This window comes from Thunnus albacares, chromosome 3 (genome assembly GCF_914725855.1).
Source record: "Thunnus albacares chromosome 3, fThuAlb1.1, whole genome shotgun sequence".
In the NCBI taxonomy this organism is placed as follows: Eukaryota; Metazoa; Chordata; class Actinopteri; order Scombriformes; family Scombridae; genus Thunnus; species Thunnus albacares.
Window position 1 is genome coordinate 24620246 of NC_058108.1, and position 72089 is coordinate 24692334.

At 40.1% G+C, this 72089-nt stretch overlaps 2 protein-coding genes across 4 annotated transcripts; both read left to right on the top strand.

Annotated features, from left to right (window-relative positions):
- Nucleotides 1-23347: 23347 nt before the first annotated feature.
- Nucleotides 23348-41877, top strand: smad1 (SMAD family member 1). The gene is made up of 7 exons (XM_044347203.1): nt 23348-23454; nt 31917-32491; nt 35773-36036; nt 36139-36255; nt 38484-38705; nt 38946-39202; nt 40237-41877. Exons 2-7 carry the CDS (start codon nt 32092-32094, stop codon nt 40378-40380), a joined length of 1404 nt encoding a protein of 467 aa, XP_044203138.1. The 5' UTR covers nt 23348-23454; nt 31917-32091; the 3' UTR covers nt 40381-41877.
- A 2690-nt stretch (nt 41878-44567) lies between these two features.
- On the top strand, nt 44568-56308 carry mmaa (metabolism of cobalamin associated A). Of its 3 annotated transcripts, none has more exons than XM_044347208.1 (7): nt 44568-44669; nt 45055-45484; nt 46916-47038; nt 47290-47460; nt 48741-48826; nt 51544-51693; nt 55199-56308. In XM_044347208.1, exons 2-7 carry the CDS (start codon nt 45055-45057, stop codon nt 55490-55492), a joined length of 1254 nt encoding a protein of 417 aa, XP_044203143.1. In that variant the 5' UTR covers nt 44568-44669; the 3' UTR covers nt 55493-56308. The 3 variants fall into 3 exon arrangements, with proteins under 3 accessions (XP_044203143.1, XP_044203142.1, XP_044203144.1); XM_044347207.1 differs by having other exon boundaries at nt 44574-44662; XM_044347209.1 differs by lacking the exon at nt 44568-44669 and adding an exon at nt 44715-44780.
- Nucleotides 56309-72089: the final 15781 nt, after the last annotated feature.

The following is a 72089-nucleotide window of genomic DNA, read 5'->3' on the forward strand; positions in this document are numbered from 1 at the left end:
GAAGGAAAGAGAGAGGGAATTGCAATACTTGAAGATAATAACTGTAATGATAGGAGATGATGGTAGGGGGCACTATGTGTTGTGTCAGGGTCTCAGTTGTAGTCCTGGAGGCTTTGGAGCGCTGAGAGAGTCGGGCTTGCAGTGAGAACAAGCAGCTGCTGCCTGCTGAAGGGCCCTGCCACTGACCCTATTCATCCCAACAGCAGGTGTCACATCAAGTCCCCGCCTCACCCTCACGCACACACATTCACACATGGGCTCCACACACACACATATACACCCATGCGCAAAATCACAGAGCCTCGTGCACGTAGATGCACACACTTACACACAGATGAGTGTGTGTGAGTGAGTGAGGGGGGACCTGGAACTACTTACAGAGAACAAAGAGGGAAATCAGGAAAAAATGCAGCCTCTTCGAATAAATCTCACCACAATGCTGAGAAAAATCCCCAACCTCACCCCCAGAAACGCAAGAAAAACCTGGTTTCTCTCTTTCAAAGCAGTCAAAAGTGTCTTACAAAAGCAGAAATAGAAAACATTTTAGATAAAAGGAACCAGGCCCCCTTTCTGAAATGGACCTCACACCAAGTTGTGTGTAATTCCTACCAGAAACTGGTTTATTTACCAAAAAATAATAAGACTTAATGCCAAAGCACTTAGGCTACAAATAAAGGACAACAAGTGGTGGGTACACTGAAGGGGGCGAGAGAGAAAAAGAAGCACGACGCCGGGGTGGAAATTTTCCCTTTTCTTGTGCTTGTTATTTTCTGTTCCTCTGTTTACATGACACACCAGATTTCGCATGGAGGAGTAGCTACGGGAACAGTGGCGCTAGAGCAGTGCAGAATGGCCTCCGCAAAATAAAAGAAAACAATAAACATGTCAGAGGAATTTGGACATCTGCAGTGACACAAGCTCTCACACCGAGGCCATGGCAATTTCACATATCAAAGCGCTGCTCCTCGGCTTTCTTTATATAAAGCAAAATCAACATTTATCCTGAGAAAGTGAGCAATGATGCTGACAAGTGCATAGAGCCAATGACAATACAATAGCAAAGATGCTAGAAACAACCATGCCACCCACGTTGCTGAAAGACCGTGCTTTCAAACACCACCACTGAACTGTAAAACCACTAAAACCCCTGTCTTGCCCGTACTGTCCTTTTCACTTTAGCTTGAAATAAGCCAGTCTTTTCTCCCTGCGCTCCATCAGAGGAGGCTTTTCCACGGCTAATTCTGGTATTATGTTCCTATTGGAGCCACATCTCCTCTGACACACAGTCACTATGAAGAGGAACACAGTGCAGTGTTTCCATGAATGGATTAAAATTATAAATGCTGACCAATCCCACTCGAGGGGAATGAGCCAAAGCTTGAACTCATGGCGTAAAATTATAAATCTTGTTAGGGAGCCATTTTCTCTTGCTTGCTTCTGCCTACAAAATGTGCAGCAGAGTAGAGAGTGTGACAGCTCACTGCCTACAGCAATCTTCCAAGATTTCTTTTATACACTGTTGAACTGAACTAAAATGAGCTGAACTAAATAAAGCTGATCTTATTGGTTCTGTTGCTGTATCATTCCCGGTATTCATGAATCTGCACCAAAAAAGGACAGAAAGAAACGAACTAGGCTCATTTGTTTCAGTTTAGAAATGAAAATAGAATCACATCGCAGCAGCTTAACTAACCCACTATACTCAATTTTGCCACGGGGATAATTAAAGCTTCCTGTTATCTTAAACCCAGCAGTGTCCTCTCAGTCACTTTTAAATCACATTATGTGGGGTAAATACATGTGAGTCACTCTCTTGTGTGACCCCGGGAAAAAAGCCCATGTGCACCCGCGCTTTGTTGTAATTTCCATTCATACTAATACAGTCCTGATGAATGTTCTGCTATGTGGTGGGTAGTATGTGTGTGTGTGTGTGTGTGTGTGTGTGTGTGTTGTGAGGCTAAAGGAAAACCTGATGTGGAAATATCCGTAAGACCTCAAACGTCTTAAAAAGTTAACTCCCAGACACCCTTGTTCAAGCATGCGCACACCCACACACACACACACACACACACACACACACACACTTTCATTCAAATGGATTGAGCTGCAGTGTATCAGTGACCTTAATTCATGTTTCAAATCCACATGACGACTTTGAACTCTGTTTGAACAGTAATAAGTTGCCCTCTTTTCCTCTCCTTTCTTCTGCCTGCATCTATCCTCTCTGCAAGGTATGTAAAACAACTGGAACAGCCACATCATAACATGAAAGCGGAGATTTGACCTGACCGGAATTCACTGTGCCTAAATCATTCTTAATATGAGAGCTGAGCAGCCTTGTTCAGGGGATTATCCTCGATGAAACAGGAAAGATTTCCCGCTAATCTATATAGGAATGCCCACTCTGGAGAAGGTGAAGGGAAGTGGCCCTGACCAAAGGTTTCTCTTGAAAGCCAACACACTTCATTATTTTTTTGCGCCACAATTAGATCACAACTGTTGAGAAAATCAAGATATTTCTTCAAGATATTTCATTTACAACATGTGTTTCTTCCAAGGTATGGAAAGAAGAGTTTGCTAGGGATGAAATGATTAGTCAATTAATCAATTTGAGTTATTGATTACCAAACATTTCCTGGTTCCAGCATCTTAAAAGTGAGCATTTGTTTCTTATCATAAACAGAATATTTGAATTCTGTTTTGGGCTGTTGGTTGGACAAAACAAACAATATGAAGATTTTATAGTAGGATCTGGGAAAATTTAAATCAATATGTGGACTTATGTGATATCTTGGTCCAGTGCACAAAACCTGGGCACAACATGAGGACTATTTGACACTTTTTGGAGCAATTCCACCATCTTGGCTGGGGGATGTTCACTTTTTCGTTCATTACACCAGGCATCACTACCCAATTTCCGAACTGTTAACTTTCATTAGCACAAGGAGAAACGTAAAGGAGAAAAAGAGTGAAGAGGCGAGAAGGAATCAATCACACAAATATTAATATCAATATTTTTTAAAATAACAATGGATGAATTACTACGTGTAATGTGGAACAGTGTCACTTGTAGTGACAAACTCAAAAAGAATTATCACCTGTCTCAGCTCTACAGATGGCTTCAGCATCTTTCAGCTCATTGTTTTAGTTTTACGACCTGTAACTCTCCTATTTTAGTTCACTCTAACCGCTCTAATCATGTTTCCAGCTACAGCTGTTTCCAGCAAAATAAACCAACAGTAACCTACCTACCCAGCACCAAACACCACAGTTACAAAATTAGTGACTAACAGGTGAACGTAATGGAGCATTTAACCGCTAAGGAGCCAGCATTCAGGAGTTGATGGAGACCAAACCAGAGCTAAAAGGAGAGTGAATATTGGACTTACATTCATCAGGTGACCAGAGACACAACTCTAAATGAATGCTTATATTGCTTTGTGTCTGCTGGATGTGTAAATAAACATGTTACCCATAACTTTTATAGGTCAATGTTGTATTTACAGCTTGTTCTGCTACCCCTAAGTGGTAAGAAAGTCAATTAAGACTCCTTTCAGTCAGCATAGGAAAAGGACAAAAGTGATGCATTTTGAAATGGTGTTCAGTAACTTAATTCAAATGTTTTGAAGAGGGCAACTTTTAGAGTTACAGGCAAGGGTTGGAGGGCTGGGATGTATATGAGTTTGAAAGTGAGCATGTGCCTGAATGCATGTGTGCATATAAAGTTCTGGCAAGAAGAGGGATGGGCACAGTTTTAATTAGTGCCGTACTAGAAGCTGGAACAGTGGAATCGTTGTGGGAAAGGCCACAACAGCTGCAGTGGCTGTTTCCTGGCTATTTAACAGAGTTCTCACTCCCACCATGCACCCTCCCACCTATCCCTGTTTCTCGCTCTTTCTCTTCCACTCCTGTGCTAGTTCAGGTGTCTGGGGCAGCTAAGGAAGCACTGGGTGGCACCCACCCAGACTCGCCATGCTGGCAGCGGCCACTATGTTGAGGAATGTATGAGAGGGTTGCTGGCAAGCTCACTGCTTGGCAGGTTGTCCGGCAGGGGAATCACTCAGTGGGAGCAGACTGAAGCCAATTCCCTGTCAGTGGCCGGTGATCTCACAAGGGCAGTAGTCGGGGAACATAGACATAGACACAGAGACGGACTGTAGTCATGCTGTGTAATACCTTCCCATTCACTCTGCCTAGCCGCCGCCCCACCCTGCCCATGGGGACACACTCTAAATTTTCAGAGTGGAACCGAGAAATGAAAACAGTGTGTTCCGCTAAAAACTTCAATGGGTGGAAATTGTTTCATTACTGTAGTGCTCAAATTGCATGTTCATGTACTTGATTTGATGTCCAACTTAACTGTTCTGACAGCGCAGAACCCAATCATGGTACAAGATGATTCGATGTTTACACTATCTAGACACAAACCTATTTTGCAATTTAGTTAATTGCTGGCCCATCTTTCATCTGACACTGCAAAGGAACAGTGTGTTGCTCAAGAAGCTTCCCCATTTCCCGCTCCATTTCTATACCCACACAAGCCAGGCCAAACCGAACCTCAATTTCCACTTAAGCTAAACTTGAGGAGGAACCGACAACCCCAAAACCTCACCTCAACCTGACCGCACTGCAGCCGCTGCTGGCAGTCTCTTCCATTGCTGAGATGTTATGAACCATTGGTTGAGTTATTGTTTTACTTTAGGCTTTACTCCGTCTATTTTGGCACCATAGAAATCAATGCTGACCTCCATGTTAGCTTCATGAATTACTGGCAAACCATTTCAGTTTTAAACATGTTCTCAAAAAAATTTAGTCTATTTTGACGGAAAAGTTTAAATAATTTGACATGAAATGTTTCTTGAAGCCGGAGTGAGAGTCTGATTTTCCATCCAAATGCACCAGTGTTTAGTTGTGAGTCAGGTGCTGCCAAGGGACTCTCAAAGGCTCCTTTGACTTACCTTTTTGGAGGATGGTGACTTTTCGTAGTGCAACACTGACATCTTATGGACAACTAGAAGACACGCACACAAAAAGGAATGGTCTAAAAAGTGGAAAAGATTCAATTTTTCAAAGTGAACATTTTGAGTGGGCAATAATACCTGTGGGTAAAGGATGATAAAGGATCAAAAAGGTAAAGGAGATTAAATGCAGGACAGTTTGTGTCAATGGTTTGTAACCAGACCTCAGTGAAATTGGTCTATATTCATTCACAAATACATTAAAGAAAATGCTCATCACTGCAAATACTTTTACTCTAAACATTTTACTTTTACTCTCCAGTGAAATATCTAGAAAAATGAAAACTCCCATATATCAACAACACACCAACAAGGCAAACATTCAACTGAGAAATGTGCATATTTACACAGTAACAAGTACATTACGCCAAAAACAAGGACATTAAAACTGTTTCTTTTGTGCTATGGATACAAAAAGGGATCAGAGGTCGTTGAGTAGTTGAGGTATTAGTGGTAGTAGATATGTATAAAACAAGGTTCCTTTTTATTCTGTCAAGAGTAACTGAGAGTAAGACATCTTGGTTGACTTTCTGATTCTCTTTGGATGAAGGAGCTGGAAAAAATAATTCCTTCCCTAAAATTTAAAATAGTCTTTTCTGGACCAAGACTTTCTAATTACAAATGACTGTTTGACACAGATTCTAAGTTGCTGTTGACCAGCAAAACAAGGTGAAGCACCATCAATTTCACATTTAGTCTACATACGGTACTGTGCAAAAGTTTTAAGCACACATGTTTTGATTCTTATCCATCATGCAGTACCATCTGAGAGCCATCTGATCAGTCCCAAATTCATTCTGCAGCATGACAACCACCCCAAACATACAGTCAGAGACGTAAAGAACTATCTTCACCTACAAGAAGAACAAGGAGTCCTGCAACAGATGGTTTGGCCCCCGCAGAGCCCCGATCTCAACATCATTAAGTCAGTCTGGGATTACATGACAAGACAGAAGCAACTGAGACGCCTAAATCCACAGAAGAACTGTGGCAATTTCTCCAACATGCTTCAAACATTCTTTAACAAGTATCTTGAGAAACTGAACCATGCTGTTATAAGGGCCAAGCATGGTCGCACCAAATATTGATTTGATTATTTTTTCTGTTTACTGCACTTTGTATGAAAGTGCCCACAACTTTTGCACAGTACTGTATATGACTCATTCACTGTTATTATCTTCTCATCTTTTTTCTTCAAAACTGGCAGTTTTCAACAAATATTGTTGGTGCTTGCAGCAGTGTGGTCCACCAGTCATGCTTTCATCACATAAACCCCTGTCATCCTTCAAACATGTGATATTAATCACTGCATTTATAAGCCATGGAAATTCTTTAGGCGACTGATGCAGGGGTTTCTTGTCAGTAAGCAAATCATTGCACATATGGCCTTTCTTCTGACTGTCATCAAACTTTTTCACAGACTGAAAACACTCACTCGCTTTAGATGAAAAGAAAACACATAATGTTTGTTTGATTTGACCATATGTACATCACAGGATTCCTCAGAGGAAAAACAACATTCCTATTTGAATCAATACAGTTTATATATTTGAATTTGAGTGTACATCAGCTTACAAGTATTACATTAGCTGCTTTTTGTGTTACAAGGGGAGTGTGTCTGCCATCCCTGGTAACAAAACAGTCTGTAAACAGCTAGGTATGTAGTGTCTCAACACTGTTGTCAAGCCATTTCTTTTTTTTCCCCTGACTCTTTTGTATCTTACTGTTCCTTAACTTATGTTACACACATTAAATCCTGATAATTGGCATTGAAAGCATCTCTTTACATTATCTTGCCATGTAGCATAGGTGTTGCCACAATTTCATTAAGAAAACTTATAAACACATTTGATATTTTGTTGCACATGGAGTCGGTTATTTTTTAGTCATTTGCAGAGACCCATTCATGCAGAAGTCATTATTTTGACAGTGGTTGGAACTTCCAGATTTTTCCTTCTGTTTCTCATTATATTTGTTTATAACACGTAGCAGCGCTTTATTTGTGCTGTTAGCTCTGTTAACTCTCTCTTACAGAGATGCTGGTGTGGCTGTCGACTTGACTCGTTTAGATATATCCATATAGATTGTCGCATTGTTCTTGATATACACCTGTTGTGTTTATTACTTCAATCTCAAGCTGCTTTTTTAAAATCGTTTTATTCGTTTTAATTAGTTTTTAACTAATTGATTGATTTGACAATCAGGCATCTGAATTAGCTTTGTTCTTATCACTGAGTTGGTGTCTTCTGAGGTTGTCAGTGGTGTATAACTTCAGACTTTCCTTTTTCATTCCTCAGCTTCATGTTTGTTGAGCAGTTCAGTTACCTCGATATGAAACAGTGGTCAAAAGCTGCCGTCAACACTTGGTCCCTTAGATCACCTCAGATAGGCCAGTGGTACAACCATGGAAACAACTCTTACTCATTGTCTGGATGTTAGTGGGATGTTAACTGTAATGACGGAAAGGAGGAAGAATTTAAAATATTTCCTGGTGTGAAATATTCTTCCCTTACAGATATATCATAGAGATGCAGGATGACCTAAGTGTCCTGGACTACCTGTCCGACTTCATCTGCTGCCTCTACGGATTGCCCAGCACATATGGAATGGTCACCATGCCTTTCAGCATCAGGAATAGTCCTGTACTGTAACATCCATCTGTTGACTGTTTTTGTGTGTAAGTGCTATGGCCAATGACCCTTTGAAATTAGATGCTTTGTATTCTAAAAGATAGAAAACCTCACCGACCTCATCAAAACTGTCATTGACCTGCATGTGTTTCCCAAATAAAGCTTGACCAATACTAGATTTTTTAAAGACAAATATGCATGATTCATGATAAGATAATCCTTTAAATTTGGTTATGAAAAGATTATGAATGAAATATGTTCTAAGCTGCACTTTTTACAGTCTGAAAAATAAACTTGTTAGTTTTCCCTAGTGGACAAGCAATTTATTAGAGACACTGTTTCTAAATTACTGCCAACATGTCTTTAGCATTTCTGTACTTTTTCTTGAGCCCACATACTCTGATATATCTGTGATATGGTCAAATCTGCCAATAATATTGGCCATGCTGATATATATATCGGTCAGGCCCTAGTCCCAAATTTATAGTTATTTGTGATACTTAAATTTATAGCTGGCCCAGTGATAAGTGTCATTAATTGTGTTGTGTATAAAACAGAAACTAGGTAGATCAGCTTTTATTTAATCTAGAATATATAACTTGGTTTAAAAAAAAGAAAATTTTACTCTTTTTTTAATGTTAAACCTAAACATAGTTGTGATAAAGTCTAAGAGGTTGAAGGCAGACAGTGTGTGTGTCATAAAGTTCCTGTAGGGAAAAAATGCGACCACAACTCAGATTTCTCCAGACTATCTCAATGTGGGGTCACCAGTTTCATGAGCATGTGATAAAAAGTGTGGTTAATATGTACAATATGCCATTATTAACACACAAACAGTGGTGTGTCCATAGCAGCACAAATAGAATAGAATAGTTCTGTTTTTCCTTCACTTCTTAGGCATCAATATCTTCCTGTTAGGCTATATTCCTGCAGAGACTTTGACTTTCAGAGAGACCTTGCTTGTGCTCAAAGCAACTGAAACGACCAGTGATGAGGTGATGTCAAAAAGTTGTGACTTCTCCCTGGTGATCAGTGAGGAGAGATCTCAGATTCTGAAATCATGGTCATGCTTGGAGGGAACGGTAATGTGTGTGTGTGCACATACTGTGGTATTCTGGTGTTGAAGTTTGTCATTTATGCCGTAAAGCTCTAATTGGATTCTGGCAGGATGTCTGACACCAGATGAAGGAGGTATGATTGCCTGGAGTTTTCCTTTTTAACTCTGCCTTTTGTGCTGAGTGATGCCTTTGGCAGTTTAACTGTGACTATTTGAAAAGAAATACAATTTAATCATTTTTATATGAAAACCCAGGAGAGGCGCAGTTTCATAACGTCACCTACAAACCCCAGAGAATTAGACTCAAATTCAAAGTAGGTTCTCAGCCTGGCAGTCGAAATTTAAACCACTTTTCTCAACACATGAGAACAAATATTTTACCATTAATTCAATTTCCCATCCTTCACCTTTACCCAGAGTCTACTTTTCTCCATTCCTGTGTGTGTGTGATGGCTGTAGGTCCAAAACCTCTCAGGTGGTGAACTGCAAAGGGCAGCCTTTGCTTAGTTAAACCTGCTGGTACCTGATAGATGAGCCCACTGCCTGTTTGTTACGTTTCCAGGCTCATCAAATGTAGAGCGTTGCTCTAAATTGGTTTCCCCTGAGTGAATAAAGGTAAATAAATAAATAAATAAAATCAAACATTAGACAGATGGGACAACCTCTGTGAGTGGATAGTGATGATGATGATGATGATGAAAAAAACCCTAAGCACATTATTGTTTTTTTCATAGATTCATCTTCTGTGCCAAGAAAACTGCCTTTGTAGTGGAACACAGCTTCATTATGGCCACCTATCAGGGAGACCTTGTCATTGTGTTTGATGGTATTGAGTTACAAATAACCAGCAGGAAAACACTTATGGGCCATTTGGCACATTTAAATTCATATTTTACTGCACAACATTACCGTTAACATTTCCCTTCAGACTTTGACTTTGGAGACTTAATAAAAGTGATGAAAATGTGAATGTGTTTACATGAACTTTGATATAATTTGCCTTTTGTAAACTCCTACAGGGATATTTGAGCCAAAAATTGCTCACTCTAAATTATACATATTGCTTTAACCTGCTACAAATTGTAATAAATATAATGAGAGAAGAAATGTACAATATCATTAAAGTAGGATAATTAACATGTAGTTTAACTTGTTTTTAGACACAGATCCTAATTTTAGGGATGAACAAGTTCTTATTTGAGCTTGAGGCCACATTCAACCCAAATTGTTGACCAAATATCAACAAGATTAATTAGTATGGAAAGCTTGCCTAAGTTAATTTCAATTTACAAACCAACAATCACATTTTTCTCTCTCATTTAAACACAATCTGTGCCTTCTTTCATAGGATGTAGAGAAGAAGGAGAGTGGGGGGAGTCCTGGCTTTGACATCCGGTAACAAGCTTTCCATATTAGAGTAGTTCCTGTTTCTCACTCAGCTTCTCAAGTGTCTCAGATGAATGAACATACAGTTGGTGCAACTGTGGAAATCTATCATATCTAATAATCGTCACCCTTGTTTGACGTAATCAAGTGAGCTAGTGCTGAAACAACATGATAAATCTTGAGCATCACTGAGAATCACGCTAGGAAACCCTGCCTGAAGACCTTGTTTGTGCAATGGACCAGCATGCACACACTTATGCACACATACACTACTTTATGATCTGAAGAACTGTTCAGTCTGTCAGTTTAAAGAGAATATCATCAACAAAGAAAAACTCTTTATCGTGGTTTGTTCATTTGAGAGTTGAGTATAGATGTTATCAAAAAAAGAGGGAGCTTACAATTTATAAATGAGTTATGCACTGAATTTGTCTCATTATGCTTGTTACAGTGATTTTTACAGTTGCATGGATATTTACTTAAATTTTATCTTTTACGATAATGTCACACAGTTTATCAAAGTGACATTTTCAAGCTGACATTCTCAGCAGTGGAAAAATTAATGTTTTGAATTAGTATCTTCAATCAGAGGCTCCTTCAGCTCCGCTGCAATAAGGACTGTTACAGGAGGTCATTCCTGCCCCCCGCAACAGCCGTCTACAATGACTCCCCTCTGTGCTGAGAGGGGAGACTCCTCCACTGGGTGGCAATACACAATTTTACATTTAATTTGCACATCAATAGCAATATCTTGCCTTAAAGTTTACAATTCTATTTTTATTCTACTTTTTTATTCTACTTATTTAAATTGTGTAGAACTTGACTTGACTTTTTGTCAAAAAGTACTACTACTCACTACTACTCTCTTTCTCTCTTTCTCTCTCTCTCTCTCTCTCTAGGGAGAAAGTACTCTATTTATCCATCCATCCATCCATTCATCTATCTATCTATCTATCTATCTATCTATCTATCTATCTATCTATCTATCTATCTATCTATCTATCTATCTATTTTTAGCTTTTTGACCAAATCTTTTACTGACCACTTTCTACCACTAGGTGGTGCTCAGAATCTACTTTTAGATCAGCTTCTCTTCTTTATCAGTGGAAGATTGTGTCTGTTAACTTGATATTTTTTCATTTCTGTGGAAAAATGGTAACAAATAAGAATTGTTAAAGCCTACACCAAATAAAAGCTTATTCATAAAAAGTTTGTAATTGATTCATGTTGAATTATTGATGAAAGACTTGCATGCTTGAAGAGAGTGAAAAATTAACCACATTGCGCTCATAAAAAGATGATTAATATGCATGTCTGCTACATTGTACTCAAACAGTTGGCATCTCTCATTTTCTAGAGATGTGACATGATGTGATTTTTGTTTTTTTACTCACATGTTTTTTTTACTCCTTGTATTAACTCATGTTATGTGCATTTAACCATCCTTGGGATTTGATATGTCAAATATAAAAAAACAAACAAATAATAATACACATTAAATTCCTATTCTTACTAAGGTGTGTTTTTATTTGTTTTGTTTGCACATTTTTTATTTTAGAAAAATAGGGTTTGATTTGTACACAAGGAAATATAACACATGTAAAATATCACTTGTACCTACAAATACTGAAAAGTAAACAAACACTTGTGCGGGAGAGGCAGGAAGCTAAAAGCTTATACAGAGACCCCTCCTAAAAACTCAAGACATGATAAACAGGATAACAGTTAATATAAATAGAGAGAAAGGCTACTGCAAAATGGAGAAAAAATATATAAATATAAAAAAATATATTTGCACAGTTATTTCTCATTCCAGTTGATGAACAGTCAACACTTTGTACTTTGGAAGTTATGTCATGTTGCATAATGAGTTTAAATGTGGCTTTGTGCTCTCATCAAATCACAATGCAGATGCACCTTTTATAGTAACTCATTTTTGTTTATAATGATACTAAGTTCTAGTAACTAGGTTCTACCAGGTAGCTTCTTTTAATACCATAAGACAAACTATCAATATTTATTTTTGTTTTGAAAAGATTTTAATGACATTTAGCATCCTACATTCCTCACAAAGTGTGAAAAAAAAATCTAGGCCTGAGAACTCTTGTGGATTCATGAGGAGCAGGTTTTGGAAAGGTGTATCAGCCGGCAGCAAACTGAGCAGCCGACTGTTGCTCTGATGTCCTGAAAGGCAGGACTGTTGTAAATGCCCGTGATCGATGGGTCTCCCCCCAAGGGCAGAGTCTTTAAACTGAGGATGGAGGAGTGGGGGTGGGGAGAGAAGAAGGGTGGTGCACTTAGCCAGCTGAAAGCAACACATGACACCACGCTCACACATGAGCAAAGCCTCAGTTCGTTTACTCAGGAATGAACTGAATGAGAGTTGAGAGCAGAGATTATCTAATAAGGTTGGGCAGTTAAGTGAGCTTGTTCTGTCAATGTCTGATCCTGTTCAAGTCCTTATAAAATTTATCAATCCCTCTGTCCCCGTTAAACACACACACACACACACACACACACACACACACACACATACACACATACACACACATATATGTCCTGATCACATGACAACAGCAACCAGGGATCAATTAAAGATTGGTGACATCATGACAGTGTCTGGGCACAGTTTCTGTCCCCAATTCCCCAAATGAGGAGGGAATTCCCATGTTGGCCATATGTAGCCTTTGCTTCACTTCATTTACTGCTTATTCACCTGCAGTAGTTTGAGTTTTAAATAATCGTCAGCTCAGAAAATTGCAGCAACATTTATGTCATATTGTTTCATGATACTGGAGAAGACCAAAGGCCTGTTCACCATCCTTAGTTAGAGTTAGAGAAGCTAAATGTTGTTATGTATTTATGTGTACTAAAACATTTCACCCATCTCTTTTCTGTTAATAAAGATATAGAATAGCAGCTCTTCTCCTTTTAATTTAACAAAAATGTTCTACATTTTCCCAAATATTTCAACAAATACACACTCAAACATACCAACAATCAAAAATGCAAAAAGACAAGGCATTCATAATTCATACAGGAAAGAGCCTGTATAGGCACAGTGATGCTTTGAGCTAAATGCTAAAATCAACATGCTAACATGCTCACAATGACAATGCTAACACGCTGATGCGTAACAGGTATGTTTACTGTATGTTCACCGTCTTAGTTTAATGTGTTAGCATGCTAACATTTGCTAATTAGCACCAAACACAAAGTACAGTTGAGGCTGCTGGGAATGTCATTAGCTTTACAGGTATTTGCTAATAAACCAAAGAATATGACTATGCGAGGGGGTCACCAAGGTGATTATAATTCATCCTGAGGGGAACATGGATATCTGAACCAAATTGCACAGCATCCAATTGACATGACTTGTCACTAGAAACTAAAAATGTCAACCTCATGATGGTGCTAGAGGAAAAGTCATTAGGATTTATCATTCATTAATGTCTGTTCAAAATTTCATAGCAATCCATCAAATAGATATTTCAGTCAAACAGACCAGCACTGCCATAGAACCATGCCAGCAGTGTGAAGAAAAAGTTTTTAAAAAATAGATATATAAGCTAACAAGTACAAGAAAAAAAACCCATTTTGATTTCCAAAATTTCACTATCAGAGAATTTTCTTTTTTGTGTTGTTTAGGGTTACATTCTGCTCGAAAGAATTAACCTTACACATGTAAGATTAGGCAGCCAAAACCTTTGTCCAGTGACCTTTAACAATCATAGACAATGAAATAAAATTGCTCCTCCGTGAACAAAGATGTTGAATATTGGCATTAAATCAATTTAACAGAGTTGGAGTTATATACAATCACATTATCAATTTACAACTCCTCTCCTTTCTATATGACATTTGCCCTCAAATGTCCTTGCGGTTTACCCACAAGCGTAATCATTTTTGTTGCAAACAATCAGTCATCAGCTTTGTTTGAGGAGCGGTCTATTTTTGCCCTGCAGATCTGTCTTTAGAGGCCAAACCAGGAAGAGGTGATGTCATGATGGCTATCGCTTACAATGCTCCAGCCAGCTGCAGATGTACAGACCCCCCTCTCTCCTGAGGTATGACCTCAGCCATGGGTGTACAGAGGGAACATCTGCTTGATGATCTGGTCAGCAGGATGCAGATTTGATCTGACGCAAGACATTACACCAGAGAGACGTTTCTTATATGATTTAGAGGAGCATATTTGTGATTAGACCTCATCTAGCTATGATTGCTGTCTTGAAATAGGTCAGAAACAAGGAGAGCAGTTAAAGGATGTGCATTTGTGTCATCAATCAGATCCCCTCTCTCTCTCTGTCTCTCTGTCTCTCTCTCTCTCGAGTACTGGGGCCCCAAAAACCTGTGTAACTCTAACAACTGTGTCTGGGAAGATCAGGACTATTTGCCTTTGAAATCTGTATTAAACCAGCCAAAGACATGACCTTTACAGATATCATGGCTGGCATTTGGCAAGACCATGAAGGTTTTATTGTTACACAGAGAAACGGACAACATGGAAATGCCTTTGGCAAGAAGATCCAGAAAAATATTTTATATACTGCTTGAAAATCTGACCCTGACATTTTTCAACAGTGTTAGATGACTCAGTATCTGCTCACTCCAAGGATGACCCAGTCTACTGTGCAGAGGTGCTACAGCATATTCTTCAGACATTTTCAAAGTAGTTCATTGATGCTTAACTGACATCAAAGCAAGTCTCTCTTATAGACCCAAATCTAAAGAAACAAATCAAAGGTTTGAAATATCTGAGTGAACATTGTTTATCTCAACTGTCCATGCATTGATTTAACCTCATCCATGTAGTATCTTTCCACCATTGTAAGTCACCAACAATATGGTGCTTAATATGTTCAGAAATTGAGATGTGGATTGTCTTGATTCCAAAGAATCATCACCACCAGTCTGGAAATCAATGGCTTGGCTTTAAACTAAGTATTTAAAGTTGCTGCATATCTTTTCTCACTGTGTTTGTTTGCTCATTGTTTTTAACACTACATAAACATATGATTTCTACTGACATTTAGAATATATAATAGTAAGAGTTTTTCCAAAAATCTTTGTTTCAAGCCTTTGGTATTGCTTTAAACCATTATCAGGGGCTGGTAGATCGAGTAAACAACTTTAATTCCTTAGAAGCGTCTTTACTTGTTTACATGATGTTGAGAGCTTCGCATTTCGATATTTGTCAGTGTTCAATCATAAAAACAGTAAAGGCCTGTGTTTTCATCAGTCTAACTGATGCAACGGAGCAATCATCTGGCACATCAGGTATTTATTAGCTGTTTTTTCTGACACTACACATGCTCCTAATGATGGTTTTAAAGTCATGCCAAAAACTTGAGACTGTAAATATGCTGTCTCTGTCCTTTTGGAGTAACTCTGCTTATATTAATGGCTCTGTGGTGGCTCTGGCTCTACTCTGAGACCTTTGAATTTGCTTTATTAGCATGACCATCATAAAGTATAGTATTGCCAAAGCATATTGTGCATGGCTTACAATGTAAATATCATAATTCAGAAGTCTTTCCTATGTCTTTTACTGTTTGATGAAGGCAAAACTGACAAAAGGTTGTCTTTAAAAACTGTAATAAAATTGCTTTAGCAGGTAACAACAAGCCTTTGCTGAGCAGCTGAGCTCAGAAGGATCTTCAAAGGTATAACATGTCAAGCACAGATTCATTTATCAAAGAGAAACACCCAGGACTGGTCACCAATCCTTCACAGGACTAAGGAAGAATACCTGTGGGCAAGATAGGGGTGTCATAATTCTTTTGACTTGCATGTCTTTGCAAGAGGAGAGGACATTCACACAAACACAGATAATACCAGATATTTCTTCTCAGCTTTTGAGAGTGCACCTGTATAGTGAAGGACAGCTGACCAAGATACAGGTGCATTGCCATGTGTCTACCCTGAACAAGCGTCAGCAGTTGGTTGAAGTTCAACATGTCACCACCCCCCTTGCGCAAAATGTGCCACGACTGCTTTGACTGACAGCTGTGCTATCTAGGGTTAACTGTCCCATCTAACAAGTGACTGTGACAGCTGCTGTTAGACACCCCCCAACACACACACACACTCAAACACTTCTTCGCAATAAACCAAGCAAGGGTAGCTGGGCAGACCACCCTCCATAGCAAGACTAGGGAATCTCTTTGCTGGGGATGAGGAGACTGTGTGTGTGTGTGTGTGTGTGTGTGTGTGTGTGTGTGTGTGTGTGTGAGGATGTAGGGGTGTAATAAGGGGGGTTGTAGATGTAGTCCTCAAGGGAATCTCATTTTACACAGTGGCTTTAGATTAGAAACACAGCATTGTCTGTTGAGAAGGCCAGTGATCAAACCTCCAAAAGACCTGTGAGAACAATCAATCAAGTCAGATAAAATGAGAGAAAGTGTCTGATAAGGTGAATATCTGACTTATCAATGAACCTCACTGCATGTAAATGATCATACCTTGACCTTAAAATGGCAAAGCTGTGCGCAAGTAGGACTTAATGCTGTGTCACCCTCTGATTGGTGCATCCTCTGTCTCTGTGCAATGAAGGTAGAGGAGGTAAATCGAGAGCCCCTGGAGACAGCATTCAAATATTACCACCCCAGACATTATTTCTAGAAGGACTTGCAAAAAGCCGCGCCAAACGAACCACCCGTTTGAAATGTGAGCCAGTCTGATGCACTGCTGCCATACCTCGCATTGCTGCAAAAAATTCGATGGGCCTGCCAAGAGCCCTCGGATGGCGAAATGAATTGCATGTGTGAAGGAGTGTCATCTAAACACGTGTGTCAGTCATCGTTAAGCATTTCAACCCCCGTGCTAATTCATGGAGGTCTATGGAGTTAATGTTGTAATCAATCCTAACCCATGAGTCCACTCTTCCTGCGTCTGGCTAGAGACAGGCAGCGCTCCAAGGTTTCTAAATGGCTCCCGCTCCTCATGAACCCTGACCTAATAAAGCCTACTACTATGTGGCTCAAATGTTAATGTCCTGTCTACACATTTTGCAGGCAACATATTGGCCTTGTAGTTCTTGCCCTGTTTTGGGTTGAGGGAGCAGAGAAGTATTTGACTATTTCAAGAGTTGGAGCTCTTCTTTTAGATGAGGCAATTCGCCCTCCATGCCCTCCAGTATAATATCTGCATTAGACAGTAAAACAGGACTTACTGTGAAAGAAATATTGAGGCAACGGGATACAAAATGAAATTTGAGGATGAAGGGTCATTTTTGACCTTTGGAAACAGAACATGTAACAAAATAATCTAAGCTTTTCAGAGCTTTCAACCAAAATGAAAAATAAATGAAATGTTTTAGCCACAGTATGACCCCTTGCTGCTATTGAATATGTGATTGAAACTGGTACCAGTCTTCATTCTTTAAACTAAGCTAACCAGCTCCAAGCCAACCATATTTATACATGAGAGTGGTATCGATCTTCTAACCTCTAACCCTCTGCAAGAAAGTAAATAAGTATGTTTCCCAAAATGTCAAACTATTCCTTTAATATACTGTATGTTTGCACTTTATTTAAGATTTAGTTTATTGTCATTTTCTTGTGTATTTGCATACACCAAAAACCAAAATGCTGTTCCTCCCAGCCCATAGCAGTGCAACAACAGAGAGGATAAAGATATACTGTATATCTAAAAATTCAACAAAACAAAACAAAAAAACCTAAAAAAAGAACGAGCAATTAGCAGCACAGTGCATAAGAGTGCATTTAGAGAGAAAAGTACATGTCTCAGTTGGATGTAGACAGCTCTTGCATGTCAACAAGTGACCAGCACTGACGGGGGAGTTATATAATCCATTTTGCTGTCCAGAGAACATTAGGCAACATGATTGTTGGAACTGTTGGTTTGTATGAGTTAACAGTTAGCCTAGCTTGCACTCCTCCGCGATTTCACTGCTTCCACATCCTGTCGCACTGCTTTCGATGTTTCCTCTCTGGTGCAGCTCCAGGCAAGGCCGTGGTCTCCTTTGGGCCCACTGGGCATAGCAGACCAAGCGCACTCAGCTGATTTAGATCCCAGCCAGTATTTCTTGTAGCAAAAGTGTTACAAATGTACAAAACAAACTGATGATCATAGAAATATTTCCCTTGCACTCCACATGATGACACAGACATAGACGTGGACATGGACAAAAACACTGCATTGGCAGAACTAGGAGAGGCTGCTGCAAACGTTGTTGCGCCGCCATCACACCAGTTCATGGAAAGAAAGAAGGTTGAAGGTTATTTTGCAAAATGTCCCACTTTTTAGGTCCAAGTTTGAGATTGTATTCAGCAGCCCATCTCCGGTGCAGCCACTCTCTCTTATTGCAGAAATTGAAGGGAATATTATCATTGTTTTTCTCCAGATTGTAATTTCACTACGCTGTTTAATCAGTATGTACTATATCTTGTCCATCCTGAAGAAGGAAAAAAGGATCCGTCCTCTGTTGCTGAGTTTTCTTCCTTTTTCTCCCCATTGTGTGTTTTATTGTTTTATTTAGGGTTTTACAAGAGTCTAATGATAGAGGGGTGTCAGATATTGTACAGATTGTAAAGCCCTCTAAGGCAAATGTGTCATTTGTGATTTTTGTTCTTTTTATGTAAATAAGAGGAAAAGAAATCAGTTGCTGATTTGGGATTATGATTAAAAGGAAAATGGTGGCACATTAGAAGCTGATTAATGGTGCATTGCTCTGTTGTTATGAACCATGCTGATGATAATTCAATCATGGCAAATGCTGACTAGACTCAATTAGAGTAGATTAATGGTTTACACACTTGGGTCCAATGAGGTTTGAATATAACCTTTCTTTCTTCACAATCCTTTTCCTACAAAATGTGTTGCATTTTTTATAGTTACCACAGTGCAGTGACCATTTATGATCTCTTGCAGGTTGGAATCCAGGGTGCAAAATTAACTTTTTTGTCTACTAAATGGCTGGGGAATGTTCAAATTTTAGCAGCCACTCAATAGATTACCATTGTTTTTTTGGCTGGTGAGTGAAGCAAATTTACCCGCCACGACTTGCATATTTTACCAGCATTTGGCTGGTGGTTGGTGCTAATTTTGTACCCTGTTTGAATCCCATGAAAACTTTCAGTAGTGTCCAGCTAAGGCAGATGCAATGCATATATGCATGGCGTGGGAAAAGGTTCATGTTGCCAAGCTGCAGCTGGGACATACACTGCACCTTGAAGCCCCAAAGTTCAGATAAATGGATGAAAAGCTAAAGTCTGCCACATTCTTGTAATATGTTTACACTCAGTTGCAGTTTATTTAGTACACTAAGTTAAACCTAATATAGTCTAATACAACAGACCTACAATAAATCCTGTTTATTTACCTATATGACGTTTATAATGTTCTATTCTAGTATAGGTCACTTATTATTTAGTTTAAGAAAGGTGTTAATTCAACTTTACGGTAATTTTGGAGGCTGTAGTTCATGGTGCTGTTGAACTGACATTTTATCAGTTTGATACATTGATATATTATTTATATAAATGAAGGTAGACTAAATATTAGAAACACATCTCAGTACTGGCAACTGGGTGCAGTGTGTATCATCTTATGCAATGAAACAGGAAATCCTATATTTGTGATGAACTTTTTTTAGATCCTGAGAGTCATGATAACTCCCTCTGCTATACTATTAGTTACTGCTATGCTTCAGACACTCATGAAGTGACATGTTCATCCACTAGTGAGTGTGTTAGACAGCAGAGAGATGGGAGGGATCTGACCCCTCTGTTGGCCTTTTCTCTTCTCCATCAGTGGTTGATGTCCCACTGTGTGATGGCTCAACAATGGGGATTGTCATCTGATAGCATCCACATTGACTTCTTACCACTACAGAGCAAGACCAATGTAAGGATAGGAAACAACAGCAACTTCTCTGTGTCTGTTCAATGTATGTATGAGCACATTATTTGTGTTTGCCAGTTATATTTCACTTTACCAGGAAAGCAATATTAATTTTAGCATGAATCATCAAAATGGGATATAGCCATTGCAAATACATCAAATAATTTGTGTAAAATTTAATTTGCTTCCTGTTAGACATTTCAGAAATCCATGTATTTGCTTTGTGCCTGTTTTATGCGGCACATAGAGAAGATGGCTGACACTCTTCATCCGTGTAATCAAATTTACAAGCAAATGTTTGAGCATCTGTGTGGCCTTGACGCTACCTCTTCCAGTGGCTCCCAAATCAGGGTCTATGAGACGGTGAGGGTTTGCGGGATCCACAGCAAAATGGGAAAAAATTTAATGAGGCTTTTATTACACTTTATACAGCAAAATGCAAGAAGGTAAGGATGACTGTTTGTGGTCTTCACGGTTCAGTATTTTGCACAAGATCTCAGTTTAAGTTCTTTTAAGCAAAATATCCCTTATAAAAAACAGTGGTGGAGGACATATTCAGATCCTTTAATTAAGTAAAAAATAGCAATACAGCTGTGTAAAGATACCCCATTACAAATACAAGTCTTTCATTCACAATTTTACTTGAGTATGAAAGTATTAACAGCAAAATATAGTTAAGTATCAGAAGTAAGAGTAATCTAACTAGATGGCTTCTTTCAGTGTTATATGTATTATTGTATAACTGGATTATCATCACTGATGCATTAACACAAAGGCAGCATTTTACTGTTGCAGCTGGTCAAAGAAGAATAAATAAATCACTCTACAACAGTGCATCATATTTTATAAGCTGAGCATATATTTTGTATGTAAAATCTTGATGTGCAAAGTCACTAGAGTAGCTGTAAAATAAATATAGTTGAGTAAAAGGTACAATATTTCCCTCTGAAGTGGTGTATAATGTACTAAAGCTGGGCCTTAGCTACCATTGAGGACACAGACGTCATGTCTTTGGTCATATTTTTTGGGACTTTGGGGGTTTTAATGAATTTAGGGGTTTACATTCTGCAGTTGTGAATCGGGTTTTTGGGGAGTTATTTAGTTTTTAGGCAAAAGAACTAAATAAATTAAATCAAATTCAAAGGACTTTAGTATAAATTACATAGCCTACCTGGCAGTGTAGATAAGGTTTAAACAACATTTAATTGTAATGTATGGAAATACAATTCACAGTAGTGAGGTACAGTAGCTTTAATTACCGCAAAAAATGTACAAAGTTGGTGCAGATAAAAATTTCTTCTGTGTGTAGGGTAGTCTTTGGGGAACTAAAACTCATGACCTCAGCATTACTTAAATTCTGGCTACAGCACTGGTATAAATTAACTCAAGTTAAGTACTTTAAATTGTACTGAAGTACTTGAGTATTTCAGTGAATCCTTTTTACTTTTCATCAATAATGGAAAATAGCCTACTGTTACAGTTCCCCAATGTACAGTACAGTTTACCAATGTTGAAACCAGTGGATGCTGCAGATATCAGTAAAACTATCTTTATTAGTAATTAAGATAATATTACAGCTTTAATACACTGTTATTATGAGATAAAACTGTCATTAAGCCTGATAAGACTCTGTATAAACTCAGTAGGTCTACAAATGTCTGTGGTCTAATGAATGTGTATTGAATCCTTATTATGAAAAAGTTTAGACGCGCTTTCCTTCTATTCCTACTCATCAGCATCATCACCACCATCATCATCATCATCACCGCCCCTCCCTCCTCCTCCTCCTCGCACTGTTTTTTTTTTTTATTCACGTGCAGCTCGCTCCCGCCTCACTCAGACATTCTGTCGCCAGCGCCGTGACGTCACCTGCGCCGGGAGCCTCCTCCGCTCTGAACGGTTTCCCTCCGCGTGTCCTCGGGATAATCTAGTCCCCCTCACCGCGGCAACCCTGAACTTGACTAATGAACTCGCAAAATGCTGCAAAACGGTTTATTGTGTTTTGTATCTCACCAGTAGAGATTTTTTAAAAAAAAAAGAGTTCTTTGAATTGATCCGACGTGTCTTTGTCTATGCAATTACAGTTTGACCGAGCTAATTTCTGTAATATTCACCATGAGGATTTAATGCCTGTCCTGCTCAATTAATATGAGTATTTTATTGTACCTAGAGGCCCTATGGTATTTTAACTTGCATAATGTTTTGAGTGGAAATCTATTTTCACCTTAAAAACTGACATTAGTTTCCCAATTTTAGTTATCAATCTTGTGATTTCCTTTTTGCAACAGATAATTCACTTCTTCATCTCTGTTTTGATCAGATAAAATATAACTTCCTCATCACAAAGTAGCCTATCTTGAATTTCTCTTAAGTGTGCTTCACAATATTTCTCATGTACATGGGTGGTCTGATTTAGCTCACTTCTGAGGAAATGACACTTTGTGTCCTCTGCTGCTGCCCTGCCTGAGGGCTATTTTCATGCATTAGCATGCAATATTAATGAGATGGTTTGAAGAACTGTCAAAGTTTCACTTTTGACATTGCACAATTACGCCCTTATACCCACCAGAGAAAAAGTGTACATCAGGTCTGAGCTGATTGTGTGTGTGTGTGTGTATATTGTCTTGAGGTGAGATGTTGGGATGATGGCATGTATAAGCATGCTCTCCTGCTTATCCTGCTCTTTGACACTTTTGTTCCCCTGACAACATAAATAGTGCTTATCACATAACAATCAAAGCAAGAGTGGAACTGAGAGGCAGGCTTAACACAGTGCAGTTCAGAAGTTCACAATCAGATAAAACCACAGACTTGCCTGTCAAAACTTTTGCAAGAACTGCTTTGAGAGCAAGTGAATGTTTCTACAGCGGCCATGTACAGTAGAATTGAGTAGCTTTATAGCTTGTAAGTATTTTGAAAGGAAAGTCCAGTAATCAAGGTCTCCTCTTAGCAGCCCCCATTTAAGATTTTTTTTTTTGATGATACTGGGAGATTACCAGGGTGAAACATTTGATCAAAAAAGTTCTTGAGATTACTTCATTGTGCAATAATACATAAAAACGCAACCTCTAAAACCTGCCCCACATTTTGCTGGTATGTTCTGGGAGCCTCATGTTGAGAAAGATTCCCCTCTCTGCATTCTTTCTCTCTAAAATGCATCAACCAGACAACATTTCACCCCCTTCAACAGGCAACAAACTCTGACATCTGAAAAGAAACTCTCAGCTGGTGAGGACCTCTTCTATTTTAGCGAGAAAACCGCATTGTTTTACAGTTACATAATCCATTTCCACACAGTGACTGAAGATGTTAGATGTGTAAAAAGTAGGTCTTGTTATTGTCGGGGGCTGCATCCCGCGGCGTGATACTGGCGCTCAGCGGAGGGTGAGACGGCCCCGCGACTCACTGACGCCAGGCCGAGCAGACCCAAGACAGGCAGGGAGAGCACACGCAGGAGGAGACACAGAAAGAGAGAGCTGCAGTGAAAGAAAAAAAGGTACTGTAAACTTTTCAGGTTTTCAACCCTTTCAAAACGCTAAATGGAAAGTTTCTTTATCTGTAAATTCACTCTTTGTAGTGTGCACGAGCTCCGTTTGCAGAGAAGTAGACCCCAACGGTTCTCAACTCAACAGTGTCAGTTGGCAGTTTCAAACTTTTTTTTTCCTCTTTTACTCACAGTATCAGACTGAAATTGCAAATTCAGCCACATTTTAGACACAAGTTCTCTTTTAAATTGAATATTTGGGGTGTTTTTTAAAAATAACTATAGTAATGTGCAATAATGTAGGCTATCTTACTGTGTATTACAGAAAAACTGCCAGTTTCCATAGTAACATTGTTTAAGTGCTGCATTTACGCGTTAAAAAACACCACTAATTTGGGTGAAATCACTCATTAGCAGCTATCAGTATAAGCACTTGTAAGTATAAACTTTATAGTGACTTTTCAGCAGGAAATAAAGGTTATCCTGCTGTAATTCAACACATGGTATAGGCCTTTTTGGTTTATTAGGCTACAAGATGTAGATTAATAAGTGGTATTTTGGTGTAATACCCCTTTTCTTCATAACTGATCCATTGTTTTGTCTTTAAAATGTCAGGAAATTGTGAAAAAGATGTCCAGTTTACTATCACATGTGAGCTGCAAATCTTCATATTTAAGAAGCTGGGACAAGGTAATGCTAGGACTTCATGCTCAAAAATGACTTAAATGATTAATCATTACCAAAATTTGCAGATTAGTTTCCCGTGCATCCACTAATCGATGAACTGACTAGTTATTTCAGCTCTTCAGCTCTTTCAGATCATATTTTTATGTCACTAGATCAGTGGATAATGTATGCAGTGTAGTACAGCACGCTGGTTACAAATCCTCACATGCCATCCTTTTACCAAAATGACATTTTTAGCTTTTCATTATCTTATAGTCTTCTGGCTGATGCAGACTTAAATGCAGCTATTTCAGCTACACCGGTGTGCTCCACATGTGTGCTGTGTGTGGTTTTAGTTATATCAATGTGTTTATGAATTTGTGTGTGTTTGAGTGTGTGAGACAGGGAGAAAGAAAGAGAAAGAGAGAGGGAGAGAGTGAGACCTACAGCAGCTAAGGCTAGATCTCCTGACATTATTGAAGATGACATATCAGATTACCCAAAGGACAGGAATTTGTCCTTGTCCATGATTTACCTCAATTGTTTTATCATCTTGCTTTCTCGGGGTGTGCAGCTTTAAATTCTGTTTGGAAATTAAACAAATGGTTTTTGCAGGATTGAAATGGCTGGGTTAGTTTTGCTTCAGGGTGAAGCCTCTTTAATAAATTGTAATGCAGATATGCCAGATGCTTTTATCAGGTTCATACCCTTCTTTATACTTACAAAACACTGCATTTACATGTATTTGCCTCCACATACCTAACATATCGAACATTACAGTGTTATTACTATCTATCTATCTATCTATCTATGATCATGGCAAAGGCAAAAAACTGCTAAACTACAAGGTGTAAATATAGGTTAGCTGCATTCCTGTATCCAGAGAGTCAGTCACAACAGTAGTGAGCAACGTCAAAACCCTCCCGTGTGTCTGTACGGCCTGGACAACATACCCTGCCATGTGTCGGGGTGAAGTGTCCACCCTAACACAACACTAACCCAACACTGAGTGCCAAGCATGGTTGAGATAGCTGCTTGAACCCCCATGTGTTTGCTAGTTATGTCTGCAGTCATGTGTGGACTGGTGTGTCTGGGACACAAAGAATCTGATCCCAGTTCAGCCCTTTAAAGTCATCGCTTGTGCCCTAAAGTGTAGGACAATGCTCACCACAATTTGGTGGCAGGAGGTTTTTCTGGTGTTTTCTGTGTCGTGCTCGGGAGTAGTGTGATGGCTGGATTACACTCACTTGTATGCAAGTGTCATCTTTTCCAGGTCAGAGCTGTGTGTGTGCGTGTGTGTTTGTGAGGAAAACTGACCCTGATGAGTTTAAGGAGCCTCTCAGGTCAATGCCATGTCTAGTCACTAAGGGCAGCCCCTCATGTCTGAGAGTGTAGTTATTTCAAGCATTGCTCTTAGACTGTTGTATATTGACATTTGCTTGCCACTAGGGCTGGGTATTTAGCTAAGCACTTTTCTGGCTTTACTGCCTGAAACGTGTCCTAAGTAGAGTCCAGTGGATACATATTCCTGGCTGATATTATTGGTCAATATAAGCTTATTGTATATATACTATCACTGTTAACAAGAAATGCAGTACAGAAAATCCAAACATATGTATGTTTGAGATAGTTTAGAACCAGTGTCGCTAATACAAGTTTGTCCACCAGAGAGCACTGACAACTTCATTTTTTAAACTGTAAAACGCCTCATTTAGAACATAAAGTACATTGGTCAAAATGCTGTTAATTAATTAATACAAATTTAAGGGATTCTCATCAAAATTTGGCTCTTCTCTTGTATGTAGGACAGAGTACAAAAAACTGTCAGTTACTGAAAGCTGGTGTTGGATGTCTGGTGTGATTTATTGTCATGTTTACGTGTTCTATATATCGTATAGTTCTTGACTAATTGACTAATTTTAGCCTTTTTAATTCAGGCAAAGTGCTTGTGATTAGACAACATTTGAGGCCTATTTTGTTTAATTAAAAAAAAAATTCAAACAATGACCATTCCTAACGCCCACTTGTTTGTACACCTGCCAAGAGATTTCAGCACATTGCAACATGAGAAATTATAAACAAATAGGCAAAACATAAGCAAATGAAGAAATATCTTCACTACTCATGCATCCTTTAGAAAAAAAAACAAAACGTAGCAAATAAATAAGACACAAGTAAATTAAGAAACTCATTCACCAGGTTGACAAAATATCGTATCCTAAAAAAACACACTGCAAATACAGAAAACACAATCAAACACTGAAATGCTACAAGTTGTACAGAGGGGGACATTGAAAATCGTTTTAAAAAGTTGACCATTTGCCAATAATGTTCGAAAATGAGCTAACAAAATGTGTTCTTCATTTGCCTCTGTTTTCTGATTTTTGCAGTGATTTGACCTCTCTGAGCCTCCGTAGGTTTGGATGAAACAAGCATCAATCGTTTGCCTCAAATCATATTGCTACAGATGCCACTCTGAGGGTGCTTTGAGACAACAAGTCTCAAAGCTGCAGTGCTATGATTTGTATTTGTGTAAAAGCATATATTGCATCCTCATAGTGCCACTATTTACTCAGTTAAGACCCTTGAAGGCACTTAATCCGAGAAGTGCTCTGTGAAGAGACAAGATACACAGCATGAGCGTTCTCCGTTTCTTTCTCAAAAACACCCACTCTGTCTTAGATCTCTGGCTTTGCCGTCACTCTCACTTTCCTCCTCTCTTTTTCTCTCGGCATCATTTCCCTCTCTCCATCCCTTTTCCTCTTTATCTATCACTCTCTCTCTTCCTGCACTCCTCTGTTTATAGCCAGTGACTCCATTGAGCGGGGGCTAATGGAGGCCCCATCCAGGACCCTGCTGATAAATAATGTAGCTTCTTTATAATGCCCTGTCCCCAGGGAGGGTCCAGAGAGCATCATTACTGCCTCCTCATCCTACACAGCCCAGGCCTAAATTGATTAACAGACACTGGAGCGGTGCAAAATGATCCATGGGGCTAGTGTAGTGGCTAACAGCTCGCACCAGGTGGTTCAAACCCTCCGCCTGTCAGTGTCGCATGATCCCACTCTGTGCTCCCATTAGCCTCAGTCTCTGTCCGGTGGGCTAACTGATGGGCATAACAAGCTACCGCTAACACAATAGCGAGAGAGCATTGCTCGGACTCGGCTGTAGGGAATGTCAGAGTGGTTTTTATGGGGCTGTTGTGTAAATGATGGTGTGTGTTTCAGTTTTTATAGGGAGGAGAGCAGCGGCCGAGGCCACTGCAGGCATCTATGTGACTCTTCATTGACTGTGTGAGACATGGGTGATGAGGCTCAGCGGTTGATGTCTACATATAGATAATTGAACTCACAGTGTCTTCTAATCAGTGAAGAAATTGTCAGTAGGAATCAATTAGTGACCAGTGGAGACACAATCCTTTTGTCTAATGGAAAAGTGCTACAAGCTTGTTGGGAGTGTTTTCCAATATCTTTCAAACGAACAATGATGGGCCAGAATTTTGAATAAATGGTTTTCATTTTGTGGTTTTAATTAGTCCTTAATGGATTCATTGTTATCAAGCAAAAATGCCCAATATTCTGTGTTTTTAGCCTCTCAATTGTGACTATTCCGACATTTTATAGACAAAAACAATGAAGTGATTAATCAAGAAAATAATCTGCAGATTAATCGAATGAAAATGATCATCAGTTGTAGCCCTATAACATTTTAAAAGTGTGTCTTTTTATCTTAAATGACAAACAAGTTTTGTTGAAAAACTTGTTTATGTTTGTTAAACAACAAAAGATGTGATAATCCATTGATTGTTGAAGTCATTTAAAGTCTGTTTTATATCACTGTAAATGGAACATCTTTAGGTTTTGGACTACTGCTTCAACAAAACAAGTAATTTGAAGACATCATTTTGGGCTTCAGGAAATTGTGATTGACATTTTTCAGTACTTTCTGGCATTTTGTGGATGCGAAAATAGTTGATAGATGAATCATTAATTAAATAGAGTTCAGTTTCTGCCCTAATTTGATCAGATCTGAGATAAATATATTGTTTTCAGAATAGGTTTTGATGTGATAGCTCTGGAATATTTCAGATAATCTTTTGGAAAGTTGTAGCAGAAAACATTATGGCAAACGTCCTAGTCTATACATAGGTATAGGAAGAGGGAGGCACAATGGTGTCTTTATATTTTGACTGCGTCCCAGACAACACTAAACTAGCATTGTCCAACACAGAGAACCAACACAAAGCCATATCAGGCCCTTTAAGCATGCAGTCAGGCCAGCAGACAGATATTACTAACTGTAAGAGTTGGAAATGTCTGAGAGATATGGTCTCCAACTGCAGCAGAATGACAGCAGAGGATTGTGAAGCTTGCTCCAGATGTTACAGCGCAGTACTTTCTGGAATCTTCCATCTGAAATGGATTAAAGGTTGTCTTTCTGCAGCTAGTCCTGAACTTGTGCTGATAGTGCTGGCTGTCACTGAGAGGCCATCAAAGCAGCTCTGTGGCTGGATGTGGATCAAAAAGACTCCCCTGCATGTCTGGGTGGTGACCCTGCTACCAAGATGTTATTGCTGTTTTTGCCTTTTGAACTTTATGTTGTATTGTTATTTTCCGTGCTCAGCTCTTAAGCACATATTATGCTCTCTGTGAAGATGTGCTGAGTCCGTTTTACATCAGACACAGACAAGGTCATAATGTAGAGCGATACATCAGCTTTCGCAGATGTCCAAATAACAACAATAAAAAGAATACTTTGTATATGAAGTTTGAGTCAACAATCCAATGATCCAGCAATTGTCTTGGCACAGACTGAAATGTTTGCGTAGCTGTCACATTTCAAAAGCTGACATTTAATTTCAGGTCAGATATGTAATGTTGTTTAAAGCTGAAGTTATTATTATATCAAATAGCCAATCTACACAAAATTAATCTGCATCTGTTGATCATTTTTATACATTTGTACCTCAGCTCTTTCTGAGTTACTGTTCTCTAACACTCAATTCTCTTGCTTCGCTTGTAAGTTGTTTTGGATGAAAGTGTCTGCCAAATCACAAAATGTAAATGTAAAATAATTGATAAACTGTCATTTTTCAAGCAAAAATGACAAGAATGTCTATGTCCCAGCTTCTCAAATGTGAGGATTTGCTTTTTTTTCTCGTTTTAGTAAAAAAAATATATTTGGACTGTTGGTTGGACAATTCAAGCAATTTGAATATGTCCCTTTGGGCTCTTGATGGCCATTTTTCATTATTGTGTGATGTTGTTTCTTTGTATCTTTGTTGTATAGATCAAACTATGAGTCAATGAATTGAGAAAATAATCACCAGATTAATTGAAAATGAAAAAAAATCGTTAGTTGAAGCCATAATCTGGTTTACTTTTACTCTGTGATGATATAGTTCCTGGTTTGAATAAAACTTTGCAAATGTATGCTATTGAATTTAGGTCTTGTATGACTGGTTTCTAAGGTTTTTAATGATATTTAACAGTGAAAACATTTGGAGGCTTCTTGGTATCTGTACCAAAACTCAGCTACCATATCTGCACTAATATTGAACATTTTTAAATAAAACCCAGCCCTGATACTTTGTACATAAATTTAGAGGCAACATCACAGAAATATGGCTAAACAGGTTAGAACAGATTCTTCATCCATGACATTTTTGACCCATGCTCCTCCACTCCTAACAGTTTCGCTGCAAAGAAAGGAGTGTTCATGGGGTAGAGAGAACAAGAAAGGAAGATAAAAGTCAGGGGTGGGAAGTTTAGGAAACTCCCTTTTTTCCTTTCCCACCCTGCACCTGTGGAAAAACCTGCAGGTCTCAGCAAAAGGAAGTGATGTTGCTGCTGTGCTAGTGATGACAGATATGAAGACATAACTACACAGCGTGTTTCCTGTCTCTCTGATGGCGGAGAATAGGACTCTTAATGTGGTAGCAGGGTGTGATATCGTAGTGAGGTCTTGAGATATGTTTGCCTTTGATCTTACACACACAAACACACTCACATAGACACACCCTAGTTTGCCCGTATGTCCCCTCTCTCTTGTGTTAGAAGTTCAACGTCACTTTTTAGATGAGCCAATGTGATTCAGGGGCCAAGCTAAGTATAGGTGCAAGTTGCCGCTTTCCTGTCAGTGTTGTTGGCAATAGTAAGTGACCAGGGCCTCCACAACACACACACACACACACACGTTGTAAACAGCACCTGTTCTCATCAAACTTCCCTGCCTGTTTGTCAGTATGATGTAGCCTACACATGCAGTAGCCGACAAAGATAGAAATCGCTATTCATCCCTTAATCTGAAGGGCCAAGAATAACTCCTGAGCAGTCTTAATGATGTATTTGTTCTTGCTCGTAGGAAATCCAATATACTGCAGGCTTTACTGTCAGAGAGTGATGCATCCTCATCTGTGAGTCAGTAGGGATGAAAAGGTGGTGGATTTCTGACATGCCGTTTATTTGATTCTGGCCTTGCATCTGCACATTTATGCGCTGCCAAAGCTCAACCATAACTACGTTTTTATCTCCCTAATTGCATTCAGGAAAACTTGAAAAGAAGATAGAACTAGGAGAGCTCAATGCCCTGTTGTTTTCCCTTTTAAAAGCTAGAATGTGTGCACCTCCTGGCTACTGAATTGCTCCTGTGGGACCCGAGTGAATGGGCACATTTATCCTGGGGTCCACACACGCACTTCCTTTTTATTGTCCCGAATGTTGCCAGATTCCTGCCCCAAACCAGTGTTTGTTGGTTAGTAGTGTTGAAGCTTTGTAGAACATTTGCCTCAGCAGGCCACTCATTAAAAGTCTCCTTCTTCTGAAAACTGAAAGACGGGCTTTTCAAATCTCACGTGTATTCAGAGCTGTCAGAAAAACTCTTTTTCTGCTTTAACTGCTTCCAACACATGTAAGAGAACAACGAGGAGAATTTTAAAATCTCTTCCTCTTTTCGTTCTGTAGTTGACTCGGTTAAAATAAGGAGTTGGTGATATGGATAAAATATCATGGTATATGTAACTCAATATTGCAATATCAATTGTTGTGGCTTAGATAGTGGAGCGGGTGTCCATTGATTGCAGGGCTGGTGGTTTGATCCCCAGCTCCCCCCTGTCCATTTGTCAAAGTGTCCTTGGGCAAGATGCTGAACCCCAAATTGCTCACAATGGTCAGGCCAGCGCCTTACATGACAACTCTGCTGCCATTGGTGTGTGAGTATGTGTGTCAGTGGATAAATGAGAGGCAAATAGTGAAGTGCTTTGTCTCTTAAGGTATATAAGCAATTGTCACATTAATCAATGATAAAAATAATATTAAGAAGTAGCTGATGGATTGATAGAGCTGCAATAGAGCTGTTAAAATGTCTGCAAAGTGAATCAGGTGTTTAACATGTACGCCAAATTCCTCAACAGTCTTCCCTATAGACTGTGTAGGCTGCATGCTGTATATGAAGTCCTTTGCTGTAAATGACATTAGTAAGTGGTGGTAATTTGACAAGCCATATGGACAGGAAGCTATCTGGAGAATGTGTGGTTTGGGCTGACATTCACAGGTGGGCGTCCGTTATGACTCCTCTGCCAGTTTCTTAGAAGCCATAGCAGACATAGCCATGACAGTTATGACGGTGACATCATTAGCCCCCCGAATCGTCACTCCGGGTGAGACATCGCTGCTCATAAAGCAAAGGAGGTTAGGAAGAAGTTAATGTACTCAGCAGCGAGCCAGACTGATGTGCAGAAGTTTGTTTGAAATCTCTGATGGAAGACATTTTTATTGTTAGAAGCTAATCTACTTCTTCTTTTCTTCTAGCAAAAGACCTGATCTGACGTGCTGGAAGCTGAGGAATAACTGAAACTCCTAAAAAGACAAACAAACATTCAAATAATATTTCACCCTTTGTCCTCTTAAAACTGGACTGTCCTCCACCTGCTACTCTAACTTCTTTTGAACTGAAAGGAGAGGGGAGGAGGGCGGCTTGTCCATCATGAACGTCACCTCACTCTTCTCCTTCACCAGCCCAGCGGTGAAACGGCTGCTGGGCTGGAAGCAGGGAGACGAGGAAGAGAAATGGGCGGAAAAGGCAGTGGATGCTCTGGTTAAGAAACTGAAAAAGAAGAAGGGAGCCATGGAGGAACTGGAGAGGGCTCTCAGCTGCCCAGGTCAGCCCAGTAACTGTGTGACAATCCCCCGCTCTCTGGACGGACGGCTGCAGGTGTCCCACAGGAAAGGTCTGCCGCATGTCATTTATTGTCGGGTGTGGCGCTGGCCTGACCTGCAGTCCCACCATGAGCTGAAGGCCCTGGAGTGCTGCGAGTACCCGTTTGGCTCCAAACAGAAGGATGTGTGTATCAACCCCTACCACTACAAACGTGTGGACAGTCCAGGTGAGTGATATGTTCCTGATATAATTAACGGTGCACCAATCCGGCGCGCTGGATCGTATTCTCTAATAATAGTAACTGTTGATACCCCAAGTTGAGGTATCAGAATCAGTATCGGAAAAGAAAAAGTTGGATTGGTGCAGCCCTAGGAATTATGACACAGATGCTGAAACGGTGTAAAATTAAATTCTGCAGACGGAATCTCTGAATTGGTGGCTTAGTGGTTAAGAAACATACCATGTACGGTGATTGTACCTAGTTTGATTCCAGCAGGCATATTTTCCCTTTTAAAACATGCCAAAAAAAACTGAACTGAAACTTATATTTCAATGACTTTCTGCTAAAAAAAGACTATTAGTCCTTCCCTGAAATCCCTGTCTTTTCCTTTCTGGTAATTTCTTCTGCACACGGTCAGTTACTCTACTCCTCCATCTCTTATCTTGCTGTTGTCTGTCTGTTTAAAACGAAAAGCAACACCACCACATACATTTCATTCACGAGATTTATTTGAGAAATTTGACCTTACCAGGAGAGGATGTTAAATCCAGGGTCAAGAGATTTTAGCGTACTGCTTCCCGTAGTGTAGATGCAAGACAAATCAAACACTATTTGGCCTCTTACTAAACAGAAAATGAGGGTCAGCTGACAAGATAGAAACAGCTGTGTGCCGGGTGCTAGAGTAAAGGGCTAAGTGTGTGTGTGTGTGTGTGTGTGTAGAGCAGGAAATTCCATCCGGGGAGAATGAGGGCTTTGTTTTGGGCATGCTCTGTACTGCTGGATTTTTTTTTAACATTTATGCACACATTTACCACACTCAGACACACACACACTCTCACATTTGCACGCACGTTACGAAAACGAGGATACACACACACAGACACACAAACCCATGACCACACGCACAGTTTCTCTGGAACAGGAAGCCAGTCACCCACACACAATGGGAGGAAAGAGTTGTTGCCTGCCTTGCACACTTTTTGTTTTAGCAGCGGGTGGAAGACTGAAGGCTGAGGTGATTCAACCCCAGAGCACCTGTCTATCCATGCTACCCCCCTGCACTTCTCCTCTAACCCCACACACACACACAAACCACACATCCTGTCAATCTCCCTTGACTATTCTACCAAACACCACAGCTGTCCGCCTGCTCTACATATAACCTTTGAAATAAACTGCTACATTGATGCATTGGCCCGCTGCAGCACACATGGGCTACCTGCAGGAACACTGACAGCGGCGTGGGCCCCATCTAAAATTTCAGCACAAGCTTTATTTATCTGGGCAGGTATTTATAGACACAAGTGGAGCGTATCTCTGTGGTTTGTATGTACTGCACCTGAATAGCCCTCACATCAGCCAGGATATTTACCCCAAGTGATGAATTCCTCAAGATTGGCTCGCCTCAAAATCTGAGAGTCTGGGCCAAATACTGCTGGCTAAGACCAACAGGCTGGAAGCTGACATTTGGAAAATGCAGGGACATCTGCGCCCTGAACGTAGAATGATGGAGAGTGCCAGAAAGAGATTTCTGTATTATACTACAATTAAAGAACTCAGTACTTATTGAGTTTGTGTCTTTATGTTTGCATGCGTGTGTGTAATTGTGATTGTCTAGTGGTGAAAAGATTTGTTTTATAAACAAAGATGAATATGTAAATTTCTTTATTAAAACCCAATTGGAAAATTGTGGTGTTACATCAGCTAAGTTACATAACCCCTGAAATAATAAGAAAAAGACAGTCAAGGAAATATGTAAGAAACAAAATACAATAAAACCCATCAGTAATTAACTTAAATACTGCACATTTAAACATGTTTTTTGAGCTGTACACTTGTCTGTGCTTTGATGAAACACATTAATGCTGGTGTTAATATTGACATTGACACCAAATTTATAAAAATCGGCGTTTCATTGGTTGAAAATGGTTCAACCTGTCATCTACTATTTAAAATCAGCCTTGAAAAGGCGGGGCCAATGCTGACATAGAATGGACCATTTGGGAGTTCATGAAACTTATTCTCTGCATCATGAAAATTATATGAACAGTAGAAAGTTAACAGTCACCTCCCCCAGCCCCCACCCAGTGTGAGTCTGTGAAACAGTGCAGCCCGTCCACGCCCGTTTTCAAATATATGCTGATTGAGACAGTTTTAGTTTCAGCAGCCAACAGCAGCACTGCCCTGCTGGAGGAAATCTCTCCGTCTTCTAAAACTGTCTTCATGTGAAAATAAACCAAGTTAAACACAGACAGCACTGTTTGTCTTTCTCTCACTATCATTATTATTATTATTATTATTATTATTATTATTATCATCATAATCATTCTTCTCTGGCCAGTGGATGTCATTGAGCAACTCCTGCCCTCTTGCCTCACACATCCACGCCCCACTCCCCCCTTCTCACGGGGGAGACACAATATACAGTGATAATGGCACATATTTTAATAATAATGGTGACAGCGACACTACATGAGCATGGGTAACAAGGGTAACTTGGCTAAATTGGCGGGCATAAATCCATGAGCCTGCTACCCGCAAGCTACAGCGAAGTGGTGCACTGCCAAAACATTTCGGGTGGAACTCAAGCACTAGAATTTATATTGTTGCACATGTCAGAGTGAGTGGATTATTAAACTATTTTGACTGTAATTGTTTGAATCAAGGAGCATACCGAAGCGAGGAAAGTCGCGTACCAAACCAAACATCCTTTACCGAACGGTTCGGGATGAACCGTTACACCCCTAACAATGATAGTGCTACATTAATACACGGCACATTAGTGCAAGTCATGAAACAAAAAATCAAATCGAATATCTGTCGATTTTGTATTGTTGGATAGACCAAAGAAAAGCAATCAGAGGTTGTCACCTTGGACCCTGGCAAATTATGATGGGCATTCTTCATTATTTTCTGACATTATATAGACTAAAGGGTTATTTGATTAGTTAAAACATAAATACAGATCAATCAATAATGAAAATAATTGTATAATTGTGTTTTCAGAATTTTGGAGTTAGCAGTATTACCTGCATTCAGGCTGACCTCTAGAGATTCAAAGATAAAGTCAACACAGTCAATATCATCTATGGGGTCAAACAATATGATATGATTTTTAAAAGCCTGATACTTTTTCCTTTACTAACTGTTACAAGAATATGAAACTGAAAAAAGCATGAAATTATTCGTGAAGTACAGTTTTATTTGACTAAAAGGATTGGTTGGAGAGTTTCTGAGGCATTGAAGCGCTTTCTGTTTTAACCATTTTTGTCTGTCTTTGTCCTCAGTGCTGCCCCCTGTGTTGGTACCAAGGAACAGTGAGTTTAATGCCAAGCATACGATGTTGCCTCGCTTCCGCAATCCTCTACAACAGAATGAGCCGCACATGCCACAGAATGCCACCTTCCCAGAATCCTTTCCTCAGGCCAACACAATGCCTTTCCCCAATTCGCCGGGAAACAGCTACCCAAACTCGCCGGGAAGCGGCAGCAACGTCACCTTCCCTCATTCACCATCCAGCTCCGAGCCCAGCAGTCCATTCCAGATGCCAGGTAAGATCTGTAGTTATTATCTTCCACTTCCCTCCTCTTCCTCCATACTGAACTACAACAATTAATTTCTCTGCTGTTTGTTCTGCCTCCTCCCTGATGCAGAGACTCCCCCTCCTGCCTACATGCCCCCAGAGGAGCAGATGACTCAAGATTGCCCCCAGCCAATGGACACCAACCTCATGGCACCACCCTTGCCCTTAGAGAGTAACAACCGGGCAGGTAACCATGGCAGTAACTATCTCAAATACACAAATGTCCTTGTGTTCACAGTGATATCATCCACATAAAGCTGTCTGCACCTGCTCTCCTTGATCTGCAGGTGCAAATTTCTGGGAAACCTTGTTGTTTTTAAAGTTTTATTCTCTCCTGTGGTCAAACTCCAAATTCATGAAAATAAAAACCTCAGTTGCGTTTGTATACCATGTCCTGACAGATAAAACCTGAACAGTGTGCTAGTTTACAGTGAGGCTCTGTGGGTGTGAGCGCAGGGGAAGCTCAAAGCCTCAGCAAATTAAGCCAGGCCTCAGAACAGTTTTATGAGGCCTATAAAAGCCAGGGCTTATGTCATCTCTGCTGGTGGTAATGACTTGAAACTCGTTAACGATAAGATTCACTAATTACCTCCAACTTTCAGATCTGAAATGTGGTGCAATAATTGCTGCTATCTCGACTCTGTGGTTTTGCTTTTATTGTACTAGACAGACACATCTGAACCCTGCATTCATGAATTCGTAATAGACCCTAAAATGGACATGTACTAGATTCAAGGGCCATCCGATTTAAAGGGAAATTCCGTAATTCTTGTAGTGTTAGCCATATATTCTATCAGTAATAATAAGAATGCAGTCACCAAGTTATTTTCTGAGAACTTGGAACAGCATCACTAAAAGTCTGGTTGAGTAAGGTTTCAAACAAAAGCCCAAATTAGCCAAACATATTTCCAAGAGAAAAGAAACACAAATGGTAAATTTAACTGTCCTTTGTAAGCATCCATCACAGTTTACAGACCTATGCACAGTTTTCATGTGCAGTGAGGGATTGTTTCAAGTGTGCTCACTTTAAAGTTTTATCTCTAGATAAAGTAATTTAGATAAGTGGTTCTAAGCATTGTTTCTTGTGACCCCTTAATAACAAAGCAATGTTTACTTTGGACTCTTCATCACAATGTGCATGTCTGCGTTGCGAGCAGTGCAGTCAAAGAGTGATTTTCCCTCCTCAGAATAATTTTAGAGGCCTTAAAATGTAAACTATTAGTATTATAGTATTTCATAAGAAAATACTGTGAAAACCAACAACTTTGTTTAGAAAAACTGTGTTTTTCCTCAATTTATACTACATCATCACATCATCTTGTGACCCTTTGTTGGGGTCGAGATCCACTGAGTGGGAATGTCTGATTCAGATATTCTAGTTAAACTGTTGGCTTGTTTACAATCTGTCCCATTGCTTGCTTGTATTTTTTTCACTTTAGGTTAGGGTTATACATCATTGTAGCAGTTATTTTGGTGAGCATGAAGTTATAACAGATAGAAACAATGACCTAAACAACAGAAATAAGACCCAAGTTGTAATAAACCAAAATGTTCCTTCAATGGTTAAATTTTCAGGAAAAATAGTAAGAGGCTGCTGTAGGTTACACACCATGCAGATGTTTGCAGTGTAATTATTCTCACTTCACATTGGAATAACAGCTGCCAGAAAGTTTGTTTTCCACCCCTTACACACAAAATATTTGTACTTCTGTATCATCATACACTCAAGGACCAAAAATTGTGCCCACACATGGTGACAGCATTTGCGGGAAGAGCTGTTGAAATGTTTGCTGGAAGTGGGAGTTTGGGGAGTTTTTAATTTCTTTTCCACAAGCTGCATCCTGTACAGAGGAGCTGGTTTCTATTGTAGGCCAGCTCTGGGAAGGGGACAGACAAAACACACCTGCTAGCCAGTGCCACGCTACAGAGGAAGTTCAGGAGAAGTATGCGCTTAGATAAACACGATTTATTCCTCTCTCAGAGAGGGTGAGGCCAGCTGGCACTGCCTCATCCGAGATACCAGGCACACAGGGCATGGCCAGGCACCTTCTATTGACTGTTTGACTGCTCAATAAAGGTTGGCACACAGACCACAGACAGTCTGCATGCTTTGGGATGCATCTGCACCGATTTTGGTCAGCATAAATCTACACAAATTTTGCTAGTGGGTCTTATATGTTTATTCAGATCTCTATTATGGGCTACATGGGACAATTTGGAAGAAATAACTGTCTGGATGAGTAAGATTTATAGCTGTGCCTCTACTGGCATCATTGGCTCCTCTGGCATCAGCTTGTCTGCACAGGAGTCAGCACAGAGGAGTCTTAAATGTGCATTAAATGTGTCTGTGTCTGTCTGTGCATGTACATTGTGCTCAGCTCACTCCTGTGACCTGTTAATGTGTTTCCTGTGCAGATGTGCAGCCTGTGGCCTATGAGGAACCCAAGCACTGGTGCTCTATTGTTTACTACGAGCTCAACAATCGTGTCGGAGAGGCGTTCCAGGCTTCCTCCACCAGCGTGCTCGTTGACGGTTTCACAGATCCCTCCAATAACCGCAACCGATTCTGCCTCGGCCTGCTCTCCAACGTGAACCGCAACTCCACCATTGAGAACACCCGGCGGCACATCGGCAAAGGTGCAGTATGCAAAGCCTGTCAATGTCTGCAATGCACTGACTGTCAACAGACAAGACTAAATCAATTAATGTTGTCAATAGATCTTGGGATTTGGATCTAGAGTAGAACAAAACAATAACAACAAATTGAGTAAACATTTTAGTGTATCGATTTTAGATTGACCACACTAATTTTTTGGGGGGCCTTTGCTTTTGTCATTGAAACTAACCAACGCTTTATCATCTGCTGCTTCTTCTTAGGTGTCCATTTGTATTATGTTGGTGGTGAGGTGTACGCAGAATGTCTGAGTGATAGCAGTATCTTCGTCCAGAGTCGTAACTGTAACTACCACCACGGCTTCCATCCCACAACTGTGTGTAAGATTCCCAGCGGCTGCAGCCTGAAGATTTTCAACAACCAGGAGTTTGCTGAACTGCTGGCCCAGTCTGTTAACCACGGCTTTGAGGCTGTTTATGAGCTCACCAAGATGTGTACCATCCGTATGAGCTTTGTTAAGGTAGGTTTTCAGATTTAAACAAGAGGAAAGAACAGTATTGATTTTTTTGGACTGCCTAATATTGATATATAACTTAGTACACTTGGCATCAACTGACTATGAGTTGAGTTTTACAGTTGAGTCATTTTTAATTCTTAAAATCAACTTCTTTGTTGTTCGGGCTCTCAGCTTGTAGAAATTCAATTATTTTGATTATTAAACACTAGTGAAAATTGGATTTCAAAGATCAGTAACAAAATCTCAATTTTAATCAACATCTGCAGACTGACTATCATGATGCATACAATGAACAGCTCATTTGAGTTTCCTCAAACGTTCCTCTTTTCCCTTTACTACTGGATGCATTTTCTATTTACTATTCTAATCACAAGATTATGTGTTACGATGTAAAGTGCAGCAAACAGTATTTTCTGAGATTAAAATTTACAACTTTTGGATGCTTGAGGATGTAAAAACAGGTTGAAAATACTGTAAGTTTAAACCAATCTGCTCCATTTGAAATGGTATGTTTCCTTAAAATCTCTAAAAACCACACTTCAACACTTGAGTCCCTCAACCTTTAGCACTATGTTGATTGTTGCACCACTTTGTTGTTTCTTATGCACTTGTCTACTTATAGTCGTTTATTACTCTAATAATTGGTCAGCTACTTTGTACTGCGGCTGTTTTTGAGTCACTGTCCTTTAATGCCTTGCTTGTATGTCGCTTTGACTAAAAGCGTTTGCCAAATGACAAAATGTAAAAACAGTCAGTCTTGTCTGTTGTTAGTACCCAACATCAGCTACCACTACTTTGCTGTCTGTAAAAATGTCTTTCTTTTAAAACCCGTTTGACATTCTGAGTTGTTTATAAACATCAGCCTAAACATGGAACATCTTGATACAGAGTCAAGTATTTACATGGACTAAAGTAAAACTTGGTATTAATATTTGTCAGTCCAAATAATAAAAGAATCAACAAACAACAAATCAGGTGAAAGAAAAACATTTGTGTCCCGATTCTTATACTAAGCCATGTTTTTCCATTTGTTCCAGGGCTGGGGAGCAGAGTACCACCGCCAAGATGTGACCAGCACACCCTGCTGGATTGAGATTCACCTGCATGGTCCCCTGCAGTGGTTGGATAAGGTGCTAACCCAGATGGGTTCCCCCCACAACCCTATATCCTCTGTGTCCTAGGCTTCACTGTCCTCAGCCCTGTGGCTGTCCATACCCCAGCATTTTGGTCTAAGTAGCAAGAATAGGGGCTAGCTGGTCCCAGACTGGCTTGTGTTTCAGCCAATCTGCTTTTTCTGGTAACTGATGAGGTTTTGACTGAAACACAAGCTGATCTTGGACCCGTAAGGCTGGGCAGGTTGTTAAATGGATTGGTTTGTTCTCTACTTGAAGGACGTCTGAATTGGGCACATTTACAGACTGGGAGAGGAGTAAGCAAAGTGAGCGTGATGCAACTGGAAGATACTTGATCTTTGTGACCAACTGTAATAATTAGACCATCACACTCATCATGATGCAAGTATCTTGCTCCCACAATTTCTCTTTTTCATTGTTCTATTATTCTGACTCATGGTGACTAGTTTGCATCTAAATATTCCCTCGGAAATCCAGATATACATGTGTAGTTACAATAATTATGGGACATTCCAGGTCACCAAAATTGCAGTCGGCTGCTCTCTACTGTCTGACTGCAATGAAGTTGGCATGAAATGTACTTATGATATGTACAAAGTTAGCAGGGACTTGGAGGATGACCAGTATGACTGAAAAATTTTAATCATCTCCAGATACTTAAATAAGTATGCTGTTTCCTCAAAGTGTTCTTTTTTAAGGTAGAGCTAAATGAATTAAAGCAGTGCAAAGTTACTATAACATCAAAATGAAATCCCATATCACAAATCATGAGAAAATAATACGAGGGAAAAAATTAGGGGGAGTATGAGAGTTTAGGGTGGGGTTTAGTGTGGGGCATGGCACTAAAAGGGCATTTCAGACAAAAAAAGACTAATGTTTAAATGTTGCTCATCTTGTTTTACACTTGTGTTTCAAATGAATTTTAAAGAAAAAAAGACTAGTGTTTAGATATATTCACTACTAGAATATGTGCTGTGCAGTCTGGTTTTGCAAAGCATAGTTTGGTTAGTGTAGTGCTACACATTTAAGACTGGTAGCTGAACACCAAGCAGAGGCAAGTACAAGTGCAGCTTAATTAGTCCCTTACTGTATACACTACAGCGAAATCAAATGTGTCAAGTACGGAGTCACATTGAGGACATAAATATTTCAGTGACTGTGCTTCATTCTCTTACTACATTGACTGAGCAAAACTTGTTAAATGACTGTTATGGGAAGATGTTGAGCATTCAAATTTTAATTGTTGACTGAGAAATCAGTTACTGATGTCCCAATATGATTTTTTTTAATAAAATGCAGATATTGCCATTCAGTTCTTTTATGCTTTGAGCAATCTTACTTGCTATTAAACTGTTATACTCTTTACATTCTTTTTGTATTTTTGAACTTGTTTTCTGTTTTGTTTGTCTGCACTTTCACCTCTTTGTTTTGTTTTGTTTTTCTCCTTTTTTTTCCTGTTTTTGCTCAGTAAAACTCCCAGAAAAGCAGTTTTATTCCATGAATATCAAGTCTCTACTGGAAGATTCAAATAAATTTGTTTCATTACTTGCAACATGTCTGTCTCTTTTATGAACAGTCAGGGCATGTTTGTGTGTGTGCGTGTTAGTGTGTCATTGTGTGTGTGTTTAATTATAGGCCACCCATGCTAAGAAAATATGCTTCATGGCATTGTCAGGGATTTTCAAAAACATCAACCAAACTCTTAGTGTCTGTGTGTGTGTGTGTCTAGAGGAAGACCTTCAATTAGGGAGGCACAACAATTACAAGTGCATCTGAAAGCCAACTGCACTAATGTTAAGCATAATTGCATTTTCCAGTAAATGGCATGAAAATACATGAAATAATGTGTTTTCCCTTGTTTTATGGGACACATTGTGACAGGCCTGGCACAGTTACAACCAGCTTCCAGGAAGCTCCCTTGGAAATCACTGACTGAAATGTGTGTTTATGCGTGCAGGAGTTTCATTTGACTGTACATGACTTGGGTGGCATGGTTGCACGGAGGTTAGTACTGCGGCCTCCCAAGAGTTTGCATGTTTCTCCCAAATTCCACAGACAGGCACGTCAGGTGGACTGGAAATTCAGGATGTCTATGACTTAAGATGTCAGTGAGTGTTCGTCTACCCCGAGTGTTACAGGCCTGCGATGTACTGGCAGTCTATCCAAGCTGTCTCATTGCCCAATGTTCTGTGTATCATAGAAGTGGTTCTAGTATCTATCTGTTCTGTTTCTCTATTTAACTAAATAGCAATAGGTGTATGGAGAAAGTGTATGATATACTTAAGATAAACACTGCCAGTACAAGCAGTATAGAACCAAAGGATCTCTTTCCTTAAAGGGCGGGTTCACAATTTTTCAATTCTGTCTTAAAACAATAGTCTGGTGCCCAAATAAACACTGGTATAAGGTTTTTCCTGCTGTATATCCTTCTTCCTGTTCACACTGGCCATTAACAGCTCTCCTCTTAATGTGTTTCCAATGTAAGTGATGGGGGACAAAATCCACAGTCCTACTTCTGTGCAAAAATGTATTTAAAAGTTCATTTGAAACAAATATGAAGCTTCAGCTGTCCAAATTAGTCAAATCAAGTGGATATCTTTCAAAGTTACAGTCGTTAGTATCAAATTCCCTCTTTCTGTTACCATCCTTCCTCTGCAGCTCAACAGGGAAAGAAAGGGAAGGAATTTTATACTAAAAAGACTAACTTTTGAGGACATCTGCTTGATTAAACCAACTCAGAGTGCTGAAGCCTCATATAGACTTCAGAAAAACTTTTAAATAAATATTTGCAAAAAACATGGACTGTGGATTCTGTCCCACATCACTTACAGTGTAAGCACAGGATGGGATCTTTTAATGACCAGTATTAGCAGGAGGAATGATTACAGCGAGAAAAACCTCTTGTCATGTACATATGGGCATCTCACTATTGTTTTAAGACACATAAAGATGTCTGTGTGTATACAGTTTTTGTGTATTCTTGTTGGCTGTACGTATTCTTATTTTATTTGGGGTTTTTTTGTTGTTGTTGTTGGCTTCTTTCTGTCTCACAAGACAATGGAATATGCGCCAAGGATTAGTCTGTGGTTGAGTTGCAGCACCTGCTGTGGCTGAACAGCCCAATTCTCCAGTGGCGGTCTCTGTTGCAGTTTCTCCAGGTGTAGTCTGTGTCTGACTCTGCGGGTGCTGATTCTTCAGATTTGTTTTTACTGTAATATTTAAACTCTAACTTCTAGTGTTTTACTAAATATATGCTAATGTAGGCCTACGAATTTCTTATTGTTTTATTGTCTATAATATCCAAGAGCCTAACAAGTTCTTAACAATTACACCGTTTGAGTGTAATTGTTTAAGTAGCTTTGACTATGAAAGGCCTCTCTAAAAAAAAAAAAGCTTCATGTGTTTAAAGAATATAACCAATGAAACAATGAGGATAAACAAGTGTTGACAATTAGAAATTCAAAAAGCATGATAAAGTCAAACTGTACACCAAACATTCATTAACGTTACAAGAACCAATTCTGGATTACCTACTGGGCAAAGCATACCAGACACCCCCGAAGGCCCCAGAAGGCAGGTTTACTGTGTGGCAGTTGTGTTGTGGTAATTTGATTAACTGTAATGTTGTTTGGAAATACAGAAATATGCACCACTAAAGCACAATGTCAACTGACACAATAATGACCTTGACAACTGGGTCCTACTTTATTACCCCATCTTGAAGCCCTTTGTTGATATATAGCTTTAAGACCTGAATTATTTAAAATTGTTTTGCATGGTGCATATTCCTAAATTAATTTGTGTTAAACTTCCACACAGCCAACCCAAGGCTATGTAATATTACTATATAGGAATGTGAGAGTTAACAGGGGCCCAACTGCTCATCTTTGGACAAAAAGTCAGTGTAAATGTTCAATGAGGGAAAGCACACATTGGCTACCCGCAAATAGACTACAATTTAGCAATTTGAGAAACACAACAAAATATCATCAAGCATTCAAAGGAGCCAGCTTGTTTTTTTCAGATGTGATGCAAAAATTGACCTCTGCTGCCATCTGCTGGCTGAAGTTGTCCACTGTCATCAATTTGTTTTTATTTGCGGCGTTCATTTTATCCACATCTTGTAATATTGAGTTTATTTTACATGTTTGATATATGCCGTTACGTTTTGTTCATATCTTTATTTTTAGAGTTTAGAAGATATTTTTTTTATTGTGTAAATGTATGACGGAAGTATTTGTGGGGGGCGGTGCCATACGTCAGCGGAAACAGGAAGAGAATGAATGAAACAACCGTGGACCATGTAACCTGTAACACCTCCGTTCAGCTGGTACGAGGTCAGCGTGAATTGTCGTTTCAAACTTCATTAACATTTTTGTCTAAATTGTTTATTAGGTTTATCTTTGACAACTGTATACACTTACAGTACGGGCTAACATTGCATTGACGTAAGTTAACGGCGGCGGTAACGTTCAGTGGAACGTAGTAACCGTTAAAACGGTCAACGGCAAGTTTTGTAACTTTGCTGTTAGTGTTTAGTTTTGTCGCCGCTAACAATGAATGTTTTAGCTTGAAAGACGGTCAAATCCAAGGCCCAAAAGAGGCTTTAATAGGCTGTCTTCCTTTTTGTCCGTTACCTAAATCCTAAAACATTGTAGCTAGCGTAAATGAGTTTAAACAATCACAATTGCCTCACTGTTTTTCTCCTGTTTATCCTCCTAGATGCCCCTTATGTACCACAAGATGGGGCGGTTTAGCTTCTCTCTCCTCCGCCACATCACCTCCCTTCCCTCTTCACTCACTGTCCCTTCAGCCACCAGGACATGCTGCCTCCATCAACGGGTCTTCACTGGTTCCTACCCCTGTCACCAGAGTACAGTCCCGGGTCACAGCTGCCAGCACAGGAGAGGTGTGAGCACAGCCCTCAGCCAGCACATACAGGACCTGAGTGGGCCTGAGCAGAGGCTGCTGAATAAACTGTATGAGGGGCTGATAGGAGGACAGCGGGCATCTCTGGCCGAGTCCATCACCCTGGTGGAAACCCAGCATCCCAGGAAGAAAGAACTGGCCCAGGTGCTGCTGCAGAGGGTGCTGGCCTACAGGAGGGAGCAGGAGAGTCGTAACGGGGGGAAGCCGGTGGCCTTTAGAGTAGGTGTGTGGTCTGGGTTTCTGTATTCATCTGGGTTTGAGAGAGAAGACAAGGCCAAGGGAAAGATATTTCATTATGTGTGAACTGGGGATGTTTTTCTTCCCTTAAATATCCCTCCCAGACATATATTAAGACATGTAGAAATACTCTGTTTGGAGCAATAATATTGTCTGGTATTGAAATCCTTAAAAAGGCATCCACTCCTTCTCCCTCATTAAAAATTCCAGAATCTATGAATGTGCAAATATATTTCATTTCATAAGTTGAACTGCTGGACACAAGATGTCTCCTACTTCACTGAAAAGTCAGTTCTCAGTGTGTGTGCACTGGAGGCTTCAAGTTTCCACATCACACTTGTATAAGTTGAATACTGGACCGGAATTGGCTTTAAAGGACCAGTGTGTAAGATTTAGCGGCAACTAGCGGTGAGGTTGCAGATTGCAACCAACAGAATCCCTCCTTCACTCCCCCTCCTTTTCCAAGCGTGCAGCAGAATCATTGACTATATATCAATATAGATGTCATGACAGCTCCCCAAAAGTGAAACCAAAATATCTTGATTGCCTCCTGGTGGCTGGCTGCAGTATAGGTCCTGCCCCCTCTACGTTAGCAGACATGGGCCAATCTAAAAAGTCAGAGTACACGTCAAGTAAATGTTTCCCAAAGAAGTTTTCTTTTCATTTTATGTCATTGTTATCAAACTGATGCTTGTTAAAGTGCTTGTTTTTCTGATATGTTTGTTTTTAATTTGTTATTTAATGATATAAAAAGGGAGAGTGACATCGTGATTGACAGCTGTGACATCTGCACTCAAACCTCTGTCAGATGGGGGGACAGCTGATGGGTTGTGTCCCACAGGCCGTAATCCTGCTGCTTGACTCTACTACTAGACTCTGGCTCCAAATAATGTTACACAAGCAAGATGGCATCTCCTGGAAGGGAGATATTTTGGCTTCACTTTTGCATAGTGGTAGAGAGTGGAGACGCGTCATCCATACTTGTATACAGTCAATGAGGAGAACCTACAGTGGCCACGAAAAATGCGAAAGTCTCTCTCTAGAGCCAGTGTTTGGGTTGTCCATTCTGGGCTACTGTTTAAACATGTGAAATATGTGTTTATCAGACTGCATTGGTTATGATGCTGTTGGTACACATGGTATTTGATTTATTTGCCGCACAGGGCCATCAGTTCAAGTCGGCATAAGCAGCATGTTTGTGTTCTGATTTTAAATGGAGTAGAAATCCCCAAATATGGGCAACAGAAATTTGTTGAACTATAACATTACAAACCATACTGTATGATTGTGATTTTGCTGAAAGTAAATATATGATAATGTTGAATTATTGCCCAGCCCTATGTAAAAAAAAAAACCCAAAACAAAACAGTTTTTTGTGCCATTTGTTGCTGATTTGATCTCTTTGCTTATTTCTTAGGTCTGTCCGGTCCTCCAGGAGCAGGGAAGTCATCCTTCATCGAGGTTGTGGGGAAGATGTTAACAGGACGTGGACATAAAGTATCGGTGCTGGCTGTTGACCCGTCCTCCTGCACTACAGGAGGTAGCATCTGAGACACAGATCGTCAACATACGATACTGATGAACATTTGTTATTGGGATAATGGTGCTTTACAAAGCACAATGGGAAATTGTAATTTGTTTTGTAAAAAAAATATTTTATAGTTCTAGTGATTACTTAGCTGTCTATGTTCTGCTTAGGCTGAAATCATTGTACAATCAACAACAGCACTATAACTGCTAACAAATGTAATTTAATTTATGCTGCAAACTGGAACATCGCTCTTGTTGCAGGCTCTCTGTTGGGTGACAAGACTCGTATGACTGAACTCTCCAGGGACATGAATGCTTTCATCAGGCCATCGCCAGCCTCTGGAACACTTGGTGGAGTCACCAGAACAACCAACGAGGCCATTGTTCTCTGTGAAGGGGCAGGATATGACATTGTCCTTGTAGAGACTGTTGGTAAGACATGCTGGACTGATTTACATGTGTATCTCAAAATTAACTTTCACTACTGCTATATTTACTCAGCAGGCTCAAATTTTATTTTTAACCTCTTCCACTCCCTGAGGACGTTGATATTACAGTCTTTCAGAGGCTGTTGCGGGCTTAGTTTTAAAGTGATACTGGTATCATATGAAACTAGGCGACCTAAGGCATCCATTGGTACCAACTGTGTCATGCTAGTGGGATGGGGGCTTAATAACGCTCCAAAGTTAGGCTAAATTTTGGCAAGGGAAAAACTGGCATGGCCATTTTCAAAGGGGTCCCTTGACCTCTCACCTCAAGATATCAAATGAAAATATGTTCTATGGGTACCCACGAGTCTCTCAATTACAGACATGCCCACTTTATGCTAATCCCATGCAGTTTTTGGCAAATGCAATGCAGTTTTTTTGCTTGCAGTATGAATGTGTTATTTTTGCCTATTCTAAAAATGATGTATTTGAATATTTCTGCATACTGGAGTCCCTAAACAGACTTGGAATTGCATAAATTTGGTATGACTGGAAAGCTAAGACTCTTGTGTTCAATGAGCCCAATCGCATTAATGTGTGATGATGTTAGTCCCCATAGGAACCATTTCATTGTAGTGTGACCATTTTTTGAAACTTGACCTCACTGTATAAAATGAGCTATTGTGACCTTTAGGATAATCACAGCCTCATGAAACTTTACAACCACAAACTAGAGACCTAAGTATAAATGTAAGAAAAATGTTTTTCTACAACCCTCCAACTTTTTTTGCATTCATCAAAATAAGCCAAAACTAGTTTTAGCACTTCCTTAAGAAAAAAGAAAAAGTAAAACATTTACAAAATTTTGTTTTAAATTAGGAAGTATCTGATCAAATAATTAAGACATTAAGAGTAAGAATCTCAGCAAGTATGCATAGTAACTAATTCATTCATCTAATTCTAATTCACCAAAAACTTTGACCCAGAGGCTAAATTCGCCTTCACTGTGTTTGTGGAAGCTCATGATTATTCAAAAGCATTTATAAACATTTTTTACTTTTCTGTCATACTGATAAATCAGATTTGCCCTACACAGGCGAACCTGCACTGTAACTCTCTAAGATACATTAAAAGACGTAACAGTTAATTGTGGATTTATCACAGTTGTTTTTCTTAAGGTTTTTTGGTGGTCATTGATTTAGTATAATTTGTTGGAAAAGTCATCATCACATCTTGTCATATTGCTGGTCAGAAGTGACGGTTAAATCTGTCTTTCTTTTCCAGGTGTGGGTCAGTCAGAGTTTGCAGTGGCTGACATGGTTGACATGTTTGTGTTGCTGATTCCACCAGCAGGGGGCGATGAACTGCAGGTCAGTGAAAAACATCAGCAGCAACAAGCCCATCAGCTCCAGGGGTCTCATTTATAAAACAGTACATAGGATCCATACGAAAAGTGTACATGTGCACAAAAGGTGAAAATAGCGTGCACCAAAAAAAATCAGATTCATAAAACTACGCGTACGCACGAATGCACATATTTTTCCCTTTATAAATCACAATCCATCTCATATCCAGCCCTCTACGCGCCCACATGCAACCATGAATGGTCGACACAAAAGTATTCATGAATATTGATGTACATGTGTTTCTTTCACTGGACCAATAAGTCTCTCTGTCTTGAGAGGCCTGACCAATCAGTGTCGAGAGTCAGTGTATCGGCCCTCTTGCTTGTCACTTGTGCTCTGGCAGCTGCAGAGGAACAGCCATGAACTTCTACTGTTTTATTTCCCCCTTTTTGGACTTCTTGAAGTTATATGTTTAACCCAAAACAACCATATACAACTTCAATAAACATTCCTGTGGATTGTAAAGTCAGACAGTTCTGGTTAAGTTCTTACCACACCCTGCAGTGGGCCAGTTCCTAGTTTACCAGTTTTAAGTAGTTTTAACACCACACATTCAATATCTACAATACAATAAACACTGGATTCATTTATATTTACTCCAAAATTCCAGCATACAGGTGATTCTCTAATTTACACAATCCATATATGAGTGCAGGTGGTGAAGATGTGCCGATGAGGTGACTGGAGGAGGCAGAGTGTGTGTGGCAGCGGCTGTGGTGTCTCCAGTGCGCTCTGTGCGTCTGACAGCACAGTCAAGTGTTCACTGTTGTGATTTTACACACAAAAACTAAATGACAACTAAAATTATATGATACTTAGGTGATATATGCACAGTATTAGAAGATATTATTAGAAATTTAATAGCGCTCTGTTCTGCAATTGTTTTTAAGTTACGTTTGTTTAAGTTAAGTTATTTGATGTCATCTTGGATTTCTACAACTATATATATTCACACTTTTGGGGAATGACAAGCCAGACTTTCCAGAATCCTGCCACCTGCCACATCCTGACATCATTCATTTCAGCAGCAGCTGCTCCACAGCTGACCCTCTCCCCCGTTCTTTGGGGGTGAAGGGGATGTGATGGTGAGACAGTGCTGATGAAATGTTGAGCGGACTTTGATTTAAGATTTGAGTTGGCTTATATCTTTTCAAATTGAAAGGTGCTTATGGAGTAGTTATGGCTCACTACAAGTGCAAGTACAGATAACACTGCTGGTTTGAATGTTTATGATAACGTGGATCTATAGTTAACGTTTGATACGAAGTGAAATTAAATGTGTGTGAGGATCATTATACAGCTTGACTTCAATTCACCACCTCACCATCTGTGTCCAATTTCTCCTGTCTTCAGAATGTTTTTGCACATGGGTCAGAGTATATGTTCAGGTGCGCACCCATCAAGTTTTTTATAGATTACAACTTTTGTGTGGGGAGTGACGTATACCTCTTTCAAGCCCTGTTATGTGCGTACGCAACTGTTAAAAATGAGGCCGCAGATCTCATTGCATCTATTTGGAACTGGAAGGAGATTATTAGATGTGCTTTGTTTAATAATGCTCAAGTCTTATCTGGCAGGTTAGGTTGTTGGTTCTAACAGTGGTTAGAACAAAACTACATTTAATGCAGTTTACTGTAAATTATTCCTTGTTACTTTGCTCCTGTTGTCCTTAGTATATCCTGTAATTAGGTCTGGGCATATAGGAGCAGTACATTATGCAAACTTCAGATTTGTTTATTTCTGCACAATCTAGTTGTTAGTTTGAGTTTACGAAGTAAAAACTAATTTTGATTTCTCCTTCTACTTTCTTACATTACAGATTCACTCAGAGTAAACTGATGTCCTAATCTTCATTTTTTAACTACATAAATTTATATTCACAAAGAAAGAACTGATATCTAGAAATACAAGTATATACAAGTATTCATGCATGTAAACATAAGTATGTTGGCAAAATGTATTAATTAATTAATTAGTTAAATGAATCACCTAATTAGCCTAACTCATTATGATTAATATTATGGTGATTTATAGTGGTGCATTAGACAGCACAAGTGGTATTTGTTTGAATTATTTTGATTAAATCTTAAATGAAACATATTGCTATAGAAACATTAAAATTAATCATACTAATACACAAACAATAAACCTTTTTTTAGATTGCAAGCACAGTATCCTCAACAACACAGACAATTACACTAGTTTAAATTATATCCTGCAGGTCACAACACCATGTGACATATAGATGTTCAATTGCACTGAGATTCGACATACTGCGTGACTCAAGTGTGCCCCATCTTAATAGAAAGCAGCACAAGCATTGACAGCTGTAGTTATAGTTGAAGTAGCTACTTTACTGGATACAAAAACCTGAACTGAAACTGCATTTCAACAGGTGAAAGGCACTTTTTAGGATTACTTTTTTATATGAGCTCAATTACTTTCTTTGTTTGCATCAGACAGAAGCTGACGTCAGTGAGGGATGGGTACAAAGTAACAATAACAGATTGTATTGCTTCCTGCTTTATAGTAAACTGGCAGCAGCAGCCAACCATCACTCCATCCATCCATCTCTCTCCAGGCAGATCCCTCAGCAGATTAGACGTCTAGACATCAGATTTATTTACAGTGTTTTGAGAAGTTAATTAGCCCCCCTCCCTAATGCCAAAATCTTTCTCCAGGGTATCAAGAGGGGCATCATCGAGAGGGCCGATTTGGTGGTGGTGACGAAATCGGATGGAGACCTGGTGGTGCCGGCCAGAAGGATCCAGACTGAATACACCAGCGCACTCAAGCTGCTCAGGAGAAGCTCCAAGTCCTGGAACCCAAAGGTGTGTGTATGTGTGTAAGATAATGACTGTGTGTGTGTGTGTGTGTGTGTATAGATGGCGTGATGAGAGAGAAAGCCAGAAATAGAATGATTAGGACTTCAAAAAATAAAAAAAATAAAAAAGATAATTGACAAATGTTCAACATTTGACCCATTGGGCAGCCACAGAGCAAGTATTACTACTCCGTGGACCCAACAAGACATCCCACAGAGAGGTCAGCTAACCCAGGAGTAGGGAGGGGGAGGAGGATGATAATGATGATGATGGTGATGATGTCATAGCATTATGGTTCCAGTACTGCAGTGTCTCACCCCTCCCCGCACATCCCAGCTCACCCGCCTGCCTGCCTGCCTGCCTGCCTGCCTGCCTGCCTGGCCTTGTCCCTTTGTTTTCCCAGCCCAATGCAGCATCTGCCCACTGGGCAAGCTGCCAGGCAACACCCCCATCCCCACCTTCCCATCCCCACCTCCCCCCACCGCTGCTCTGAATACTCAGCTGCTGCGTCATGCATTTTGCTTATTAGAAGCCCCAACACTCACATTAAAGCTGATAGGCTGCTCTCATAGTCTCCCTCTCTGTATTACCTTTGCTATCCTGCCCTTTTTTGCGTCTGTCTGTTTGGCCTAAAGTACCGTAATCTGTGATTTATGCTCGCATTGTCTCTCGTCTTCAACAGTCTGCCTTTTGTCTTCCTCGCTCTGCATGAAAACATAAATGACACTTTTACTAACAATCTGCAGATCATTTTCTCAATTAACAGATTAATCATTCGGCTGATAAAATGTCAGAAATGTCTATCAAAATATCTATCAAGAATTCCTCTTCAAATACTTTGTTTTATTTGACCAACAGTGCAAAATCCAAAGAGATTGATTTTACAATGACTTAAAACTTAGAAAAGTCTCACATCATCACATTTGAAGCACAGATTGTTTGGGGTTTTTTCTTAAAAAAAACCATCTCCTCCTCTTCTCTGGCTTGAATTGTAACTCATCTGTAAGTCACTTTTGATAAAAACCACTGCCAATGAATAAATATACATGTTTAAAAAAACCCTAGAAGGGATTAATTTGTTACCAAAATAGTTTGCTTTTTGTCAGTCGACTAATTGTTTCAGCTTTACCAACAATATGGATCCTCAGTTATCAATGTCATTTACCCGTCACCAATCATCAAAGTTAACCTTGAGTATGAGTAGTTCTTTATTCATGTCTTGGTCTTAAAGTGGCACTTTACAATTTTACATGTCAAAGTGTATTTAGGGTAATACTACTCAGCTTGTGAAAACAGTGGAGTAGTGTCCGTGACACTGAAGGTACTGAGAAAATTACTCAATAGATATCACTTTTACTCAATTAAAATCTCACATCAAGACTTATTTATTCTCAAAGGGATTTTTAAGATGTTTCATCTCCCAGAAGGTTCAGGTAAGGCAATATGTATTTTGTTTTTTTTACTTACCCTTTAAAAGAAGATAATTAGCGAACATGCAGTTCAGTTAGTCTCTCAAAGTTTGATTTCCTGTTTTTGCATCAGATTTGAATCCAGTCCTTGTAAAGTGATTATCTTCATGATGTAATTAGATGATTCATAATTGGCTGTTGATCACAGGCCTCCAATATTTACCCAGCTGTCAAATTCAACTTTGCCAATTGCCAGTTGATGCAAATTATCTCCCAATGATACGTGTAATTTCATTACACTGCCTGGAGATTGTGAAGGATCTGTGAGATTTATTTTACATCAACACTGTAGTCCTATCTCTAGCACTTCCTCTAAACTCCCCTTGCTCCTCTTTATTCACAGCGTGTAATGAAGTGATAAATAACAGAAGGTTAACTGTTATATAAGCAATTTCATGAGTCCTAAATGCACATCTGACTGCCCTAACTTTTTTTTTTATTCCTTTTAATCTGAGGCACTTTCACTTTTGTGTCTGCTTTGAGTTTGAACATTACCCTGAATTTCATCATGTGCTCTTGAATCTGCAGCAAGCTCAGAAAAGAGACATGAAGTCACTTATTGAAGTACTAAACACATAAAGTGACATTTATCCCCAGGATGCTTGTGTGAACAAGGTGTTATACCCACACTGTTTGTGAAGTGACATGACAGCTTCTTTCAGGACTGAGGTGCACTGCAGATAATTCTTAAATATATTAAAGTCCCATAGAAAGGAAAAGGAAAAGCAACTCTAGAATTAAGTGCTACAGATTACATTGAAACAAATATTTTATTTATTTTTAAAAATGGTTTAATGCACGGAGACATGGTGTATGTCAAAGGTTTTTTTTAGAGAAGAAACCCACACAGTTTGTCATGTGATGTTTGACGTATTTATTTCAATAGTTGTGTTCAACTTATGATCATTATGATTATTGATTCATTAAGGATCTATCAATTATTTTCTCAATTAATCATTGAATCATTTGGTCTGTAGAATGCCACCAAAAAATTTGCATCATGAGTCCGAGGTGACGTTGTCAAATGTCAAAAGATATATAATTTACCATCATAGAAGATGAAGAAAATCAAAACTATTCACTTTGCCAGTTGTCCAGGAATGATAGGAACATACATTTTAGAGTGGAGGGGGCTTAAAAGGATAATTAAACCATTAATCATTATCAAAATAGCCGGCTTTAATTTACTAGCAATTAGTCATTTCAGGTCTAGTTTATTTTTTTATTTATTGAAGACGATGTGCATCAATTAACACTGACATTAAAAACATGAATGTGAGTGTGAACAAACCCTAGTTTGTACCCGTATTCACTACTCAACTAAAGCATTTTACATAGTGAAGTTGGAATGAAAATAAGTAGAAAAAAATGTAATGCAGCACTTTGTTCTCTCTTGAACAAGTATAAAACACCAGATCACTCATGAGTAAGTCTTTATTTTAAGATTTTCGTGGCATTTTTGCCTTCATTGGACAACTGACAGTACAGACGGGAAAAAGGGGAGAAAGAGGGGGGTTATGACATGGAACAGAGGTCCGCGGCTGGAATTGTACCAGGGAGGCTGTGGTTATGTGTCATGTGTCACCAGGACAATTTTAACCACATTTTAAATTTTTTTGTATTTCAAAAATGCTCTTTGCAGTTCACTTCATTATTTACAAGGGTTTGTTTTTGCTGCTCATGTAGAGGTTTGCTGCTCTCACAGAAAAGTCCAATTTTTCCTGAATGTGAATAGGACAATACTGTCACCTCTCCTCTGGCAGCTGCTGTTGTTTTCCTTAAGGGTAAAGGGTCCATGAGTTAAATGAAGTGGCTCAAAGGAGGATTCCCATTCCACACTGATCTTAAATATGAGACAGAAGTACATATACCATTTAAAACTTTTCATAATGATATAAGTATAGCAGACGGAACATCTTTCGGTGCCTTGGTGACACCTTCGGGCTAAAAAGTTGCCCAGAGAGCAGCCTGGTTGGTGGAAAAAAAGACGTTTTGAATTCACACATGCATCCCGCACCCCTCCCCCCTAACTCCCTCCTCAGGTTGTGCGCGCCTCCTCTCACACCGGTGAGGGCATCCCAGAGCTCTGGGCCAAGATGGAGTCATACCGGGAAGCCATGTTGGCCAGTGGTGACCTACAGGGCCGGCGGAGGGCCCAGCAGAAGGTTTGGATGTGGAGTTTGATCCAGGAGAACGTCCTCTCCCATTTCCAGAATCACCCCAGTGTCAGAGAAGCTCTACCACACCTCGAGGAGAGGGTGACTAGAGGAGCCATCTCCCCTGGCCTGGCTTCTGATCTGCTTCTCAAAGCCTTCGTATCATCATCGTCATCATAGTTATCACTGGGACTGCTCTTTTGGAGGAGGATGGATGGACGCCTTGTTGCTGATCAGGGCCACTTGGTGCCAAATAAAGCAGGACAGAGTGAGAATCTGTGACCTTGATTCTGTGGTTTGTGCAAAAGGAAGCAGTCTTGCTCTTTTTACACTGAATCTGAAATTCAAATTACCTAAGATAGAAGTCACCCCTCCACAGAAGCTCCAGCCTGCTTTTATCCAAATCAGGACAGGGCAATTGTCACTTCTCTCCTACAGCTTCAGGACACATTCACATTTGGACTGTAGAGATCGAAATTAAACTTTTCAATTGTGAGGAAGTCGTCAAACATTGCTGTGAGATTTGAAATGTTTTGCTGTCAGCAGTTTGTTATTCTAAAGCAGACATTGGGACTGTCCTCTTGGACAAGAACACCGCAGACAATCATGAACAGTTTTAGAGTGATAAGCTCAAAACATCGGAAGGATTGTAAAGTCCACGTTGTTACACTTTGAAAATGGTTTGCACAATACCCATCACTTTTACTTCAAGGGTCATTAGAGGGTGAAGCTGTGACATGTTCATATCATAAATATTGACAAATTACTGTAGTTGGAGTATGATCGGTGGTGAGCAGTTTTCACTGGCACTTCTGCCCACCACTCACACTCATGGATTATTAATACACACTACTTTTAACTCAAAAGGAAAAGTGGTAATGGGAGGAACAGGTTAAGAGAAGTAGGGTTTATATGGTCTCTTATTCTTGTTTCTCTTGTTAAACTGCTATGGACATTGCTCTAATAACAAATAAAAATTTTCCTTGGAAAAGCAAATGGACTTTGAAAGTTTGTTTTATCTTCTCTTTTTGTTTCTGAGTGGAATAATTAAAATATAAAATATAAAAAGAATGATATGATTCAGAAATGTAAGTGGATAAGTGAATAACATTAAATCTGTCAGTACAGTTGGCTGGGATTTTCTCTCGCCTTGTGTTTGCCTATGATATGAAAAAGAGGGAGTGATTAATGTAACCTCTATGAATATTGGTCCAGAGATTTGTCAAAGATGTAATAAAAATTTTTTCTCATTCTGGAGCCAGAAATGTCGGTGCTACGTATCCTCAGACTGAGTCAGCCGCACGGTTGCTTCTAATCCAGGCAAAATATTAAAAAAATATTTTCAGGATTTATTTCATAATGCACTGCACTCCTGGACACCACCAGAGATCAAAAGGCAAAGCCACACACTCATAACTGCTGTGCAGCTACTTTATTAATTTAAACAGAGAGACTGCTGTCTTAAGGGTAAAGTAGAGTCCACTATCATTGACTGTGCTTGTATAATCTACAGGAGGGGGATTTCCCAAATCACAGAAATCACATATATTATGAGAATATCCTGCTTAAAATATCGGCAATCATGAATTAATCTGTCAAATCTTTTTTCAATTAATCAGTTTATCATTCAGTCTATAAAATGTCAGGAAATGTCTATAATATATATTGTACAATATAAAATAATCATATATAACATAATGCAATCCAACACAACAGGCATGAAATCCTACCTTTGTAAGGCCTTTGTCTGACATATTCTATTGTTAATAATATATAATAAAAGTTTATAAAGCACTCTTTTTAAGAGTTGTAAAATGATTTACAAATTTAAAAAATGCACAAAAACATTGAAACAATACAAAGCAGATACAGAACAAGAGCAAAAAGACAATACTTGTTAAAACAAGCACTTTAAAGCAGTATATGAACATTAGAGTTATAATAGTGTGATTAAAAAGCCTTTTTATAAGAATACATTTTTTTTTTTAAAAGAGCAGACTTCTCTAAGCTCTTATGGCAGACTGATCCAGAGCTTTGGAGCTCTGATGACAAACATCCAATCTCCTGGATCAGGAGTTCAGCAATCTAATCAGGTGCCAGTCCTTGGAGAGCCTTAAAAAAGAGAGTGAACAACCAGTAACTGAATCATTAAAATAAGGTTGAGTCAAACAAACCCAGATGTTTTTTTTTTTAGCCGGGTGCCTTGTGAGAGTATAATGCATATACATTTAAAAAGTACAGTTTATCCTGTAGTATTCATGGTGTCCACCTCCTGTAGGTGTGTTGGTGTACTTACTTTAGCCACTAGAGGTCTCCCTAATTCCACTGAGCTCTGGTTTCATTATCCTAATGACTGGGCCCTCAGTGCCAACCACCCTCCTCTTCATAACGCCCCCGCCTCCTGCCCTCCATCCATTCTTCATTGAGGTTGCCTAGGGTGCCAGGTCACTCAGAGGTGAGGACATCAGCAGCTGCCACTCTCCTGGAGCACAGGCTGTACTGTAGTCCTCACCCTCGGTGACAAACCCTCCTTTGCTATTCTCAGTCCTTGCTGAAAAACAGAAAGGAGCAATGCTTCTCAGTACAGGACAGGAGGGTTGAGTGTGCGACTGTACGTCTTTCGGCCTCAACCCTCTTTGAAAATTTTATGAGGGGAAAAAAAATCCTGGTGAATTCTGTACTAATCCACGCTTGTCCTTGCTGGTTTGCTTTTGGAAATACCGATTCAATCTGAGCCCCCCAACCGCTGGACGGGTTCCCAGGTCGCTGCTCGTTTGCTCCCGCCTGCGTACGAGAGGAAGAATGCCCCTTGAATGCAGATGGATTCATTAGGTCTGAATAACACCCTTCTCCTCCATCATGCTGACACAAACACATACACACTGTAACTGCTCTGGCTTTTGCAAAAAGGAACAGTGAGTCCTGCAGCTCTGGACACTCCACACACACACACACACATGCACACACAGTTGTCTCCAGTGTAAACAACACCATGCGGTTTCACTAAGGAAGATTAACTCAAATGCTGCCGGATCGTGTTCAGCCATTTTAGCCTAAACACAGGGCCCATCCACATGTGTTTAGCATTTCGCTGGATCTCTTGAATGTAAGCAGAGGACAGAGACTGGCTCTTTGATGAGGTTTTTTCATGTTTAATGGAGGGGCTCACATTGACAGCCTTTCTTTGTGTCAGCAGTCTGAAGTCAAAATGCTTTCCTGGCTCAGGACAAAACAAAACGATGCCCTCATACTGTTGTAATTGCAGTCCAAAAACTCAGCTTTTCCCCTTCAAAACCTCAAAAGTCTGGAATGAGCACTGAACAATGGCCTGCTACAAATGTCAGTAAACAAGTCAAGCATATTGTAGCACGGACAGACGTTTGTTTTTTTTTCTTGTTGTTGGTAGTGTCAGTGTTATATTTTGGTTGTTTTCTGGTCAGATCAGAGCGTGAGGATAAGCCTGACACTGAGGGAAATGTCAGACTGGCCCTCCTACCAGGCTGATTTGGGAGCTTGTGTGTGTGTAGTGTGACAACCGGTCATGGGCTGCTGATCCACAAAGCCTCAACCCGTCACTGCTATGTTTGCTCTGCTCCTCACCCATAAGCACATACCAACACATTCACCCACCTTCCCCTCTTTTTTTTTTTTTTTTTTTTACACACACATGAACACCGTCCTGCTCACCTCCTACACATCTTGTACATACATACAAGCCATCCATCCCTTGTCACGCACACACTGCCTGCCTTGTTGCCCACCCGCTCCGACTCGGCTGGCTGCACTGCTGTCTCTCTGTAGTGACAGATGAGTGTGTGAGAAGCATTTCCTCCAGGCTCAGGGCTCACTCTCATGACGGCTGCAAAACGATACAAGGAGCCACACACTAATGGGGTTGGAGAGCTACAGCAAAGCCCTGAGTGTGTATGTGTGCTTGTAGATGTAACACCCCACTCATTATGCTGCTCTGATGGGTCACTGTGCAGCCTCTTTATAAGAAGACCCTTATGGCAACATGTCTTATTATATCAACTGCTGAGATAGATGTTAATACCAGGCTGCGCTGTGTATGCTGTGTGCTCTCTAGCCTGTAGAGTGATGAGATGTGGTTGGTATTCGAAGAGCGTCTCATTGCATGGGCTAATTCTACTTAACCTGGTGAAGCCTGCTAGATGGTACGGTCAGAATGCCCCAGGGAGACCGGTATGTACCTCTGCTTTATTACCCACCTGAGGAGGCTCGCTCTCCCACACATGCACACTCCACTGTTTGCTATGTGTAATTTACTGGGCAGCCTGTGGGCCAGGCCTTCATCTGCAGGAAGGCGCGAATAGAGCCTTGGCGCCAGTAATTGGACTTTAGAACTGATTGGGGAACTTGATTGACCCCCGGTAATGGATTTGAGTGAATAATTATTTGTAGTTATGGTTGGAAGATGATATCAGGGAGAGAGAGACCAATCCCACCAGTGTGACTCACCCCTGCCGCCAGAGCAGAACGCTGCCAGCACTCAATTAATGAAATCCAGCTGCTCAGACTCCCCACGTGTAGTGGCTGATCAAAAAAACACACAGGGGTCTGGTCAGAAAAAGGGTTATCTTCATCCAACCTTTCCCTTTCGCACAACTGGCAGCCTGTGGCCCATCACAATAGTGATTATAAAATCTTCTCCGCTCCAGGTACAAGACATTAAGGTTGATAATGTCTCCATTATTTTTTAACTGCCTGTGGCAGTGTTCAGCACAGCCCACGGCAGCCATGTTAATGAGACCTCTCAAGATGGCAGGCAGCGCCTCCTCAGGACACAAAATGCAATCACTCTTAATCCAGCACTTTAATTGCTGGCCAAGCCTGCCTAAGTGAATTCAGCTGTTCCATCTCTGCAGGCTCTGCAGTGGTTACACCTCAAGAACGCTCCAACATCATACTTGCAAAGATAAACTGGGCTTCAAAACAAACAAAGTGACGCGAGGTGGTCTGTTTTGTTAAAAATTAAGCTTATTTTTCTGGTTTGAGCATGTCAGACAGAGAGAACACAGACAGCACGAGTCAGATTTTCTCTTTTCCTCCCTCACTGCCTTTAGCATAATTTCTAGCTCTCTTCAGAGGCTCAAGGAGGTAATATGCAGGGAGAACAGCAGCCACCTTCCTTACCTTCCCTCTCTTTTATCTTCTCTCTTTGCTCCTTGATTGAGCCACTTGCTCCCACATCATTATCCTCACTGCTCTCCTCTCTACAGTAAATTTCTATTCCCTCTCTTCTTCTCCCTCTCACTCTCTTGCCTTCATCCTTCCACCAGTCCTCCTGTCATATGTCCCTGTCCCCTCCTCCTCCTCCTCCTCTCTCCCTCCGTGTGACCCCTCATTGCCCTCTTGCCAGTCTCTATTATTTCTGGCTGCCCAGTGGCCTGGTCAGGCTGGTGCTCCGGGGCTCCAGACAGCCCGTGTTATGACAGGTAACACTGGGCCGCACACTCTCTCTGGTAACATGTGGAGGTCAGCCTGTCATACCTGTCCACAGCTCCACTGTGTGTACACCCGCACATTTGCGCACACACTCAAATGCCATGATTCGCTGTGTATGGATAACTGCCAGACAGCCCTGGCCGTAACCTTAGATTCAGCAGAAGTAAGCGATGAGGCGCAGTGGAGTAGAAATATACCTTTCCCCATTCTGTTCCTTTGTGCTTGCAAAACAATGTCTTTTTTTTCCTAAAGGTCTTACATGATGTGTTGCTTTTACAGCCTTGGCAACCAGCAGGAATGCCGTAGTTGTTCCTGTTTACCACAGAGGAGGAGGATTTAACTGGATAGTGGCTGTTAACTACCGCTAGACTCCTCTCTCTCCTGGCATGGCCTGCTCCCTGTGTTAATGACCACTCACAGTTGCTGCCCTGAGAGGGCTGCAGGACAGAGTCAGCCAACATCAGACCCTTACAGCACCTCCTAGAAAATCCACTCATACAGCAGAAAATATGTTCCGCATGTTGTTTGTCTTCTGCATCCATTGTCTTTGGCTTGTAAGAACAGAAGCCAAGTTACAATTTGTTTCATTCATAACAATTTTTAATGGGATGGGACCGCCTCTGTGGAGGGTCTAAGCCTGTTCCCCTAATGCATTTCCTGCTGGTGATGTCTCATTTCTATCCAGCTGCCCTCTATCAACTAGTGAATAGCCAAGTTTTGTAAGGTTCAGGGCCAGTAATGAGAACAGTCATCCTCTACCCCACCGAACAAGCTCTGTCCGCCCAGGACAAGATGGTAGCGCCACGGTAGTCGATCAGTGATTGTTGTTACCGTGGCATGTTCCTGGCTCCCCGTCTGATCCAGGGCAGCTCCCCACACTACCAGGCCTGCGAGGGCCAAGGGGCCGGCATGGGTTTGTCACGCCAGGTTGACATTTCGGGGAGCTTTGCCAGGACACCATAGCACATTTCGTCCTCCTGGACAAGTGGTGTGGGAGCAAACGTGTCAACTCGGGCAGATGGGCAGGCGTCAGTGCCAACCGCACTGGACCGTACCGGACCGCTGGCCTGGCAACTGTCGGCCAACCAGCCAGACATAGCACTTCCTGGCACATAGTAGAGGGGCAGGTGTCGCCCTCTAGCAGCAAGCTCTCTGTGTATGCATACAGTTTACTGTATGTACTTCTGTATGTGTGTTTTTGTATCTCTGTATGTGAAACAGACAAATAGTTATTGACACACAAAATAACTATGTAGAACAAAATGTAACTAATTTTGATGGTATGGAAGTCTCAGGCTGCCAATACTAAAATAGAATCAGGTGAAAAAAATGAAAATCTCAACAGAAAAAATATCTCTGCTATCACCTGAATGTGCACAGCACAACCCTTACAGTTTCATCATAATCAAAAATAGAGCATTACAACAAAATCAATATAACAACCCCAGACTGTCTTTTCTTGCCCCGTTTACTGTGGGTACATATTGTTTAAATTTCGGTCGACTTGGCCTTCATATAGAAGCAACGCTTCCTTATATACACATAGATCCCGGGTAAAGAGGACCACAAAAATGGGTGTGACGTTTTATATATCTATATAACACTACACTTTCAAAAGGTGAGAAAAGAACAAAAGGTGCATAAATGCATAAGTGCCATCCTAAATCGGGATACTACAGTTTAATCATACATAAATGAAGCACTACAAGAATATCCATATGACAACCCAGGCTAAAATTAATACACCAGCAGTAAGCCAGGCAGTGCAACAACCCCAAATTTGATTATGTCAGGCAAAGCAACTGTGGCCAGAAACCAGAACAGTGGAATGGTGTCCTCTGATTGGTGCATTTTGAATGTTGTGGATATTCTTCCCAGTGGTTTTGATAATTGTCTTTTGCCACATTTCACAAAAGAGATCATTGAATAATAAAATAAAATTTGATTGTCAAATTGGCAGAAATTATAGCATTTTCAAACGTGAAAAAATAAAAATTTGAAAGTTTTGAGTTTAATGTTATTTTGTACATTTTGTGCACACAAATGGAAAATAAACTTCAATTTGATTAGATGCTTTTATTTTAATCATGGCAGGACTGGACCTCCAAAGATGGTGTCCCTATTTAGTAAATGTCCACTGTAATCTTCCTTAAAGATAATGTATGACTGGGGTAACTGGAAAGAAAACAAACAGAAAAAAGGCTGAAGCTTTTGTTAGATCAAGTACGGTCAAATATGATTTGTGAGTATATGTATATATGTTTGGATGCGTGCATACATCTCATTCAATTTCATTATCTGTGTTAGCATACACCTGAGCTTCTGTAGGAGTAAGTCTGTGATGTGGTGCACATCTCAGCCAGGCCTGCTAGGAGGCAGGGCCATTAATCTTAGCTAAATCAAATAAATCAAGTGCACTTTAGAAAAGAACTGTCAGTGTAATTGTTGTGATAGCCATTCCCCGGCTACTCCAGGGGGAGCTCTATTGAAAATTGTGCCAGGGAATGCACACTCACCGCCTTCCAAAAATGCAAGGGCTCTGAGAAAAGATATAGCCGAGGCTGCCCTCAGAATGAAGACATCTGAAGCCACCCAGTAACATGATGAACACTGCTGAGTGATGAGATTGAAGTTTGCAGCCATGTGTTAACCACAGAGTCCATCATTGTGGGATGCTCGGACAAGGCCGCTGCAGTCCAGTAGGCCTGTCTTTGTGTTTGATCTTCCCCAATGTTAAATGTGACCAAAACACCCCTAATGCTCCGCGCTGCAGTTGGCACTGCCGTTAAACGATTTTGCTCAAGAGAAAGCCACTGCAGTGATAAAAACATCAAACCTAATCTTCAGCACCATCCTGTGCGGCTGCGCAGAAAGAGCACAGTCTGGTATTTACATTTAAAAGAATGCTAAACCCTTTCAAGGAAACCATACTGGTGGTTGCGGGGATGAGACAGAGGAGATAATGGGGATGGAAAGAGCAGCATGTGAAAAGGCTGCGCTGCCCTCAGCTTCCCTCTCAACCAATGAGGGTTAAATGACTATCTGGGCACCTTGGCAACCATTTCTGTGCTTCTTCTTCCTCTAATTTGGCTGTGAACCGGCTGAACAGGCTGCATTCATCAGTCAAACACGCTTTTGCTCCTCTGTCAAAAATAACAAATCTGCTATTAAGGCGAATATATTTGTGTTCATTTGATCTTACTGGAACAATTTGTGGATTTTGTTTCAGACTTTTCAGTGGTCATTTTATTGTTTACTTTATTACAAATATCCTCTCACGCTTAATATTTCTCCTACATGTTTCTCAAGGTTCCAGCAGATGGTGCCAAACTATGTGTGTGTGTGTGTGTATGTGTGTGTGTTGATGTTTAAAAGCATGTGCCTCTGTGCAAGAGCATTCTTGAGAGATGAAGAGAGCCGCTGTCACTCACCCTCACATTAGATATCACAATAACCAGCAGAGAGGAGCGGGACAAAAGGGATTTTAGATAAAAGTCTATACTGTATTTATTCAAGGTTTCAGCTGAATATATTTTAATGACAAGCACAGCAGTCGTTGGTGCAGATGAAAGGTCAGGGTCAGGCCCGCGCTTTGTAGGAGACCCATATTGTTCCTTTTCCTATTGTTTCCTGTATCTGATAAATAATAATAATTAAGTATTTGACTTCAACTTCAATCTTCTCGGAAGAAAACAGTCCGCACAAAACCTGTTTCGCTGAGGACACATGAGCCGATGATTCCGGCCTCTACTCCAAATCCTCACGACACTCAAGAGTCACAAAGTAAAACTAACAGGAAAGGTTAGAAAATGTGAAAAAAGATGAAAAGACATGGATGGATGCGATCTCTGTTAATTTGTTTGACCCACTCTCTTCTCAAATGAGAATGGATGGAGGGATTCCCGATGTCTTGATTGGAAGATGGATGAGTATGCAGCTATGGCTTTAATTGATTGAAGACAGGAATTCAGTTAGGCATAATTGAATCATGGAAATCATTAAAAGCTCAAGTGCACGAGATAATTAGGAGAGCTAACCAGGTTGTAATCAACCCTCAGTCAAATCATCTTTAGGATACAGACAAAAAGAAGCTTATTATCTCCAAAGATTTAAGGTTTTATGACAGTTGGTGTACATATCAAACTATTCTTTCCACAGAAAGTCACATTTAGGTGCTTAGAAGCTGCTTTTTTGGGTGACTCAGATCATATTTATTAATAAATGACTGCTCTGTTTTACTATTTCCGTTTACTTTTGTCTAATTGGTCTCCAAGCCAGTTTTCCCTGCTACAGATTCCCAGGGTCAGCCGGGGGTCAGCGTTCTACTTCATTACACCATCCAGGGAAATGAGGAGCCTGATTAGTTTGGGCTTGACCTTGAGCTATTCTGTTAAGCTCTCTCTAACTAAATCTCCTCACTTCAGATCTCAGCAGACCCGAATCATTGAAATCACTGCGTCTCACAAGGAAAAACGGTTAAAAAGAAAAAAAAAACAAAACATCAAGGAGCGTGTATAGATATTTCAAATCGAGCACCTCGTTGTGTTTGAGCAGGGAATTTTTTACTTATTAGCTGCTGAGAATTGGTGGGCAATTTCTTTAGGTTCGGTGTCACAGGAGATGTGAATGAAGTGGAGCGCCGACTGTTACCCATAGAAACCAAGTAACCTATGGCTGGTGACTGTCATAGAATGCCATGGTAACGGCAGAGCGTAACAACAGGGGAGTTGGCTGGTTTGTGCCCTATCTATTTCAAAGACATGATCATTGTTAAGTCCCGCTGCTCTCCCTCTGCCCATTACCATCCTCCTCCCCTCCTCTATGCTATAATGTGTTTGTCATCCAGTTGGAGTGGCCAAGCAGTAGCTTTATATTTGAGGCAGCAGCCAGCAGGGGGGTATGATCTGTCCCTCCCGCTGATTCAGGCTGCCCTAACTTTGGATATGCCAGGCCCAGAGCCTTGTGGGTAATCCCTCCACCACCCCCCCTCCAACACCCCCTGCAGTGCTTCCTAAATCAGATTGCCGCTGACCCCCGCCGAGTGATGTCTCACCCCAGAGAACGGGGAACAGGCGCAGCAGGGGGTTTGGGCAGGGAGTGATGCTATGCCCCTGGGCTGGGCACCAAACATGCATGTAAATACATGTCCCACCATGCGTGTCCAACCCAACTCAGACTGCCGAGTGAGTGACACGCCGCTCAAGCCCGCAGATCATCTCTCACCGCTGCTCTCCCAGGTGTAGCTCAGGTGTGGATTGTCTATTTTTGCACACACTCGAACGTGACATCTTTGTTTTTGGCTCGCGCTTTGCATAAAACATGTATTTTATCTGGCAGCTGGCATAGACGTTCACGACTTCCACACACTGAATAAATATGGAATTTTATATTTACCATTTCATTTCTGTGCCTAATTTTTTAAAGATGAATGGATTTGCGAATCAACGAGCAGCCTCAGCGGAGCCTTATTCTGCACAGTTTTAGCTCTGGCTTCAACCCATGCCAAATCGATTCCAGAGGTCATTTTCTTCCTTCATTTTCTCTTTCTCGTGCACCAGTGGTCCTGCACTGAAGGCTGTCTATGGCAGGGCCTCTGTGTTAGGACTTTGTGTGTTTATTTTCTCTGTTGGAGCACAAAAAAAAAAAAAAGGAGATCTGTCTCCACTTAGAAAGCCTCTGCTCCTTCACAGGCTAAAAACCTGATGGTGGATGAAGGGCGGTGAGGAGAAGTCTTGGAGGTATTGATGCCGAATGAAGCATGCATGGAGTTTACTATGAAAGAGAGAGGGGAAAAATGAAAAGAGGAGAAGAATGGGAAGGTAAACAGGGGAGGAGAGAAAGAGAGTATTGAGGGAGGGACAAAAGGAAAGATTCCATGGGATAGAAAGATACATGGAGCTACAAAAGGGAAAAATATGAGTGAGGTACATGTAGTGAGCAAAATAGAGAGAAAAAGAGAGACAGAGAGAGAGGCCAGGCAGCTGGGAGCTCCCACAGACACGCACTTCTGTCTAAGCAGCTTTCCTCTCAGGGCAGGGTCACGGCGGGTCACAGCGGGATTACACTTTTGGCAAACAAGAGGGAGCTCCTCTCTCACAAAGCCGTGCACGACTCCCCCATGACTCTCAGCAGCTGTAATAAAGCCAAGGCAGCCTGAACCTACAAACAAAAAGCTAACACGCTATCGATCGACAGCGGCCAACTTTCGCGAGGTGGTGTCAAAAGGTCGACATTGTGCAGACAGCTCGGGCCGGGGTGAAGGGCTATTATTGGGATGAGGGAAAACTCCAGCGTTTGGTCTTATCACAGAAATTCCTCACTTAGTTGACAATTTCACCAAACTGTCAGCGTAGGAACGGAGTTATTGTTATTCGCCAAATGAAGAAAAACAGCCTCCGTACAGCGTGATATTCCAATCACAAAATCCAAATGAGGTTTTCTATCCTTTTAATCAATAGCCATCCCCTGCAGTGCCTGCATGTCTCTTCACTTCCTAATCAACACTTCCACTCATAGGGAGGTCAGCTGAGCAGGCGCACAGTGCCCCGAGCACTGCTTTGAACTTAATTAAGCAGCTTTAAATACAGCCGAAAAGATTCATTAATACACAGGCAAGATGAGCAGCTAGATGAGAACATGGCCCCTCAACAGAAGAGATTCGGCTTCGGATGGCTGTTGAACTCACATGGGTCAACATCGAGGGCGCAGCGATGGAGGTCCCGCAAGGACTTCCAAATCCTTTAGATTTGATAAAGGTTCCACTAAAACTAAAAGAATTTTTTTTTTTTTTCCCAGCGAAAACTTCACTCTAACTAGCATGAACCTTGCGAGTGAGACAAAGTGTATGTAGAGATGTAAACAGCAGTGTTATCTGTGAACACAATGCAAAAAATGAAAGAGAGAGAGAGAAAGAGAGGGGTAAAGATGGAGGTGTTCATGTTCCTGGAAGGCTGCAGCGTGCCACCAGGGTGCTGTGAGGCAGGGCCTGTTAAAGAAGCGCTCCAGACCAAGGTGTTCTATAGCTCGGGGGCTAACGGTGATAAATGAGTCCCTTAATGTCGGCAAACACTTTATCTCTGCTTCATCTGTTTTCATTAGGCAGGGCCAACCTTTGGCTGGGCGAGAACGTGCTGTAACTTTCATTACTACAACACAGAAAGGAGAGGGAGAGAGACCTCCCATCGGTCTAATAAAAACACCAGCTAGACACCATGACAGATCCTATTCCTTATTATTATGATGGCACGCCACCGTTATAAATTAGAGAATGCTGTGTCCCTCAAAGATGATCGGTGCTTTTCCTAACTCGCACTCATTGTCTCCACTGAATGATGATCCGCTCTTTTCTGCTTTTCGTGTTGGTCTAAAATATGCTTTTGATCTCATATTTGCGCTTATTTTTATTTGTTTCTGAACACTGAATGGGCACCAAGGCCTTTGCATTCCTTACTAGGTCATGATTTAGGAATTAACTTATTATTTATTTACTGTTGTTGAGAGAAAACAATCTCACCAGGAGGCCTATTCAGTAGCTGTTCTGGAGCTTTCGATCATATCATGGTCCTCATCAGCCGATAAAGTTTACCCAGTTGTCATGAAATTGTAGATGTTTAAATTTCCATTTTTCTTTTCTTGTTTATAACACATTAGGGCAATGAGCAGTTAATTGTAATTGAACATCAATTTGATAATTTCATGTTATTTTGTATGTATTTGCCATATCATGAAAACAAACATAAATGTGAACTCCGTGATTTTAAGATTTTGGCAAACTACCGTTCCCAAAGTCAAAATGAATTTTCCTGCTAAATTTTTTTTAAAAACCTTGTGATATTGTTTAGCAAAGGTTTTGGAACGTTTATATAAATTAGAGTGAAATGCAACTGTTCCTTTGAGTTACGCCATTATTCAGTTAATGATGTATTGCTGTCTATGAAATGTGAAAAGAAATATTGTTAAAAGCCCATCACATGTTCTAAGAAACCATGATGACATCCTCTGATATCTTTTGTCAGGCCAATAGTCCAAAGCAGCCATATAAAAACAGCAGAAAAGCAACAATTATTTGTGATTTTTGCTCAATTAAACAACTTTTGATATTAATCGATTATTAACTACTTTATTCACCTTTACTCTGAATTCATTTACAGTATATGAGGCTGATGCGATGAGAATCTCAGTCAGTTAAATATTCACTAAGGAAATAGAGGGCTGAGAAGACGAACTGTTACACGGTATATTTAGCGAAGTGGAAGAGTGATTAGTGTTTGAAGTTGTGCAAAATCAAAAAGAGATTGACAGAGAAAAGACAAACGACTGACATAATATCTGATGTAAGCTTTACTTTCAAATCCTGTTACATTTAGATCTGGCAAGTTGAACATAAAATAATGCCAAACAAAGAAAACAAATACAAAACCAAAAAAGTACAAATGATCTATTTACCAGTTATCGTCACAACCCTGTACAGCCTTAACAATGGTGTAATAAAAAAAAGCTTTGTACAGCACATACCAATCTTTACTGAGTGCCAAAAGATAAGATAGTTGAGCCTTTTCTAATCATAAAATACAGCCAAACTTAAAGCTAACTGATTGTAGACAGTGCAGTGTGATACTAACTAAATGCAACCAAGGGAGTTAGTTTTAAACACAGTTAAGTGCTAAGAACTAGAGAGGGCAATGTCATGCATACTCTGAAGTGCTGAAAAGGTAGTCAAGCTTTTTTTTTTTTTTTAAAAAAAGGTCACTGTGCTGCTTACAATTGGGCAAAAAAACAAAACAAACAGAATAAGTGCTTAACAATACTGGGTTTCAAAAGAATAGAGCCCTGTTGCCTTTTTAAACATTACACTCATACTAGGGGGACATAAAGAAGTGCAGCCATTCATGATTACGCTGTATTAAAAGGCAGACAAAAAGGTGTGGACACATTCTTTTTATTTCTTTATCTTTTTTTTTTTCCTTTTGGACCCTGACAATTAGTTTGACTCATTCTCAGAAGTCTCAGGTGGTTTCCTTCCACCAAGTGGCACTAGAGTATAAAAGATAACGTAGATAGTACAGGGAGAGTGTGTGTGTGTGTGTGTGTGTGTGTGTGTGTCTGTGCGTGTCTGTGTGTGTGTTGGAGGGATGCTCCTTTCACTCCAGAGACAGCATGCCAGATATTGACAGAACAAAAAGGAACAAACAAACAGCAGTGTAAAAGGGGGAGACAATCGAGGCGTCACTCCAGAACAGGACATGACGGATTCAATCCTAACATCACATCCTGCGGCGAGTTACATTTTGGTCTTGACAATTTATGTTTTCTGTCCAATCAACATTTTCTGACATGATTTAAGTAGAAAAATAAAAAAAAAACAACAATGATTCATTATAAGAAAATGCATGAGTATAATAGACAAAAGGAAAATAAAAACAATCCCTTTACAAATAAGGGATTTTGGCTTGAAGACCACAAGCGCTAACAATAATGGGTAAAGCTTTTTCCAAAAAAAAAAAAAAAAAATGCTTGTACTATGCTGCCCTATCTCGCAAACATACTTCTTTTTGAGCATTTACGGATAAATACATATTCTCATAATCAAAAAGTGCAGCACTGTGCAAAATTGGCTATCACAATTTAGCCTGGGACCTTTAGTTCCCAGGGAGAGCTTGACCTCTACTGTCTAATTCATGCAATTTGTATTAATTTACTTTCTCCGATTTCACAGAGGCAGACCCTTTGCACTGCCAGAAATGCCTACATGTGAAACTAAGGGGTGTTGATTGAGTCATTTCCAGCAAGCACTTTCAAGCTACTGTCTACTTCACATTATAGTAACTCGATGGATCCAAGTTTGCACTTTAAAAAAAAAAAAAAAAAAAAAGGAAATAAAGGTTTTAAGTGCTTTTGGCTTGAAGTGTAACTACATTAAGTGCAATTAAAACTCAAAAGGTTGATATGAGGGGGTGGGGTGAGGAGAGGAGGAGGAGGAAGGGGGGGGGGTACCATGTCTGCCGGCCTAACAGAAGCCAGTGCCATTGAACACAATGCTGTACAAGTGAATGGCTTTGCTTCATCATTGCACCTACAGGAGCTTTTTCTCACAATGGGTTCTCTATGAATGTTAGTAGAAAAAGTTTTATTATGATGTAAAAGGCTCAGTAAAAAAAGTAAAAAAAAAAAAAAACCCCAAACAAAACAAAAAGACACAGAAGGCCACCAAACACACTAACTTTCCCGTCTTTACCAGCACAGGAGACGCCCCTGTTCACACTTCTGTATCACTTCTTTTTCATGTACATAAACAAAAATACATTCATTCAAGTCATTTTGGAACAGTTTTTTTCTTTTTTTTTGTACACAAAAATTACAAAAAGCTCCAAAAAGCACCATTGAATCGGCCTGTGGTGACCCTGGCTGTGGGTAGCTCGCTAACCCAGAGCTGGTCACCTCCACAAAACAGTTATCTCATATATCTCTTCTAAGTATAGGTGCGTGATACATAGTTCTGCATACGATGCTGCGCTGATATCCACCTGGTCTCAGAAATAACGAATGAATGTTAACGTCTTGTTATTTGTAGGATTTCGCTGCTTATTCACCTGGGAGTGCAAAAACATTATGCAACATTTTACATTTATATTCAAATCAAATAATTCATATTAATAAATGTTTGTTGTCATGATAGATCAGATTGAATACTTTCCATATTTACATGATGACAGCTTATTTTCTGTTTAAAACTATTAAAATTAGCTAGTAACCCTTTAAAATAACATTTACAGTATTCTGAGACAGAAGTGATATCAGGCAGCGGCTATGCATAATATGGTTTCACCATTATACAAAAAAAACAACATAAATCAAAAAAAAAAGATGGGAAGGGGAAGGGCTACAAAACTATGTACAAGATTGATAAATAAGTAAGTGCGTGGTTTGAGGCGTTGCTTTGGAAACGAGCCTTTATCAATGAAAAGCATTCCGTTTCATTGGTTCTGTCCACGTTGCACCGCTAACACTTCAGGATATTTCGAATTTAGCTTCCTAATGACGTCAAAGCTAGTTGAAACACAGAAACAGGCATGCTATTTTGATGCATAATAGCAATAGACAAAAATGCACTAAAATATAGCACTTGCAAGTTTTGTTTCGTCTTTTTCAACTTTTTATCTTGTCAAACGACTAAAGAAAAATACCTATAAAACTGAGATACGTTAGTTTCCTCAGATAATGCAACTGGGTCCAAGTCATTCAGACGTTTAAAAACAGAAAACAAAAAGGTAATAGAGAGTAGTAGTTGAAGTAGTAATAATTCAATTGATAG

Excerpts from the sequence above, each read along its gene's own strand:
- smad1 (XM_044347203.1), top strand. The coding sequence starts at position 32,092 with ATGAACGTCACCTCACTCTTCTCCTTCACCAGCCCAGCGGTGAAACGG. Across the intron at positions 36,037-36,138 it reads CAGTCCATTCCAGATGCCAG|AGACTCCCCCTCCTGCCTAC; the intron begins GTAAGATCTGTA and ends TCCCTGATGCAG. Across the intron at positions 39,203-40,236 it reads TCCGTATGAGCTTTGTTAAG|GGCTGGGGAGCAGAGTACCA; the intron begins GTAGGTTTTCAG and ends CATTTGTTCCAG.
- mmaa (XM_044347207.1), top strand. The coding sequence starts at position 44,612 with ATGAATGAAACAACCGTGGACCATGTAACCTGTAACACCTCCGTTCAG. Across the intron at positions 45,485-46,915 it reads GCCGGTGGCCTTTAGAGTAG|GTCTGTCCGGTCCTCCAGGA; the intron begins GTGTGTGGTCTG and ends CTTATTTCTTAG. Across the intron at positions 48,827-51,543 it reads CAGGGGGCGATGAACTGCAG|GGTATCAAGAGGGGCATCAT; the intron begins GTCAGTGAAAAA and ends ATCTTTCTCCAG.